Source organism: Chlorocebus sabaeus, chromosome 10 (assembly GCF_047675955.1).
Source record: "Chlorocebus sabaeus isolate Y175 chromosome 10, mChlSab1.0.hap1, whole genome shotgun sequence".
Taxonomy (NCBI): domain Eukaryota; kingdom Metazoa; phylum Chordata; class Mammalia; order Primates; family Cercopithecidae; genus Chlorocebus; species Chlorocebus sabaeus.
In genome coordinates, this window is record NC_132913.1 from 97,850,066 (window position 1) to 97,922,154 (window position 72,089).

The 72,089-nt window shown below is 38.5% G+C and overlaps 1 protein-coding gene across 3 annotated transcripts; it reads right to left on the reverse strand.

The window, feature by feature from the left end:
- Window positions 1-10,252: 10,252 nt before the first annotated feature.
- Window positions 10,253-55,782, reverse strand: LANCL1 (LanC like glutathione S-transferase 1). 3 transcript variants are annotated; one of them, XM_007966136.3, is made up of 10 exons: window positions 55,710-55,782; window positions 55,303-55,399; window positions 50,672-50,789; window positions 34,117-34,324; window positions 20,381-20,516; window positions 19,679-19,825; window positions 16,794-16,976; window positions 15,262-15,438; window positions 14,439-14,511; window positions 10,253-13,627 (listed from the first exon to the last, which is right to left on the reverse strand). In XM_007966136.3, exons 2-10 carry the CDS (start codon window positions 55,381-55,383, stop codon window positions 13,551-13,553), a joined length of 1,200 nt encoding a protein of 399 aa, XP_007964327.1. In that variant the 5' UTR covers window positions 55,384-55,399; window positions 55,710-55,782; the 3' UTR covers window positions 10,253-13,550. The 3 variants fall into 3 exon arrangements, with proteins under 3 accessions (XP_007964327.1, XP_007964326.1, XP_072876149.1); XM_007966135.3 differs by having other exon boundaries at window positions 55,608-55,715; XM_073020048.1 differs by lacking the exon at window positions 55,710-55,782 and having other exon boundaries at window positions 55,303-55,703.
- Between the last annotated feature and the right edge of the window lie 16,307 nt (window positions 55,783-72,089).

Below are 72,089 nucleotides of genomic sequence, written 5' to 3' on the forward strand. Positions count from 1 at the left end.
TTGAAGCCCTTGAGCATTTGATTGTGGTATAAGTTGGACTCAGCTGACTGGCTTCATTTCTGGACAATTTCAGGGGGCCAAGTTTCAGCTCATTACTCCCAGGTTGCATGCTCTAACCCTTGGGGCTTGAACCAGGCCCATGGCTTTGTTCTCTGGCCCCTTGAGAGTAAGTACCTACAGCACTGAAAGGATCAAGGTACTCCCTGTCCATTGGTAACAACACTCTAATGTGGGGTGCTGGCAAAAGTGCTTCACTGGGGCAGTGACAGCAGGATACATGCTTGTGTACATGAACCAGTGGCAACAGACTGGCAGTGCAGTGAGGTTCTTGGGCGCATGTGCCAGCAGCAACAGACAGTGACAAGGTAGCTGGGTTTCCACATGCATGTGCACCAGTAAATCAGTGAGGGAGGCTGCAAGTGAGTGCAAGCCGGCAAAGTGGTGGGGTGAGGCTGTGGGCAGATGCTTGCAGGCGGGGGGGGGACCCTTCTGCAGAGGCTCTCTGGTGGCTAGGTGGAGTCAGCTTGCAAAGGAGCTATGGCAGTGGCTGCTGAGATGCACACAAATTGGACATCTGAGGCTGTGCTGCAAGCTCAAATAGGGGTTGTAGGGTCTTCTGCAGCTAGGATTCTAGAGGCCCAGGTTGAGAGTGGGCCACTCCACACCTATTTAACTAATCTCTTCTCCAGGAGCTACTCAGTGCCCAGAATGAGTCCTGGTGCTTGGTAACCCAGTGTGGGGTTCTTAACTTCCTCTTCCTTCAGCCCAGCGTCTGTATCCTCCCTCTATCTACTCTCAATGGCTTCCTTCTGAAAATCTGCTCAGTGTGTGCCTGTCTTCCTGATGATCTGGTCTGTTAGTAGAAACGGCTCTTCCTGGCTGTGACTAGTTGGCAACTTTGGATCTTCCCACATATTCTTTATTCATTCATCTGTTGATGACCACTTAGGTTGCTTCCATATCCTGTCTATTGTGAATAGTGCTGCAATAAATATTGGAGTGCAGATATTTGATATACTGGTTTCTATTTTTTGGGAATATACACCTAGCAGTGGGATTGCTGGATCATATGAAAATTCTATTTTTAGGTTTTTGAGGAACCCCCAAACTGTTCTCCATAGTGAATGTTCTAATTTACATTGCAACCAACAAGTGTACAAGTGTTGTCTTTTTTCTACATCCCTGCCAGCATTTGTTATTGCCTGTCTTTTGAATAAAAGTTAATTTAACTGGGTTGAGATGATATGTGATTGTATTTGCATTTCCCTAATGATCAGTGATGTTGAGCATCTTTTCATGTATCTTTGCCATGCATATATCTTCTTTTGAGAAATGTCTTTTCAGATGTTTTGACCATTTTTAATCAGATTATTAGATTTTTTTCTTATAAAGTTGTTTAAACTTCTTACAAATTCTGTTTATTAATCCTTTGTCAGATGGATAGTTTGCAAATATTTTTTCCCATTCTGTGAGGTGTCTCTTCACTTTGTGGACTGTTTCCTTTGCTCTGCAGAAGCTTTTAAATAGCTTTCTTTTTTTAAACTTAATTCAGTCAAAGTTTTGCCAATTTTGTTGATCTTTACAAAATCAATTCAATTTTGAGTTTTACTATTGTTTTCTTTCTCTGTTTTATTTCTGCTCTAATCTTTTTTTCTATCAACTTAAGACTTATTCTTAATTTGTGTTTTTTGGAAGTTAGGTTGATATCTTTCTTCTTTTTTAATGTAGATGTTTATCACTATAAAATTTCCTCGGTACTACTTTTGTTGCATTCCATAACTTTTGTTATGTTACATTTTCACTTAATTTATCTCAAGATATTTTCTACTTTTCCTCCTGATTTCTTCAACTCATTAATTTTTCAAGAGTGTGTTGTTTAATTTCCATGTATTTGTGAATTTTTGCTTTTCTTCTACCATTAATTGCCAGTTTCATTCCATTTTGGCTCAAAAATATAGTTGATACAACTTCAAGCTTCTTAAATTTGTTAGGACTTGTTTTGTTACATAATATGTGACCTAGTTTGGAGAATGTTCCACGTGCGCTCAAGAAGAATGTATATTCTGATGATGTTTTGTGAAATGTTTTGTGTATATTTGTTAGGTCAATTTGGTCTATAGTGTCGTTAAGTTCTCTGTTTCATTACTGATGGTAATTGCTGTCTGAATAGTCTATCCACTATTGAAAATGGGGTATTAAAATCTCCTGCTATTATTGTTACTATTTCTCCCTTTAGTTCTGCTGATGTTTGCTTCATATATTTGGGTGCTCTGATGTTTGAGGTATATATATATATTTTTTTCATACACACACAAAATTGTTATATCTTCCTGCTGAATTGACCCTTTTATAATTATATTAGTCTTCTTTTTTTTTTGTCTCTTGTCTCTTTTGACAGCTTTTATGTTAAAGTCTATTTTGTCTAAGTTTGGCCAACCCTGCTCTCTTTTGGTTTTAGCTTTTAGTATCCTTTGCATAAAATATCTTTTCCTATTCTTTCACTTTATGTGTGTCCTTACATGGAAAATGAGTCTCTCATAGACAGCACATAGTTGATTCTTCTTTCTTCTATCGGTTCAGCCACCCTATTTTGATTATGCAGTTAATGTACATATAATTATTGATAGGAAAAGAATTACTATTGCTATTTTGTTGTCTTCTTTGTTGTCCCTCTTTTTCTCCCTCCTTTTGTGTTTCCATGATTTTTTGTGGTGACATACTTTGATTCCTTTCTCTTTTTGGTGTGTATCTTCTAGAATTACTTTCTTTGTGCTTATCATGGGGCTTAAAGTATCTTTAGTTAAAATAATATATTTTAAGCTGATAACAGCTTCATTTCAATCTCTTACCAATACTCAAGACTTTTACTTTTTACCTTGACACAGTTACTGTCACAAATTACATTTTATATTGTGTATCAATTAATGTATTTTAATATTTATTGTATTCTTTCGTCTTTTAACTTCTTGTTTTACTCTGTTTTGGCTGCTATAACAGAATACCTGAAACTGGGTAATTGGGTAATTTAGAATAATTAGAAGTTTTTTTTTTTTTTTTTTTTGACTCACAGTTTTGAAGAATGGGAAGTCCAAGATTGAAAGGTCAGCACTTGGCAAGCGCCTTGTTGTATGGTGGAAGGCAGAAGGGCAAGAGTGAGAAAAAGAGGGTCAAACTTACCATTTTATAATTGCACAAGTCCCACCTATGAGGGGCAACCAACATGGCCTAATCACCTCTTAAGTGTTCTACCTCTTAATGCTGTTAAAATGGCAATGAAATTTTTTTTTTTTTTTGAGACGGAGTCTCGCTCTGTCGCCCAGGCTGGGGTGCAGTGGCCGGATCTCAGCTCACTGCAAGCTCTGCCTCCCAGGTTTACACCATTCTCCTGCCTCAGCCTCCCGAGTAGCTGGGACTACAGGCACCCGCCACCTCGCCTGGCTAGTTTGGTTTTTTTTTTGTATTTTTTAGTAGAGACGGGGTTTCACTGTGTTAGCCAGGATGGTCTCGATCTCCTGACCTCGTGATCCGCCCGTCTTGGCCTCCCAAACTGCTGGGATTATAGGCTTGAGCCACCACGCTTGGCCAACAATGACATTTTAAGCAGTATTGAAGGAGACAAACATTCATGTCAAGTCACTTCTATACCAGAATTAGAAGTGATTTATACATCACTGTTACAGGATTACAGCATTCTGTATTTGTCTATATATTTACCTTTACCAGCAAGCTTTATACTTTTATATGCTTTCATATTGCTGTTTAGTGTCTTTTCCAAATTGAAGCACGTCCTTTAGGCTTTCTTGCAAGACAGGTCTAGTGATGAAATCCCTCAGCTTTTATCTATCTGGGAAAATCTTTATTCCTCTATTTTTAAGGCATAGTTTCATTGGATATAATATTGGTAGTTGGCAGTCTGGTTTTTCTTTCAGCACTTTGGTTATATCATCACTCTCTTCTGGCCTATAAGGTTTCTACTGAGAAATCTGCTGATAGTTTTATGAAGGCTCCCTTGCATATGACAAGCTACTTTTTTTTCCTGGCTATTTGCAAAATTCTTTGACTTTTGAAAATTTGATTATGATGGTCCCTGATTTAAGATGATTCAACTTGATATTTTTGACTTTATGATGGCACAAAAGTAATATACATTCAGCAAAAACTGTACTGAGTATACATAAAACCATTCTCTTTTTCACATTCAGCACAGCATTTAATAAATTACATGAAATATGCAACGATTTATTATAAAAGTCTTTGTTAGATGATTTGGCCAAACTGTAGGCTAACCATATTCTAAGCATGTTTAAGATAGAGTAGCCCAAGCTATAATCTTCCATAGGTTAGGTGTATTAAATGCATTTTTGACTTAAGGTATATTCAACTATGATGGCTTTATTGGGATGTAATCCCATGGTAAGTTGAGGAGCATCTGCATAATGTGTCTCAATGTAGATTTCTTTGGGTTCATCTAAGTTGGAGCTTGTTGGTCTTCTTGAATCTGGATGTCAATTTTCTTCCCCAGATTTGGGAAATTTTCAACCATTATTTCTTTAAATAAGCCTTCTACCCCATTTTCTCTTTTTTCTACTTATTAAACTTCCATAGTTTAATTCACTTGATGATGTCTCATAATTTCCTTAGGCTTTCCTCACTCTTTTTGTTTCCCTGACTGTAATTTTAAGTGGCCTGTGTTTGAGTTCACCAATTCTTTTTCCTTTTTTTTCCTTTTTTTAATATTTTGAGATGGAGTCTTGTTCTGTCACCCAGGCTGGAGTGCAGTGGCACAATCTCAGCTCACTGCAACCTCCGCCTCCTGGGTGCAAGCAATTCTCCTGCCTCAGCCTCCTGAGTAGCTGGGATTACAGGCGCTCGCCACCACGCCTGGGTAATTTTTGTATTTTTAGTAGAGACAGGGTTTCACCATGTTGGTCAGGCTGGTCTCAAACTCCTGACCTCATGATCTTCCTGTCTCAGCCTACCAAAGTGCTGGGATTACAGGCATGAGTCACCACACCTGGCCTATTCTCATTTTCTTCATGCATTGTTTTCTTGATGTTTTATCTCATCTTTACAACAATTATTTTGAATTATTTGCCAGGTAATTTGTATCACTTCATTTTATTAGATTTGTCTGGAGATTTATTTTGTTTCTTAGTTTGGACGGTATATCCCTATTCTTTTTTTTTTTTTTTTTTTTTTTTTTTTAATGTGACTCAACTTTGTGATAGGATCCATGCATTTGAAGAGACAACTACGTCTCCCTGTGTTTACACACTGGCTTCATACAAAGGAAGACCTTCACCAAGCTAGACATTCTGGCAACTTCCAAAACCTTTTTGGGAGAGATGCAACTTCTCTGGGTCTGTGCATATAATTTCTCAATTAGAGAAGCTTGCCCTTTTTTTTTTTTTTTTTTTTTTTTTTGAGCTTGTAATCTTTCTCTCTCTCTCTGGTGTCTATATGTAGGACTACATATTCTTGGTCCTATAATAGCAATCTGCTCCACTCTCACTTGTTCTCAGTGGCCACCAGGAATCCAAAGTATGCTGTCTTCCTGTCAGCACCCTGCATCAGGGGAGGCAGATATCCCTCAGTCCTCTAGAATGTCCGACGCACAGTCCACTTCTTTCTCCCTCTTGAGATAGACACCATAAGTTGTGCAGCTCCTGATTGTGTTGAGTCATGCCAGCTGCAGCAAGCTGATCCATGACTCTCCTTTGTTCTCAGAGACCCCCAGGTATACAAACTATGCTGGTTAAGTCAGTAGTCCGAGGAAAGGGAGAAACCATTCCCTTGGGGCAGCCCTCCAAAGAGTCAGAATATTGGATACATGCTTCACTATTTTCCCTCCCTCGCTAAAGAGAAGCCTCAACTTGCATACCTTCTCTCCATCACACTAAGTCTTTCTGGCTGCAGCAAGCCTCCCTCCACTTGTTTTTGTTCTCAGTGATCCTACTCCTGTCCCACCCCAAGCATCCAAATGATACGTGGGGTAAGACAGAAATCAGTCGCCAGGTTAGTCTTCCAAAAACCCTGAATGCTGAACTCATGCATTCACCACTTTTTTTTTCCCCACCTTAGGGGAAGTCGCAAGCTGGGTTGTTCTCTCCCGGTTGGGCTGTTCTCTCCTGGTGCTGAGCTGTGCTGATGTGGGTAAAATGAAATTGCTTTTCTTACCTATCTCAGTGTGGATATTCTGGTTTTGTTCCTGCCAGGGTACTTCAACTTCTTACCTGGATTCTGGAATTCTCCTAAAGGTATTTCGGTTTGCATATTGTTATATCAGTGTTTCTGTGGAGAAACAAGGGCTGGAACTTCCTATTTTGCCATCTTGCTAATGTTACTTCCTAGCAACTCAATTTTTAACTGGGTAGGTAAGAACTTGTAAGAGATCTAATAAAACATGTTGGACATTCACTATTATAAGTGGTAGCAAATGCATGGATTATGTGAATCATCCAAACTTGGATCAATTCTAAAAATGAAACACCCAGGGAATATGCTTATGTGAACAGGAAGATAGGGTTATTAATAATCACACTCATTGTATCAGGCTTCAATTTAGGAGTTGAGGAATAATGGGTTTTTCCTATTTATAATTAAGTTTCCAAACTTCCTGGGTCAGCTTTTTCCTTAAGCAATGAAGTGTTCCTGGATAAGTGGCCTCTAAGGCACTATAGACTCTCATCATTTTATGAAATTTTTATACATGAATAATGGTGAATGGCAGATGATGGCAAAGAAAAATGACACCTCTAGTATACAACTACTACTCATAATATGCTAAGATTTTTTTGAAAGAATGTGATTGATCTACTTTTGTGTTTAATATCTTTAAAAAGTTGGTTGGCTAATCTTGACTCCTTATAAATTGTAAATGAGAAGCAGAGGGACCTAATTTTTCCCATATGAGCCTTGATGATTCTAGATGACTCAAATGAATTCTTTAGTATAGATATCTTTCCTATCATTCTAATATTACCAGAAGCATGTGACTCTTTGGATTGAAAAATCATCCGAGTCAAATTACAAACACATATTTATTCCAATTAATTTTCTTTTACTTGCTGAAATCACCAGTACAGAATACTGGCCACCTCAAGACCACCCCCTTTGCCTTGACATTACAAGAATTTGTGTCGTATCAGAAATCAGACCCCAATCATTCCAGCTCTTTCATGCTCCTGCTTCTACTGCATAGTCCTCTGATTTCACAAACATCAATTAATTTCTTCCAACTCATAAGCCAACTCCTGAGTTTACTCTTTTCCTATTTAGTTGAAATTTATGATGGATAATTTAATTCCATGGCACTCAAAGTAGGCTCTGGTCAGCATGGGCATTATCTGGTAATTTGTTAGAAATGCAGACTCTCAGGCACTTCCTGACCTGCATTTTAGAAATTACTTAAAAAGATCCCCATGTAATTTGTATGCACATTGATGGTTGAGAAGCCCTGACGTCAAAATTTCTTCAACCAGTTCAATTAACTCACATATACTTTCTGGGTCAGCTTTGTTCTTAAGCACTGAAGTATCCCTGGATAAATGCCCTCTGAGGCACTATAGACTCGTCCATCACTTTATGAAATTCTTCCATATGAATCATGGTGAATGCCAGATGATGGCAAATAAAGAAAAATGACAGGTCTACTATATACATTTGCTACTCATAACACGGTAGTGCTGGTGTAGTTCCACAGCACATTGAAATTACTTGTTTATACTCATCATCACATCTGAACAGTCTTTTATGAGCAGATATCATATTATCTTCTTAATCTTAGCCAGATGCTATTACTAGCACGTTCTAGCAACACAGTGTTGTTGAGTTCAAGTTAACATCTCTCTAGGTCATGAACCAATTAATAAGATGTTATGACATAGCAGGATCAGTAACTATTCTAAAATATTTGCATCTTAATGGAGGATTCCTGAAGAAAAATGAATTTAGCCTAAATTATTAATAGTAATACTGTGAATTTTTGAGAAGTTGGTCAACTGAATGAAAATAATTTTGGGGGCAAAGGACTCTTTGTCTTCAAATTTCCCTCTACCTTGCCCATCATCAAGGTGGTCCAAATGAAAGAACTCTGAGTGCTTCTGGGCTGGCCGATTGGCTTTTAAATTGTCTTCTTCCTATTAGAGTTCTAAACGCCAATATCTCCATAGATAGAAACTGCAGGCCATATGAGAGACCCAATATACATGAAGTTATGGAATAATGGGAAGAGTAGTTGGAGTGGTGATAGGATTATTATAATACATTTCCTTCCAATTGCTTATCCAGTCACCTGTCTTCACCAGACTGAGTTGCCAGAGTAGAGATGTCTACCTTATGCAAACAGATCCCCTAGCCAGTACCTTGTACATAAAGATAGCATGTTTAATGAATTTTGGGGATAAATGATTTTAAGGCATTGGTCATGGTATGATTAATAAAATGGCATATCTGCGTCATAAAAACTGAAAGTGCCAGCAGTTCAGACTGTATTAGCAAGAGGGGGCATGTTCATTTCTGAATGCTGAATCCTGAGAAAACAGTATCATCTTTCACAGTGAGCCACATTAGTATTTTCTGGCTTATAAATGCCTTTCTTAACATCCCAGCTCCATCAAAGAGAAATTAGGCAATTGGGACACTATTTTATAAACTGACTTATAAAGGCTCGTGTTTCCCTACATAATGACTAAGTACTTCAGAAATGCTTTGTCTAACACTTATTTGTTGAGTATTATTAGATCATTAGTTGCAGACTTAATGTTACCATGTTGTAATTTTCATGTGGTTGAAAAGTTAACATAATGTAGAAATGTGAAATTAAACCAGTTGACTATGAGCAGCAGCCCTGCTAAGATCTGTTTCTCAATCCTCATTATTTCATCTCTTGGCTTATCGTCTTTGCTGCCTTCTCCTATTACTCACAAAATTGCCAAACAAGTCCCTGAGGATGCACTAGCACAGGGCTTCTGGAAAATAGTATTTAGACAGTTTACATCATGGGACCAATGAAGCCAATATATTTGCCATTGTTACAAAAAAAGAAAAAAAAAAAGCCTGAGTTCTCTTGTTATGTTAATTGACCCACAGCTTTAGAAGGAAGAGGGCAAATTTGGATGAGAAACAATGAGAAAGCAAATTTTCAGGGGACTAACTTGTAGGTTTCAGTTTAAATGATGCTTAATAGAATAGAGAAGATATGAGAATTTTAATAACTTTGAATCCACAGTGGGACTATCTTGGAAAAAAAGAATGACATAAAAATTATTCTTTTCTATTCAGAGAGCGTGAAGAGGAGGAGAAAAGAGGAGGAGAAAGGCTAAGATCTTTTCCAATGCAAAATTAGGAAAAAATATACTGTAGGTAAGTCACAAAAAACAAATATCTTGAAGTTTTCTTTGTTTATGAGGTTACAACTGTGGTGCAACTTACTGTGCCTGTCATTATTTTCCTCCTAGTAGGAGGAGAAGCCAGGGAGCAGTAAACTAGAGCTGGCCTTGCCAATGGAAACTAACCTCGTAGAGTTAGCAGGACCTTTCAAAGCATCATTTGGGAACCTCTGTGTGGCCTTTGCAAGGTAGTGTCCTCCCCACGCCTCACTGCCTACATCCAGAGTCTAGATATTACCATACATACCTTTACTTCATTCAAATAAGAGAAATAAATGTAACTCTGCATTTATCCTCAGTATTATCATTCAATAAATAGACTTTGGGTATGAAGGACATTTTCATCATATGTACCAGCACACAAATTGTAATTTAGAGATGAAAATGAGTATTCTAAAATTTGTCAAATCTCTGTTGTGCTAAGTCACACTAACTAGCTGTATCATAAAAAGTAGTGGCACAAAGTCATCCCAAGTGACTCAGCAAAATTTTTCTAACCTCGCCTCATTTAATCCCCCCTTTTCTATTCAAAGCAGAATTGGTCAGCAGGAAAATCAACTTCTAGAATTAGGCCTTTAGTTATTAACCCCACAGCAGATTCTTATATTATGAGATGGTTAATACACGGTTGTTCTTGAAGCCTCGTAGATTCCTCCTAATTCTATAATGATCAGATTTAAAAATATTTTCTGCTTATAAATCTCTATTATCAGACAGTAGAGAAAATCTTGTTTTATCCAACAATGAGGAAAAAGGAACAAAGCCTAGGAAATGGGTGTATAGAGAAAAAAAACCTTCAGTTGCCATTGAGGGAAAATATTTCTCAAGTTTAAACCAAACCAAACAAAAAGCACATGATGATATACAGTCCTAATAAAATTTTATTGAGAACCAGTAAGTCAAATCCTTTACAGAACATAAAAATACATATGATCCCAGCCTTTCCCATTAAATGACAATATAACATTTGGGCAGTCTCCCTGAATATCTCAAACAGTTTGCTTTATAATTAGAGAAACAGTTCGTCTACAGCTCAACAGTACAGAAAACACAGGAATGAGGTGCTCTTATTTAGCGGAAGCAGAAATGAAATTGGAATTCAATGTAAATAATAAAGGACTACAGATGAGTTCTAGTAGCCAAAGGAGTATATGCATAAATAGTCACTCTTCACATTTTCTATTTCTAAAGTAGCTAGTAAAAGGCAGGACCATCAAAAGATCAGACAAAAATTAACCTGACGACATAGTAGCAGAGTATGTCTCTCAATTCAGTTATTTAGGAAATGTTAATAAAGAAAGTAACCCTAGATCCACTTTTACCTAAAACTCTACCTACCATGAAGGTTTTTGATGCCAAATAATTGGAACTGACATGAAAGATAAAAAGAGAGCCACGTGACTCAGGATTAAAGACTGACAACTCAGGCCACACTACAGTCCATAGTATCTATGGAAATAGTCAGGATAGTAATAATAATAGTCCATGGTATCTATGGAAATAGCCAGGATAATGTTAACATTCTTTACAAGATGAAAAGTTAACTATTTGCAATTTCTAAATTACTATAGAAACAGAAACATGTGACGGGATAAATGAACACTGCTTGGCAATCTTTGAAGGTTTTATTACCTAGTCCCCGCACAGAGATAAGAGATGGTGTTGAGTTTTCTAGGAAGCAACTTCTGGGAAGGATTTTTACCAAGAAGAAAAATATCCAAGAGAAAAATATAACAACTAGAACTGAAACAATGATGCCACTACCTTTTAAAACTAAGAAGCCTAGTATAAAAGTTTCTTTAGTTACTACCATGTTAGGGGATTGTCTCAGCGTTGTAGGCTTTGCCTGAGTTTAAAATCAAATCAAAACTTTTTTGCTCTTAAGCATAAATACAACAAATAGCATACATATAAAATTGTGCCAGTTTAATAAGTTTTCAAAAGCTTAAAACAAACTTGAATTGTGTTTGTGTGGATGAATTTGCTAGCAGATGACTGCAGCTAACCCATTTATGCTGGGGGTTGCAATTTTTTGTGTGAAAAATCAGACCTTGGCAATGACTTTGAGCAGTAGGATGTAAATGACTCCCACAAGCTTAGCGTTCCAATAATGGAACACTAGGCATAAATGGGTTAACAAGAATCATACTTGAAATGTTCTTCTCCCTGCCTTGAAACCTTCCTGGGGTTAAGTATTGCTATCACGATACTTGGAGAACTGTGATCAAGTCTCCTTTGGCTCAAAGAAAGTGTTCTTTTCCCTTGCTTAGTAACGTAGCTAAAAGCATAGGCACAGTAGAGTAAGACATTTAACTAAACCAAATGAGCTTTATTCTTTCAGGCTGAACACCACAGACAAAGGCAAATTAGCTTTGCTGTGCACTACTTTTACTTCTTACTGTAAGTGCTGATGTTGCTGACTGAAAGCTCGTGTCACAAGAAAGGCAGAGCATGCACACGCTTACCAGTAGCACTTCAGCAATCTGCGAGGCACAAGGTAGTGCCGACTTACACAAATCGAGAAGGAGGAAGCTGATCCTAGAAACCGAGCAGTGGGCTGCTTTTTAAATCCTACTGCCAGTGGCCTTTAAAGGGTCGATTTCCAATAATATTAGCTCTTTTGGTGCTAAACAGGAGATAATAGGAGACTGCTACCTGCAGGAACCAGCACACACTCAGTAGGGATTTGGTTTGAAGTTCCAATAAAAATAGCATGTTTTTGTCACCAAGAGAGCTGTGAAATAGGCACATTTAAAATACTTAGACCCTGTTATTTTAAAGCTACAATTTTTTTTTGCAAAATCAGTTGCAAAATCTCCTTTTGCAAAATCAGTTGCAAAGAGAAAAAACAAGCCAGGCAAAGGCAGTATTGGAAGGAGGAGGAGTAAAAGCTGCTGAGTCAAAACATTTGTACGGGATTTGAAGCACCAGGGAGTCTTTATCTACTACAGAAAACATGATTCTGTGGTCTCAGAAACTGATGAATTGTTAAGCCTAGGATACACAAAGATGCATTTGTTCTAAGCATGAACTCTGGATAATACCTCCTCAACAAAAAGCATTTCTATTAAAAGCTTAGTGTTTTTGTTCAAGTTATTGGTTACATAGTATTCCCTTTCTCATCCCCCCTTTTTAAACCGAAGTAGAATACTGTACTATTTAGTGAAAAGATCAAAGTTCAGATAAATTGATAAGAAGGAAAATATTTTATGGCTTATACCAAAGAGTCAGCACTAATGCATAGTCACTGTAAAAAACTCAAGTTAAAGTTTAGAAAGTCAGTCAGAGTGGACTGAAATCCTAGGTCAAAGCATACTCATACATAGAAAATTAGCTTCCTGATCTTATATGAATACTGAAAAACAAACATATTTAAATAAAGAGTTCCAAAAAACCCAGATTATTTTAGAGAAAACACAAACTGTTATTGTTAGCTTATCTTGAACTAACCTTCAACTCAGAATTTTCACAATGATCATCACGTTTTATACGTTTTTTGATTAAAAAGATTGGCTTCTGAAGCCTGTATGCCTTGCTGACAAAAACAGGCAAATCTGAAAGTATGTTTACCTCTAGTCTAAATAGGCATCAAGAATTTAAAAAATGATATTTAGGTCCCAAGTCCAGATTGCAATTCTTGGAATTTTTCTCCTGGAAGCATTTAGTTATATTTTTGTCCCTTTCAAAATGAAACACCTAGAGAAAAGCAAGTCATAAAATTGTTTGCCCTCCAATTGGAGGAAAAATATTAAAGAAAAGTGAAGTGCAATACCCAATAATAGTCACATATTTATTTTTATCTATATTGAGTTTCTTTTAAACATTTTTAGAACAGTAACAGATGGTTATATTCATAAACTTAAATAAGATTTCCTCCAAGTTCTGGAACATATGTATACAATCTCAAAACACTGTACATATCACTCACTCTCCCTTTAGGAAGAAATGGAAATTAAAGTTAAAAGACTTCCTTGGATACTTTTAAGTAAAAGTAAATGATAATGGAAATGAACTGAATGAAAGACAAATTCTGAAAAAAGCTAACAAAATCAAGTCCACAGTTTGACTCTTTGTTTCCTTGGAAAGCAACGAAAGCACTTAGCTTGGGTTTGAATATACAGAAAGGGTCATGCAGTGAGTTACAGGTGGCATGCTTTCCTTTCAGAGTTCAAATGCAGGGAACCTGGCTTTTGTGGGGACTAGCAGGTCAGCCAGGAAATATATTGTTCCAGCCATTCCTGAAGAAACAGAAAGAGGCAAAAGTTATTATACCAAATGACTCCACTTCATAGGATGGCTTTTTTTTTCCTCCAAATCTTTATAGACAAAGCAAGTCAACAGCATTTCAGTCTATTCAAACACACAAACATCAACAAAGGGTGCCCACCAGTGACGGCCTTGTCCCTAAGGTCTGGATCAAGGCCATACTGGAGGGGAGGGTGGGGATGTCCTCTTGGCCCTCCTCCTTCAGCATCCTATGGCTTTTTCCCCACCTCACTGACACCCCCCGAGAGCATACAACTCTGCAAAAACGAAGGATGGCTCCATTTTTAACATTAACATCACCACAATATTAATGGCAATGATTTAAATGAAGTGTAAATCTATGTTTACAGACATTGTAGTTCAACATTAGAGGAGATCACTAGTGAGGTGCTCAGCCTTATATCCCGGTAGAAGACTGGAGAGAGAATGGAGCCAGGTAAGTTCAAGTCACAGCCCTGCCATTTACCAAATGTAAGCTCCTGAGCCTCAGTCTCCTCGGCTCTGACATGAAGGTAGTAGTGCCTGTATGTTTTTTGCTGAATGATTTATGATGGCATCTGCAAAATGCCCAACATGTGCCTGGCTCCATAAAAGGGAGTCACCCGATGACTACCAGTATTGGGACTGTGGTAGCACACGTGCTAAATGATTTTTAATATCGATTTAGCATATTAGGAAATCAAGTAGTAAAAATAATTTTTTGATAAATTCAAATATATTAATTAGCAAGCAGAGAAGTAGATGCTGATATTATAAGGCAAATAAATAAAGTGTACAAAATACCTTCAAAGAGAGAGAAAGGGGTGTCTGGTGTTCTGCATCCGTGTTCTCCATACTCTAAGCACCATTCAGCAAACTGAAAATGAGACCAAGTTAAATTAGTATAGTGATTTCTTCCAGAGATCTCCCAAAAGTTAAGAGGTTGTCCCTACAAATTACTCTGAAAAGTCAAACACTACCTTCACATCAAAGAAAGGAGATTAATGCAGAGTAAAGGATGGTCTGAGAGAGTACACAGCATGGGAGGAATTTAATGAGCTGTCTGAGTCACGTATCTCCAAGGTTATTTAAGAAGAAAGGCACTAAATCACCCTACGTCTTTATTTTTTCTCCCATAAATGCTGCTGAGTAGAATTATGTCCCTTTAAAGGAATGCTAATTTAATTGAAAGGTTTTTGAAGGTTTTCCTTAAATAACTGTATTTGTTATCCAAGATCTATGATTTTAGGGATAAATGAATTAAATCAGATGAACTAGAACCCTTTCTACAACCTCCTGGGAGACCTGCTTTTTTTTTCTTTTTTTTTCAAGATAGAGTTTCACTCTTGTCACCCAGGCTGGAGTACAATGGCATGATATCAGCTCATTGCAACCTCCGCCTCCCGGGTTCAAGTGATTCTCGTGCCTCAGCCTCCAAAGTAGCTGGGATTATAGACACCTGCCACCACACCTGGCTAAGTTTTTGTATTTTAAGTAGAGACCACGTTGGCCAGGCTGGTCTCGAACTCCTGACCTCAGGTGATCCACCTGCCTCAGCCTCCCAAAGTGCTGAGATCACAGGTATGAGCCACCGAGCTGCTTTCTGTTTGGTGGTTCTGACTCTTACCTTACAGGCCCTATACAGGTACTTCATATCCTGCGTGAGGTTGTAGAGTGTCAGGAAGGCATAGGCATTCCCTGCAGCACCGTGGCACAGCCCATATCCCTTCTTCAGCAACCCGTATTGCCAGATCACATCAGCACACTGATAGGCATCACAGAGATACTTTTCCTCTCTGAATACCTGCAGAGGCAAAGGACATGCATTCTATTATATGGGATATAAAAGAAAGTTCCATTGATACTCCTTCCTGATAGGTAAGAAGGAGAGAGGGAGATGGCTTGGCAAGAAAGGGTAAAGGATTTAGTGACAGAGGGATGTGTTATATTTCTAGTGACAATTACTAAAATCTACTAGTTTGGCTTTTTATTTTTTAAATTGTGCATGATTTTGGTATGTACAGTCTAAGTTTTCTGTGCATGTGTGTGTGTTTATGTGGATGTTACTGAGGAAGCAGCATTATTTAACTTGCAACTTGCTGTTAGCATGAGTGACATTCCAAAGAACACATGCTCTCTTCTTTGGTAACTATGATGTCCTCTTCACTATTAGGAAGTTTCTTTACACACTGGAGAACAACTGTTCTTTAGGAAATATGCAAATTGAGTATAAAACATTAGATTTTGTCAGGAAAATAGAGATAGACCTTTACAATTTTTACGGCCTCCTGTATCTTCACCAAAGACTGAGGAAATATTCTGAGTAGGTATTTTTAATAGCTCATTGCAACTTAAGTGTTCTTAAAAGTAGGATAAGGCAGTTTAAAAAGGTTTTCCAGTATGAATGTGTCTAATTCTCTGAAATGTAGCATTTGATACACTGGCAGCTTATTTATGAGATGCCAGTGCCCAGCAATGATCTGCAGAGTTGTAATTTGTTGATTTGGCACCAATGGTCATAGACATCCTTTTTTTTTTCTCAACTACAAACCTTTGATCGCAGTTCTGTGAGGGCATGCTTTTTATTAGTGTTATTTATGCACTACAATGGAATCGTACAATATTTGTCTTTTTATATCTGTTTATTTCACTTAGCATAATGTTTTCAAGGTTCATCCATGTTGTAATATGTATCAGAAAGTCATTCTTTTAATAGCGGAATAATATTCCATTGCATTGTGATATGTTCCATTGTATATATGATATTTTCTTTATCAATTCATCTCTTGATGAATACTTGGATTATTTTCACCTTGTGGCAATTATAAATAATGCTGCTATGAATGCTGGTGTACAGTATCTGTTTGAATCCTTGGTTTTGGTTCTTTTGGGTACACACCTAGGAGTGGAATTGCTAGATAATATGCTGGATCATAAACAATATCTCATTGCAACCTAAGTATTGTTGAAAGTAGGTTATGAAACCATGCCTGCTATGGTACAGAGAGATGGTGAGAATGAATTATAATTCATTTAGCAAAGTGATCTTAGGTCCCACAAGAGATTTATTTATTGTTCCTTTATGGATGAGGGTAAAACTAATTTTAAATTATAAATTTTTGGTTATTAAAAAAATTTTTTCAAAAATACACACAGTACCTTATAGGCCTGGATGAGCATGTAGATGACCCCAGGGGCGCCATGGCACCAATGGACAAGCAGATCTCGATTATCACCTATACATGGAGGGTAATTGCCAGAAGGGAACTTCAGCTGGCAGACGTAGTCTACACTGGGCTTGACCAAACTATGTAACTTCCCTTGGCTCACTTGAAGGCTGGGCTAAAAATGAGAAGGAAATTATTAGTTCTGCTGAAGCAAACAAACCTTCCTAGGTCTCAGTATATTTAAACCAGAAAAAAAGCATGGCTAAGAGGAAATGGAAGGTCATTAAGAGGTTTTGGATTTCATTCAATTTTTCCACCTATTGGATGCCTTTATTTTAATCTTTTGCGATTTCATTTAAAAACTTTAAACAATGGGACAAAGTAAAATTGGGCTACTAGCTAACTCTTAGGGTCCTTTGTATATATTGTTTTTCTTTTTTATTTGAGATGGAGTTTCACTCGTCACCCAGGCTGGAGTGCAATGGTACGATCTTGGCTCCCTGCAACCTCCATCTCCTGGGTTCAAGTAATTCTCCTGTCTCAGCCTCCCAAGTACTTGGGATTACAGACACCTGTCACCACGCCCGGCTAATTTTTGTATTTTTAGTAGAGACGGGGTTTCACCATGTTGAACAGGCTGGTCTCGAACTCCTGACCTCAGATGATCCGCCCGCCTCAGCCTCCCAAAGTACTGGGATAACAGGCGTGAGCCACTGTGCTCGACATTTTGTATATATTGTTTTTCAATATTGTTATCTACATACATATAAGTAATTTTCCAAAGTCAACGCCTGAGAATGCGAGTGTAAGAGAAGTTTCCCATGGTTTCAATATATAAAGCAAGCTTTAAAAGTCACAAAGGGATGCACTAGACAAACCAAGCATGACTTTCGTTATTAAATTTAGAGAGGAGATAGTATCCTTTTTCTATTGAAAATACCACCTAACAAGTTAAGAGACCTGGAATCTAGATTCCAAACTATAGCATGCCTCTAGATCAGGTCTGTCTTTTTGCAGAGGATTTAGGACTGATCTAAATGCCACATTATTTTGATATAACAACGTACAGATCCAAAGGACATACTGACATAGAGCATATGAGCTACCATTTTTGATACATGTTTTAGTTTCTCCTTTTGGTCCTGTTCTTACTTCAGTGACTGCTAATGTCTTTAACAGAGTCAAAGTGCTGTTACGCTAGGCAAGGTGTGGGGCATGTGGTGGTGAGGGGTGGCAGTGGTGTGAAGCACAGGCAGGAGGTGGTTGTGGTGGGGTCAAAGTAATGTTGACAATACGACTTCCACAAGATTCTGAAAGTGTACTGAGTTATTTAAAAGACAGATTTCATTTTATACAAAGAACAGCATTAAAGTTCAAAGTGTTACAGTAGAATGAGTGGACTCTCTTCAAACTTGCAGGAATTACCCAATATGGCCTAAAAATAATGATGTTTAATTTTACGTTAATGAAGGGGTACCTACTAGAATAGACTTTCAGGATTAAAAATTAAATCATTTCATATAGATGATAACCTGCAAATGAAAAAATCAATACTTGGGTTTTCAGATTTCTTACTACAGCTAACACAAGGAGACAGAGTATGTCTCATGATTATTTGTTTAAATGAACATTTGATGAGGCTGTCTAGTCACTAACTATGTCTCCTGATTATTTGTTTCAATGAAAGTTCAATAAGGCTGTCTAATCCTCTTTGGAGAGGGCCTCTAATATGTTTGATTCTAACTAACCTTGAAACTTCAGAAGACTCTTCCTTCCTGAAAACTTTTAGGAATCTACATTTACTACTGGGAATAGAGAGGAAGACATGCACCAGAAAAATAAAGAAATTTAAGTCTAAATGTCAACATCTAATTATATAACCTCTAATTGAAAAGTGTAGAATAAATACACCAGTTAGTCTCTGATTGCCACTAACACTCAATGTGTGACTCTGCATTCAAAAGTAATAATAACCTTGAGTTTTTCAGTTCTGTTGTCCTTGTTTATTTATAGGTAGAGGGCAGGTCCAACACTGATCTTGTGTTGTAAGAGTCAGCTACTCAAAGAGCTGGTAGTATGTATATCCAAGCACTCCTGCTGAACACGTGAATGAAACACTTTTATATGACAGTGTGTCTTGGGAAGGTGACAGGGGTACCTCTGCTGCCATTAAAAATCAATTGCCATGAATTCTTATTCGTAAGTGCCAATTTCTCCTTAAGGAGTGCTTCAGAAGTCTCCCAAAATGATGCTCTCATGAGAAGTCCTCTTCTGATCTCTCCCAAGTTATGTTTGATGCAGTAAATGCTATTTGTCTTTAGTCTGTTTGACTCTGGTTGATGTGCCCCAATAGTATTAGATCCTAAGAACTGTTGGGCAGAGCATATTCAGCTGTTTTTCAGGTAAGTAAAAGTCTCCTCAGCTTTGCTCTCTAAGTAAGCATTAGGCAACAAGCGCTCATTTGTTTTCTATTGATTTTGTTCCTATTACTGGAATTTGTTGGAATTAGTTGTGCCTTTTAATGTGGAATAATATTTTTAATTCAAAGCACTGGCTGCAAGAGCAGAGCAGAGGCGCTTCATGCAGAATTATAGGTCAAAATACGTTAGTTTGCACAAGTGATGCTAAGTGGGCAAGTAGGGTAACCTGTAAATCAAACTTCATCTCAAAATGCAAGGCCTTTAATGTTTATACATTTTTAAAGGCACCTTCATAAACATTACTTTTGTTTGTCTAGGTCAAGTTAATTACAAGGAGAGTACTGTAATGCAGAGGTTGACAGAATGACAAACTAGAACTAGAACATCTGTCTTCTCACCCATGATAGTACATGGGTCAGGAAGGACATTTTAAAGTTCCACCACAATCACTCCTTACCTGCATCAGGTAGTAATAAATTCCAGCCAGGCCATGAGCAGCCCCTACATAATATTCCTGGTACCATTCATACATGAGTGGAGACTTTGCCGTGAAGTTTCTCTTCCTAGCTAGGTTTTCTCCAGAGGTTAAAATTGTTTCACAAATCTGCAGAGAGAGAACCAGCCAAAATAACAAGTTAACTGAACAAAAACGTTCCTGGAGGAGGTAATGACTTTTTTGCTAAGAAGTACTGAGGAACACGACAAATTAGACACTAGCTTTCAGCCAGGGAAAGGCACGGTTTAATTCTTCATCAGAGAGTGGGACTATATTCAGCCTAGAAGCGGGAGGGCATAGAGGATTGTGAGCTGTTTGCATTACAGTTTACAAGAGTTCACCTGTCAAAGAAAAGCATAAACTCCTCTAGGCACCACCAAAGCAGACCCTCCATCTGGGAGGTGAAATTTGGCTCTAATCTTCTTTGGAGAGGACCTCTAAATTCTGAAATGGAGCAGACTGGCCTTCTGACTGAGTCAGAAATGTTTCCAACAGCACTCCGTAGGAAGCTATTGGTTCTTGGACTGTGCCCAACCTTTAGAGGTCCAGATACACCTTCCTTTATTTGGAATGTGCTAACTGGAGAGACACAAACAATAGTTTGGGCAGACAGTAAGTAAATGGGATCCTAAAGAGACTCCTAAAAACACAAAAACATGGTACCTGCTGAATATGGCTTTGAGGAATCTTTTCCACTCCAAAGTTCTTATTGACAAAAAGAAGAGCATAGATGTAGCCTATTCGCCCATAAAGCATTTCATTTGGAGCATGAGGATCAATCTTATTTAGGTGAATTAGCCTAAAAATAAAAATACATGCCCAAAATAATTTGAAAGGAATCAGGTATTGGTGTATACTTAAAAATGGTACATTGAAAAAATATACATGCACACACAGTATGTGTTTATACATATATAATATCTATCTATAGAACAGTTACGGTTCACAGATTAGCCCTCCATTAAATTTCTTCACTTAACAATGGAACTAGCAAATACATTCATAAAACGAAAGAATACAAACGTATGGCTGAGGTTATCCGAAATCTCCCTAGTTCCTCATGGAGGCAGGCCCTAAGGTGAGTATTTTAGCAGTTGGGGTCAGAGAAGCCAAGAACTGCTGGCTCTGAGGCATTTAGCCCACAGAAGGGACTAGGTTAACAAATGGCCTATCACCTCCTTCCTTGGTTTATTTCTTAATGTGTCACCAGGCCTACCTGAAGTAGGTCTCATCTACCACAGTCAATAATACATGTAATTTTTTTTTTCTTTTGAGACAGTTTCACTCTTGTTGCCCAGGCTGGAGTGCAATGGCATGATCTCGGCTCACTGCAACCTCCACCTCCCAGGTTTAAGCACTTCTCCAGCCTCAGCCGCCTGAGGAGCTGGGATTATAGGTACGCACCACCACACCCGGCTAATTTTGTATTTTTAGTAGAGACGGAGTTTCTCCATGTTGGTCAGGCTGGTCTCCAATTCCCGACCTCAGGTGATCCGCCTGCCTCAGCCTTCCAAAGTGCTGGGATTATAGGCGTGAGCCACTGCAACCGGCCAATACATGCAAATATTAATAGCACAGAGATGTCAGTCAGGTCTCCATCTCCTCAGTCTCCCAGCCTTCTAGTTCTCCTCAGAAATCACCATGGTTACCATTTTTGTGTGTGTATATTCCTAGATTTTATGTACACATAAGCATAGATATACATATTTATAAATATTCTACAGTTTGCTATTTAACGATACATCTTGACAATGATTCCGTAACAGCACACAGAGTAGTCACGTTCTTTGTAATACTTGCATAGAACCCCAATGAAAGAATGTATTATGGTTCATTCAGTCCCTACGGATAGACTCAGTTCAGCTTCTCAGAAAAAGTTACTTTCAGTTCTGGTTTCAGGTAAGATGGAGTAAACATGCTCTGCACCTTGTTTCTCCCCCAAAATGTGGCTCTAAAACCTGGATAGGATAGAGCAGCTATTTGCAGTCTCTGAAAAGCAAATAGTAACACACAAAAAGAGGAAGAGGACAGGAATCTGAAGTACCACCAAACCAGTGGTGAGTTTACTGTTTTTTCTCTCTGGTATTCCCCTGGTCTGAACTCTGTATAGCCCAAAACCCAAAAGTAGGCACAAGTAGGCTGACAGAGACCCAGAGGAAGCCCTCTAGTGCTATCTGAACAAAGAGAACTCCTAATATCAGAGAGAATGGGTTAACCCTTCATTTTTCTTTATTTTCCTTTTCTCAGTTCTCTTGTGCCCCAACCTACAAGCAATCTCATGCTGGGAACAGGTACGAAGGCAAGGGGAGCCCTGGGAGCCTAAACTCTGAGGAAGTGAAACCTCTCCCCAGATTGGAGGACCTGCAGTCTCAAGAGGGGACTGTAAGCCCCCATTGCTTTACTTCTCTGTCCTCCACAACACCTGGCCCCAGATGCATGCAGTCATAGATGTGGCAGAGCAGGGTCATCAAAGCCCCAGCCTTTTCATCAGAGACCAAAAAGGGAAGCCTCAGGAACCAGCAAGTAGGGGAGATCACAGAGGGAAGTCAGTTTAGGAAAGTAACTGTATTTGGTAGTTTGACCTCTGAGAATGAACCTTTTTCCCTTTTTGTGGGGAGGGGAGTGGGCAGCAAATATGATAGGGAAGAAAAATGTCCTTGCTATTTTAGAGTTTTTGTCACATGAAATTTTGAAGTGCATCTCAATCATCCCTAAATTAGCCTATAAATTTGATATGATCCCATTTAAAACATTTTACTTTTTGGTGAAACTTAACAAAATATTGGCATAAAGATCCAATGACACTCTGGAAAACAGTAGTAATGAGACAACATTAGCCCTAACAAATGTTATCAGGTAGCTTAGGACACTAAATCTTTGTTCTTAAAATTTTTTATCTGTGAAATAAATAGTCCCTTCTGGTTTAGAAGTTATCTTGTTTATCTATATGGAAATTTACTTTTAAAGTAGTTAAGTATAAGCAGTGTGCCGTGCCTGTGCATGTCTGTCATCTAACTTCAGTCTATACACTAGGGATGGTTAATTAGCATTTTGAAGTAACAAACATCAGGTCCCTCCAACCCCTGCCCCAAAGTGATGTATTTGAAGCACTCTAAGCAGGAGTCAACATTCAGAGGCACTCAGCACTGAAGTGCCTCTTTTTCATATAGGAACTTTATCAAAATCTACACCAGAGAATTTGTTGTTATTAAGGATTGACAGAAAATGGTTTTTCATTGGTGGAGTGAGTGGTAAAGATGGGCTGGAGGTTTGGGAGATGGCACGGGCTTTCCCACTCTTTCATGAATAAAGTCTAAGAAGGGCTTGAGAGCAATGTGACTTTCTCCAAGCTACAAAAACAGGGTAGGAGACTGTATGTATGTATGTATGTATGTATGTATGTATGTATGTCTAAATAGTATCTTCTTCCTAAAGTGTTTGCACATTTGGCAGAATTGAGCACCCACGTGTGCTTTCATTTGAACATAGTAGGTAGGGGTATAGCTGAGGGGGTCTACAGCCTCTACTGCCAATCTCTGGAGACCACCAATATTTACAACAAAAACAAAGAAAATCAAACAAAATCCCAAGCAAACAGAAACCTAACAATTGTTACCATCAGGCTATAGATACAGTGAAAACATCCTAGCTCAGCAGGGAGGGTAGGTGTGAAAGAGAACAGTCTTCCTTTCCCATCTCCCTCTCCACTACTTCCCCACGCTTGTGGTGAGGGGAGGAGAAAACATTTAAGATGAAGAGGATAGGTTTTACATAAGCAGAATGAGATGATTTTAGTGAGTGAAAGTGGCTGACAGTTATGAAAGAAAGACTGAGAGAAACTAATGTAGGAATCTTTAAGGGAACTTACTCCTCAGCAGAAAGGGGTGAAAAAGCATGGCTAGTTGCAGTTAGTGAAAAGGTTTAAACTTTTTCATATTATACCCTCATCAAACTGAGGCAACTCAAATTAGTTAAATATGCAAATGCTGGCTCATCCATTTTTTCTTCTACAAATATAGCCAATAATTCATAGTGAAACAGTGGTTATCTTAGGAATAGATACACTAAGAAATAGATAACCAAGAAACTTGGTTAGAGGTTTCTTTCCTTTTTCTTCTAATACATTTTCTTGTATACTTTGACCTTTTTAAAATAACAGGACTTATGGATAGAATCAAGGGCCATTTTGTTTTCTACTTCGATACCATATCTATCTACACACACAGACTCCCTTAATTTTTAAAAGAAATTTTTAATTTTTTAATAAAAATTTTAAATGTTTAAAAACATTTATTAAGAATTTTTTTTCTCATACCAGAACTGGGAGCTCAGTAATGTTGGGGCCATAAGAAAACAAAATCTGTTTATTAGATACAAACTCAACTGTTACAGTAAACAATGAATGTCTCAAGTTTTGATATGAACCTATTTTTAATATAAATGTGTCAAAGTGTATAGAATTTCAATATAAAGTAATTTTTATTTACTTTTGCAAAGATTGAAAGAACTATGCAAAACAATTACTGTAATTTTTTTAAACACACGCTGCTCTATGGAAGTATTACACAGAATTACTGCATTGATTCCAATGATATTCCTACTGAAATAAAATATTTGAACCACTGCATTAACTCCATTCCTTTTTTGCCAATGTTATGACATATATTACCACTAGGTGGCAATATATAATTAGCATTCTATTTACTTTGCAGCCAAACACATTTGCATTTGGAACATTCAAAGTAGGTAGCAAATACCTTTCAAATATTTATTTAAAATGAATTACTGCTCAGAGCATCTTATTAAAACAATACAGTTTAGGGTAATAAAGGAAGTATATCCCTTTTTTCTGGATTTGAATTCAAAGCGCTAAAATTCATTAGTTGGGTTCGATGATTAGTAGGACTTAACTGCAAGTTGTGCATGCTACATTCTCAAGATAAAATAAAGAAATGACATCACTGATAAGTCATAATGGTTATTTTATGTGTTTTCAGAAACTCTCAAACTAACAAGCACTTTTTTGCAGCTTCATTTATTTGTTTTGATATGTTGATATTAATGCAACCCAGAAGAGATAAGCAAGTCACTGAAATGTCACTGAAGGAAGAATAAAGACACACAAACAGGATAGTTCTGTTCCACTCCTCACAGTACTTCCTCAGGATGTTACTGGGGAGAGTTTTTGGCCTTGTATTTTCAAAAGGTTTGTAACTTTTAAAAACAGATGTCCAGTCTCTGGGCAGGGCATCTCTGAAAAAAAGGCAGCAGTCCCAGTCAGGGGCTTATAGATAAAACCCCCATCTCCCTGGGACAGAGCACCTGGGGGAAGGTGGCTGTGGGCACAACTTCAGCAGACTTAAACATTCCTGCCTGTTGGCTCTGAAGAGAGCAGTGGATCTCCCAGCACCGTGCTGGAGCTCTGCTAATGGACAGACTGCCTCCTCAAGTGAGTCCCTGCCCTCCTGCTTCCTGACAGGGAGATACCTCCCAGCAGGGGTCGACAGACACCTCAAACAAAAGAGCTCCGGCTGGCATGTGGCGGGTGCCCCTCTGGGACAAAACTTCCAAAGGAAGAAACAGGCAGCAATCTTTGCTGTTCTGGAGTTTCCACTGGTGATACCCTGGCAAACAGGGTCTGGAGTGGACCTCCAGCAAACTCCAGCAGACCTGCAGCAGAGGGGCCTGTTAGAAGGAAAACTAAGGAAAACTAACAAACAGAAAGGAATAACACCAATATCAACAAAAAGACCATCCACTCAGAAACCCCATCCAAAGGTCACCAACGTCAAAGACCAAAGGTAGATAAATCCACGAAGATGGGAGAAACCAGTGCAAAAAGGCTGAAAATTCCAAAAACCAGAATGCTGCTTCTCCTCCAAACGATCACAACTCCTTGCCAGCAAGGGAACAAAACTGGGTGGAGAATGAGTTTGACATATTGACAGAAGTAGGCTTCAGAAGGTGGGTAGTAACAAATTCCTCTGAGCTAAAGGAGCATGTTCTAACCAAATGCACGGAAGAGAAGACCCTTGAAAAAAGGTTAGAGGAATTGCTAACTAGAATAACCAGTTTCGAGAAGAACATAAATGACCTGATGGAGCTGAAAAACACAGGATATCAGAGATTGAAGATCAATTTGATGAAATCAAGCATGAAGACAAGGTTAGAGAAAAAAGAATAAAAAGGAACGAAAGCCTCCAAGAAATAATGGACTATGTGAAAAGACCAAACCTATGTTTGCTGTACCTAGAAGCAACAGGGAGAATGGAACCAAGTCGGAAACATTCCTCAGGATATTATCCAGGAGAACTTCCCCTACATAGCAAGACAGGCCAACATTCACATTCAGGAAAGAAAGACCACCACAAAGATATTCCTTGAGAAGAGCAACCCCAAGACACATCATCGTCAGATTCACCAAGGTTGAAATGAAGGAAAAAGTGTTAAGGGCAGCCAGAGAGAGGCTGGGTTACCCACAAAGGGAAGCCCATCAGCAACAGCGGATCTCTATGTAGAAACCCCACAAGCCAGAAGAGAGTGGGGGCCAATATTCAACATTCTTTCCAGCCAAACTAAGCTTCATAAGCAAAGGAGAAATAAAATCCTTTACAGAGAAGCAAATGCTGAGAGATTTTGTCACCACCAGGCCTGCCTAACAAGAGCTCCTAAAGGAAGCACTAAACATGGAAAGGAACAACCGGTACCAGCTACTGCACAAACATATCAAACTGTAAACTCCGTTGAGACTATGAAGAAACTGCATCAACTAAGGGGCAAAATAACCAGCTAGCATCATAATGACAGGATCAAATTCACACATAATACTAACCTTAAATGTAAATGAGCTAAATGTCCCAATTAAAATACACAGACTGGCAAAATGGATAAAGAGTCAAGACCCATAGGTATGCTGTATTCGGGAGACCCATCTCATGTGCAAAGATACACATAGGCTTAAAATAAAGGGATGGAGGCTAATGGAAAGCAAAAAAAAGTAGGGGTTGCAATCCTAGTCTCTGATAAAAGACTTTAAACCAACAAAGATCAAAAGAGACAAAGAAGGCCATTACATAATGGTAAAGGGATCAATGCAACAAGAAGAGCTGAATATCCAAAATGTATATGCACCCAATACAGGAGCACCCAGATTCATAAAGCAGGTTCTTAGAGACTACAAAGAGACTTAGACTCCCGCACTATAATAACGGGGGACTTTAATACCCCAATGTCAATATTACATCAACGAGCAGAAAACTAACAAGGATATTCAGGACTTAAACTCAGCTCTGGACCAAGCAGACCTAATAGACATCTATAAAACTCTCCACCCCAAGTCAACAGAATGTACATTCTTCTCAGCACCACATCGCACTTATTCTAAACTTGACTACATAATTGGAAGTAAAACACTCCTCAGCGATTGGAAAAGAATGGAAATCATAACAGTCTCTCAGGCCATAGTGCAATCAAATTAGAAATCAGGATCAAGAAACTCACTCAAAACCACACTACACAGAAACTGAACAACCTGCTCCTGAATGACTACTGGGTAAATAATGAAATTAAGGTAGAAATAAGTTCTTTGAAACCAACGAGAACAAAGACACAACGTACCAGAATCTCTGGGATACTGCTAAAGCAGTGTTTAGAGGGAAATTTATAGCACTAAATGCCCACAAGAGAAAGCAGGAAAGATCTAAAATTGACACCCTAACATCACAATAAAACTAGCCGGGCGAGGTGGCGGACGCCTGTAGTCCCAGCTACTCGGGAGGCTAAGGCAGGAGAATGGCGTAAACCCGGGAGGCGGAGCTTGCAGTGAGCTGAGATCCGGCCACTGCACTCCAGCCCGGGCTACAGAGCAAGACTCCGTCTCAAAAAAAAAAAAAAAAGAACTAGAGAACCAAGAGCAAACAAATTCAAAAGCTAGCAGAAGACAAGAAAAAAGTAAGATGAGGGCAGAACTGAAGGAGATAAAGACATGAAACACCCTTCAAAAAAATCAATGAACCCCGGAGCTGGTTTTTTGAAAAGATCAATAAAATAGACCACTAGTTAGACTAATAAAGAAGAAAAGAGAGAATAATCAAAGAGACACAACAAAAAATGATAAAAGGGGATATCATCAGTGATCCCACGGGAATACAAACTACCATCAGAGAATACTATAAACACCTCTACGCAAATAAACTAGAAAATCTAGACGAAATGGATAAATTCCTGAACACATACACCCTCCCAAGACTAAATCAGGAAGAAGTTGAATCCCTGAATAGACTAATAACAAGTTCTGAAATTGAGGCAGGAATTAATAGCCTACCAACCAAAAAAATTCCAGGACCAGACAGATTTGCAGTCGAATTCTACCAGAGGTACAAAGAGGAGCTGGTACCATTCCTTCCAAAACTATTCCAAACAATAGAAAAAGAGGGACTCCTTCCCAACTCATTTTGAGGCCAGCATCATCCTGATACCAAAACCTGGCAGAGATACAACAACAACAAAAAATTTCAGGCCAATATCCCTGAAGAATATCAATGTGAAAATCCTCAGTAAAATACTGGCAAACCAAATCCAGCATCACATCAAAAAGTTTATCCACCACGATCAAGTCAGCTTCATCTCATCCCTGGGATGCAAGGCTGGTTCAACATATGCAAATCAATAAATATAATCCATCACATAAGCAGAACCAATGACAAAAAAATATGATTATCTCAATAGATGCAGAAAAGGCCTTCAATAAAATTAAACATCCCTTCATGCTAAAAACTCTCAATGAACTAGGTATTGATGGAACATACCTCTAAATAATAAGAGCTATTTATGACAAGCCCACAGCCAATATCATACTGAATGGGAAAAACTGGAAGCATTCCCTTTGAAAACCAGCACACGACAAGGATGCCCTCTCTCTCCACTCCTATTCAACACAGTATTGGTATTTCTGGCCAGGGCAATCAGGCAAGAGAAAGAAATAAAGGGTATTCAAATAGGAAGAGAGGAAGTCAAATTGTCTCTGTTTGCAGATGACATGATTATATATTTAGAAAACCCCACCATCTCAGCCCAAGATCTCCTTAAGCTGATAAGCAACTTCAGCAAAGTCTCAGGATACAAAATCCATGTGCAAAAATCACAAGCACCCCTCTACACCAATAACCCAGTAACAGACAAACAGAGACCCAAATCATGAGTGAACTCCCATTCACAACTGCTACAAAGAGAATAAAATACCTAGGAATCCAGCTTACAAGGGATGTGAAGGACCTCTTCAAGGAGGACTACGAACCACTGCTCAAGGAAATAAGAGAGGACACAAACAAATGGAATAACATTACATGCTCATGGATAGGAAGAATCAATATTGTGAAAATGACCATACTGCCCAAAGTAACTCATAGATTAAATGCTATTCCCATTAAGCTACCACTGAATTTCTTCACAGAATTAGAAAAAAATACTTTAAATTTCATATGTAACCAAAATAGAGCCCGCATAGCCAGGACAATCCTAAGCCAAAAGAACAAAGCTGGAGGCATCACACTACCTGACTTCAAACTATATTACAAGGCTACAGTAACCAAAACAGCATGATACTGGTACCAAAACAGATATATAGACCAATGGAACAGAACAGAGGCCTCAGAAATACCACCACACATGTACAGCCTTCTGATCTTTGACAAACCTGACAAAAATAAGCAATGGGGAAAGGATTCCCTACTTAATAAATGGTGCTGGGATATCTGGCCAGCCATATACAGAAAACTGAAACTGGACCTCTTATACCTTATACAAAAATTAACTCAAGTTGGATTAAAGACTTAAATGTAAGGCCTAAAACCATAAAAACACTAGAAGAAAACCTAGGCAATACCATTCAGGACATAGCCATGTGCAAAGACTTCATGACTAAAACACCAAAAGCAATGGCAACAAAAGCCAAAATTGACAAATGGGATCTAATTAAACTAAAGAGCTTCTGCACAGCAGAAGAAACTATCATCAGAGTGAACACACAACCTACAGAATGGGAGAAAATTTTTGCAATCTATCCATCTGACAAAGGGCTAATATCCAGAATCTACAAATTTACAAGAAAAAAAAAACATAACTCCATCAAAAAGTGGGCAAAGGATATGAACAGACACTTTTCAAAGGAAGACATTTATGTGGCCAACAAACATATGAAAAAAAGCTCATCACTGGTCATTAGAGAAAGGCAAATCAAAACCACAATGCGATACCATCTCATGCCAATTAGAATGGCGATCATTAAAAAGTCAGGAAACAACAGATGCTGGACAGGATATGGAGAAATAGTCATGCTTTTACACTGTTGGTGGGAGTGTAAATTAGTTCAACCATTGTGGAAGACAGTGTGGCGATTCCTCAAAGAACCAGAAATACCATTTGACCAGCAATTCTATTACTGGGTATATACCCAAAGGATTATAACTTATTCTACTATAAAGACAAATGCACACATATGTTTATGGCAACACTGTTCACAATAGCAAAGATGTGGAACCAGCCCAAATGTCCATCAAAGATAGATTGGATAAAGAAAATGTGGCACACATACACCATGGAATACTATGCAGCCATAAAAAAGATGAGTCCATGTCCTTTGCAGGGACATGGATGAAGCTAAAAACCATCATTCTCAGCAAACTACACAAGAACTGAAAACCGAACACCGTGTCTTCTCACTCATAAGTGGGAGCTGAACAATGAGAACCCATGGACAAAGGGAGAAGAACATCATAAACCGGGGCCTATCGGAGTGGGGGACTAGGGGAGGGATAGCATTAGGATAAATACCTAATGTAGACGACAGGTTGACTGGTGCAGCAAACCAGCATGGCGCATGGATACCTGTGAAACAAACCTGCACGTTCTACACATGTACCCCAGAACTTAAAGTATAATAACAAAAAAAGAAAGTAGAAGCATAAGCAATGATTTTTATAAGCCAAATAGGTAACATTTATAAGCACGTTTTTAGTTTAGGTGCTATAATTTATGCTAAGTGATTTCCACAAATTATTTCCTATTTTACAGATGAGAGACTGAGGTTTAGAGTAATTTACCCAAGATCATATAGCAGGGAGTGCAGCTGGAATTCCAAAGCCCCCACGGCACTCACAGCTCTACACTCGCTATATAGGCTCCAGGCTTCCTTCTCCAGAACCTACTAAATAGCCTTTTAAAAAAATAGAAATGTGGTATATACATACAGTGGAGTATTAGTCACTGAAAGGAACTAATTTTTGATACATTCTATAACATAGATAAATCTTGAAGACATTATGCTAAGTGGAGTAAGCCAGATACAAAAGAACAAATGTATAATTCCACTTACATAAAATATCTAAAATAAGTAAATTCATAGAAAAAGTAGAATATAGGTTACCAGGGGATGAGGGTATGGGGGCATGGAGAATTGCTTTTTAATGGATACAGAGTTTCTGTTGGAGTAATAAAACAGTTTTTGAAAATAAATAGTGCTGATGGTTGCACAACATTGTGAATATAATTAATGCCAATGAATTGTACATTTAAAAATAGTTAAACTGTAAATTTTATATTATGTATATTTTACCACAATAAATATTTTTAAATCCCTTTTCTGCTTATTAAAAAAAAAAAAAAAAGATGTCCATTACTGACTTGTGACACTACAAGAAGGGAGGTTATACATTTCTGGACCAGGAAAGCCACAGTGCTTCATCATTCTAAGTGCTGGCCCCAAAGCACTATGTCAGGTTAGCCATCTAATTGGGAACAGGCCACACACTCTATTCATGTCGTGGCACCGATATGTAGAAGTGGGTGGGATGAAAACAGACACACACCCTCCTTTTGGGGAGTTATAGATCCCTTTAAGAAAAGCACAAATGCTCTCTCCTTGCTGAATACAATTTGGAGGTTTTATACACTTGCAGAAACCCTAAGATTCTCAGAGGCCCAAGGTTAAGAATATGTACTACAGGGAAATACTGATTTCCTTGGATTTCAGTTTCTTTAAGGATTAGACTTTTGATGATCTCAAAGGACCGTTTGGTCTCTAAAACTTAAAAATTATGATTTTGAAAGCACATTAAGAAAATGTAGAAAAAGCAAGCTAGCTAGAACATGATGTTGGCAATGAAGCACAACAAAGGCAGTGCACAGACAATGTGAGTGTGGGATCTCAAAAGATCTGTAAAATGAGAAAAGTTTAGTAAAAAGTTAAAGGAGGTTTACTAAACTGATATGAAATAATTTTGGATTTCTTGAAATTAAGTCAAATTTCTAGATTTTTCCTTTGAAAAGATAAAGCAAAGTCCGTAACTTACAAATCATTCCAAGTCATTCTTTTTCTGTTTTGTATAAAATAAAAAATCTGAAAAAATCAAAGCTATAGCCACAAATAGTATATTTTCCTATTATATTCACACACTATATTTTTAACCTTAACAAGCCTACTGGCTATAAATACTGTTGAAATGTCAAAATTTAAAAAGGTAAATGACAAAAACACCTTTAGTACCAATATACCAAAACCAAAAATCTCAGCATACTCTTACGAGCATTTTAATTTTAATACACTAATACTGATATTGTGCCATTTCCCAAAGAGTGTGTTAGAAATAGGCCCTCAAGATTTCATGAAGAAGAGGGTTGTATAGGTGAGTTAAGATTAGCAAGTGCTGCTCCCTAGAGTTGCTGTGTTGTCCTCAGGTATATAAGCTGCAGAAGACTCTAAGCAGCCGGTAAAGACACATATTTAATTTTGTTTAATTAGTGCTTTGATACAAATTCCCATCTGTTTGAATCTATGAATCCTGGTCTCATTGAACACATTAACATTTCTCACACAGCAAACTATTAAAATTTGGCTGCACGTATTTTGGAAAGGCTGGCATTATATATAGAATATTGGGAGCACTACAATTTGATTTGATGGTACTTAACAGTGATTCACTGAATGAGAATATCTTGTGGACCTCTAAAGCAGTTGTTGGCTGATGGCTTTAAACATCAGTTACATAAAAAAAATTAAAAGGTAGTCTCTGTGTTTCAAATTTAGGTGAGTATGGAACAGTTTTTGTATTGGCAAGTCTTATGCAAGTCAGCTACTATGGAAGGAACACACTTTAATTAAACTTTGGGGGAAATCACTGTTTTGTTTCATCTTTCATTTTGGTCAAGCTTGGTGACAGGTTTTATATTAAAAGCTTCTCAGCTCTGGAGTAATGGAATGTTCAGTTTTTTTCCTCTAGACGCACTAAGTAATGTGTTTTAAAGTTATACTATGTAATGTCTAGCCCCTAAGAAATGTAGCATAGGCATGTATTTAAAAAAAGGTGTTTTGAAGTATATGTCAATTCAGATAATGATCCAATATAATGATTCCCAAATCATTATGGGTGGAGCAAAAGACTCCCACCCCCTCTTTTTGTTACAATTTCCAGTGGAAAAAGTTAGTTACAATAAGAAAACATCACTGTATAGGCAAAGATTGGGAGAGAAGGGATATATGCGTATACACACACACGCCTAAACAATAGCGGTATAAATCATTTCTTTTTTGAATATAGCACTATCACATCTTGAAAAGTCCAAAAAGCCTGTTGTTGAAATATACACCAGCAAACAGGGTAAAGATTAGCCAAGGGATCCTAGACAAACTAAATCGGTGATGGTAATGCCATCCTAATAGTAATCTATAAGAAAGAATAGTGGGAGTCAAACACCATGGTCAACTCGGGGACGGTCAGTGGTTAAAACGTTGCTGGAGTGTTAGCACGCGCAGTGGGAGCCTAAGAGCAATGCATGCAGAGTCGCATGGCAGCCAGGGTTCTTAGAACTCTGAAAGAGTGCTTAATAAACTCTGGTAAGGCAACAATTATAGCCTATTAGTAAAAACATTTAATAATTCTTCATAATTCACCAGCTTCTAGTGGACCACCATAATTTATACCAAAATGAAAATCAGGATGTGCATGTCACTGCCTCTAAGAAAGGCCGTTTTGAATCAGTTTGTGGTCCCTTAGAAGGATTCTCTCAGTCCACCTGTAGGAATTGAACTGCATTTCCTTGAATTACAGATCTTGGATAGCACTTTGGATTAGTAATCATATGTTCAGGCTTTGACCTCATTTACATTACTGAACTGATGTTTAATCTGGAACATGACAGTGTCTTATATCTTGCAATAAAATAGGGATTATATTTGTTTTTCCTTAACTACAACACAGGAATAATATGAGAATTGATTAAATGACAGCAGTGAGATTTATCTGCTAAGAGAAAAGTAAACTCACTAGAATGTTCTTTTGTTAACATATGCAGAATTAATGCATAATGATGTCTAGAAAATAACCCTCATGTAGAAACACGATTACCGTGTGATGCAATCTTCTGCCTGCTTCTCATTGTTCATCTTGTGATACAGCACAGCAGCCACTGCCAGGGGGCCTGCATCCCCGCAGAGGAAGGTGATGGAACGCTTGGTTAAGCAGTTCAGACTTTGCTTGACATAGCCATGTGCTAACTGTAGGTAGGCAGGGTCCCCAAATACATCATAAAGATGTAAGTAAAGCACAGCAATACCTGAAAAACAAAAAGAAAGCAATGTAAAAATGAGGAAAGGCAGTTATTTTATTATTTTGGCATGGTGTCTACTCAGCAGTGATTCTTGATAACCTGTAGCAAATATATTAATGATCTGGAAGTTTGGGTGACTTTAATTCTAGGCTCAGCTCTATTAGTAAGCAACTCTACGAACCAGCATAAGCCAACTACTTGTCCTCAGTTTCCTCATTATGACAACTCTATTAAATAATAAGGTCTCTAAGGCTTTGGCCAATAAAGAGACACACAGCCTATTATTAATCTTTGTTGTACTCTGGTTATTGTGTTAATGTATTCTTCTTGATGGTGAAATGATGTGTCATTAAACTAGGGTTCCAAATAAATGTAATCAATTCACTAATAATTAATAAGAAATGGTTTGTCATGAACTAAAGAAATTCAAAGACTAGTGAATGAAAACTTCAATTTCTCTTTACGTAAAAGTTTGGTTTGTGAGTGTGTGTTTTTTTTTTTTTTTTTTTTGTTTTTTTTTTTAGTGAAAAGGTAGTAAATGTAACCAAATCCCCTGCCCCAGTATCCTTCCAGGCAGGGATTATAAGAAAGTTATTTGATAGCTGAGAAAAAATATTCAACCCCTTGATTTTTTTCTCTGTCAAGGACCCACCTACTTTGGTAACTGTAATGTAAAAGCCACCAATGACTTTTGCCTCGGGCTTTACTCGATCAGTTTCTTACCCTCTTCTTGAAGCCTGAAATATGTAATAGAGGCACTGTCTGCATGTCCTGATTTCAAATGCCTGTCACAGTGGAAAGAGCCTTCCCTCTGAAGCCAACTGGTCTCAGGGCAGACTCAAAGATGTGGAGTAGGAAGGCTGCCTGCCTGCAGCATTTCCAGAAACCCATTTTTTCCCTTAAAGTACATTTTCCATCTCATTTGCCATTTTTAGAAGACACAGAACCTCTGTTTAAATTTAAATTAATAGAGCCAATCTCTTCACAGATTTCAATGCAGTAAAAATGCTGTCTGCAAAATTACTTTCCACTGTACTGAGGACAATTTTAAATTTAGATAGTTTTCTCATTTTGCATGGGTAATCTCCAAAGCTTTGTGCTACAGACAATTCAATTTCACATGTATATTAAGGCCAAATTTTCATTTCCTGCCAAAGTTAATAACCTTGACTGCTCTTTCAAAGTGGCTTGGTGTTAGTAATCCCAGAAGCTGATGATCAGATGCACTAATGCTTAAGGTTTGTAGACAAGTGTACAGAACCTTGTGTGTAGGTAATAAAAAAAAATCCCCTTTTCACAAATGACTGATGTCAAGAGCTTCTTCTAAAATTAGGTCCTTAATAGGCTTCATCTCCATCCATATCATGCATCTGCAGGTGATCCATTTAAACTGTTACCCTTTCATTTTGCCCTACTATTCCCATTGCTGCCTGAACTCTCCTAATTAAGTTATGTAAGCACCAAAGCCAGATAATGACATGATGGAGATCTGAGAAAATAAAAAGTGATTAAATACAAGCCCAATGATTGTTTTCCTTTCAGACCTTTGTCTCTCATTAGCAACAATTCCTCTTGGCTTAACTATTCAACAAACAAAACCTATTAAGGCTTGCAATTGTAAGATTTAGTGTATTTCTCATGAAAAACAGGTAATCATTTCTCAAGTCTCACAAGAATACATTTGGATTAAAACTTTCTTTTTGATCGGCAAAGAATTATCTTTCTAGTTTCTGGGATTCCACAACCTCATGTTCCAGTTCTCCCCTACCTCTCGTGGGCCTCTGGCTCTGTGAATTTTGATAAGCAATCTTCTGCAGATGATAGTTTACTGTGTCTACATTCCCTGTCACAGAACATCCATAGAGGAAAAGGACTTTAAGTGGTGAGTGCTGCTGCCAATTAGAAAAAGTTTCCTGCACATGCTTATTATAAATCAACCCAGGTCAGGAAAATAAGACAAAATGCATTAAGTCACAGACATTTAATGCCTCATCAGTATTTTATGTAATAGAAAACAACAGAATGTGTCCTAATAACAGAAAAAAGGGGGGACTGCTTGTGGCCAAATGTCTTAAACCTGATCTTTATGATCCTCAACCCTTGACAATAACCATGCATATACCACCACCTTTGAATAAATACCAAAGACTCGGGGATGGTTGGCAAGGTGGGAAATAAAAACACAACTTCAGGGGCTTTGCAGGGAAAAATCACCCAGTCCTAATACATACTCGTGGGCCTGGCTTCAGTCAATGCCTTAAGAAATGCCTTCAAATGCAATGTTTATCAAAATATATATGTTCTTCATGGAAAAAATTATACAGCATTGAAAGACTTAATATGCAAAACACCAGTCCTCTGGTTCACTGTGTTCCTGCCTTCCAGAGGCAACCATTTTCAACAGTTTCAGCCATTTTCTCTAGTATGTCTATTTCTAACAATATGCTTATGTGCTATCTATTAATTTTTCTATGTCAGACATTTCTGACTCATATTCTATTCTAGAAAATGAGGTGTTACCTCTTGTGATGGAGACTGTTAAGTGGTTTCCCAAATGTATCTCACCTTTCTCTCAACAATAATGCCCTGGATTTTAGCTGGGTATGTTCTTCTGGCTGCTAAGAACAATCTTCTTCATAGCTGGGTATGGCTATGTGGCGAAGTTCTGAACAACAGGATGCAGTGGGAGTAGTGGAGGCAACTTGGGAAAATGTTCTTAAAGGGAAGGCACTGGCCATTTATTTCCTTTTCTACTTTCTTCCTGGCTGGAATGCAGATGTGATGGGGCAGCTAGAGCAGCCATGGTCTAAGGACCGTGAGTTGGAAGCTCTGTGCTGAGGGTGGTAAAGTTTCAAAGATCAAAGCCACCTAGATCCTGGCAGACTGTGAAGCTGCCACACCAGTCCGTGGATTGCCTACTTACACAAGAGAAAAATAAACTTCAGTTTTGTTAAAGCCACTGTTATTTTAGATGTATTGTATTGCCATGTCCTGGTAACCCTAATTCTAAAAAAGACAGCTCTTCTCAAAGCTAGAGAGGTAGGCAGAAGCTAGATTACACAGGGTCTAGCAGGCCAGTTAGGATTTGGAGTTTCATTTGAAATGCACCCATTTTAAGCATGGGAAGAATATACTTAGATTTGTTAAAAGTTCACCATAACTGCACTGTGAGGTTTGCAAGGGAGTGTATGGAACAGTGGATGCAGGAGGAGCAGTTAGGAGGATGCTTCAGGAGTAGGAGCGAGACACAGGGTGGGTGGTGTTAACACGGATGTTGTCAGAATGAACTGGAAAGATACCTGTCTAGAAAGTAAAATCAGCAGAACCTGGTGGGAGATGCGCAGAGGAGGAGACGTCAAAATGCCTCCTGATGAGTAACTTCAACAGCTAGATGGGCAATGGTGCCATCCACTGAGGTGGCAAACCCCTCTGTTGGAGAATCAGGTTTGGGAGGAAAGAGTACAGCTGTATCCATTAATAAATTCATCCCCAAATGATTCTATTCTCTGAAGGACACTTAATATAATGAGAAAAAACACTTCTACTGACTTCTAACATAACAGCCAAGATTGTTTGAGTTTTGACAAAGAATGAGGTAGGGAGTTTCATCTTTCTAGCATTTTCTTTCATCTTTTTATCGCAGAATATGCATCTACTTTAAAATGTGACAAAAGCCAATTTTAGCCAAGTGTATTCTTAGGCTTAAATTTGAATATCACATTACATTTCCTTTTGTGCTGTCTGCTAAGCAAAAAGTAGAATGGCGACATGCTTCCTTCCCTTCATCTTCTCTTCTAGACCAGAAAAAACTGAATGAGATTTAAATTTTGATTGAATTTAATTGTAAAAATCTGCTCTAAACTGACTTTAGAATTATTTTATATTTAATAAATGGTGTTACTGAATGTCGTAAGTATGAATATTCTGTATATCCACATGCAGAAGAAATTTGAACCTCATTTCACACTATGTAAAAAAGTCAACTTAAAATGGACTAAAGACTTAGACTTAAGACCAGAAATTGTAAAACAACTAGAAAAAAACATAGAAGAAAATCTACACATCCAGATGTGTAGTACTTTGAATTACTACTCCTGCAACCTGTCTGGTTTCTCTAGAAGTGCAGTGTCCAGTATGATACCCTCTAACCATAAATGTCTATAGAAATGTAAGTTAATTAAAAGTACAATTTAAAGTTCAATCTTAGTCACGCTAGCCACATTTTGAATGTTCAATAGCCACATGTGGCTAGTGGCTGTTGTGATGGAAATAACATTTCCATTACTGCAGAACATTCCAATGATAGTACTGCTCTGAAGACCAGGAATAGATGTCATTCTGTACAAGAAGTTCGGGAAGTCTGGCACTGTCTCTCAGTTTACCCTAAGAATTTCTTGGTCTTGAAATGTTGATAACTATTTAAAACAAAACAATAACAAAAACAAACAAACAAAAAAAACACGCTGTGAGGACCAAATAAAATTCTGTTGTAATAGGAATCAGTCCTGGCTTCAGTATGAAAGCTGTGAACTAGATTTTTCTTTTCTTTCTTTTTTTTTTTTTCCTGTAGCTACTACCCTGGGATGGGAGGGTACATTATTTAGGGATACTTCTAAATCTGCAATTTCCTTACTCAGCAACTTATGCCAAGTAGTACTATAAATACAGCCAGCTGTTGAGAAGTAATTAATAGTAAGCCTTTGAATTTCTGAGGGATCATTAGTCCTATTCATTTTGACCAATCAAGACCCTGCTATGTCTCAAATGCATATGGACATAAAAATCTCCACAGATATATCTCTCAAAATACTTTTCTGCGATTTTGCATTCTACAGATTATTCCTCAACATTTTTCATTTGTTTTATGGCCAGCTTACAGTGATGTAAAAAGCTTTGTGCCATGGTACTTTAGCCCTGCAACGCATTTTCGTGCAGTTGAAGGGCATTTAGAGACTCCTTTCATGTACTCTGGTAGGGAAAATCATGTTCAGATTTTGGATCTACAAGGCTCATCAGAGGTGCTTAACTAACACACATTAGTTTAGAATGATAGGGAGACAGGAACTTCCTAAAGGAGGGGCACTTGGGTGTTCCAATCTAAGATCAAATACATTTTTCCCTACTTGAAACTTTAACAGCTCATCAATTATTATGTTTTCTTCTCTTCAGATTTATGAAAAAATAAGAAGTGAAAGTATTCTCTGCAAGTATGACCACCTGTCTTTCTATATCAGGTTGATAATTTCTAATATGTTCTTTTGTAATTGTTTCTCAATTTTGTGCTGAATGTTGACCATGCGCATTTCCATTCCTTAACAAAATCACATTTGTCTTTAGAGCATTGTTGTTACTGTGCACAGCACTCTCCCCATGCCTGAACCGTAAACAATCCAGAGTAGGACATCTGCCCAGCTGTCCGACTAAAGCGGAGCATCGTGGGCTGTGGCTTTCAAACACTCCAGTGCTTTAACAGGTCATCCGGGGAGGAAACGAGTCATGACTCCACACCTTTAATTTAATAATATTGCCCCAAACAAATGAGTAAAAAAGAGAGTAAGGAGGGCAAGTAAGTACTCTGAAAATGTGTTTCTTTTCTTATTTCAGAGCTGACTGTCCAATAGAAAAAGAGATGAAAAAACAAAACAAAAAAAAACAGGGAAACGTTGTTCGCTTTTCCTCCCCGCAGTGCCCTGCAGCCCACCAACTATGAATTGGGCACTGTGCTAAGTGCTGCTGTTATTGGAATGAAAATGACAAACACAGCCTTCTTGGTGTTGGCTGTAAAAGTCAGATTGTTAGATAGGTCTTCTTTCCTTCCTACCTTCTTTTTTTTTTTTTTTTCTGATCTGTGTCACACTCTCATCCCACTCAAGCCCACTCAAGCCCACTGGTGGTGTCTAAACTCTACAACTGCATTCATTTATCTAGTGGCCATTGTGAAGTGCTCTAACCAGCGTAAATCCACGCCCGTGGCTCTTTCTACTTGTCCTAACAGCGCTGGCTGGGTGGGACAGGTGCATCTAATGAAGGTGAAGGATACTTGGTCAGGGCTCAAATTAAACACTGAAATGCTGGCTCTGATGAAGAGCTACTTACAAAGAGATCAAACTGCAAAGAGAAGACACCTGGCCAGGGTGACGCCTTTCAAGTAAGTCTGGTGTCAGCAGTAACTAACACTCACATGCTAAATCTGCAGCTCAAAGGCCATACATTTGGTAGATCAGAGGAACAGCATCTTGAAACACTATAATGACTTGCATTTAGAGTGCAAGTTAATATTACTCTAGGGATTATGCTACATATCCTCTTGTTTAAAAGGTTATTTAATATTTGAAAAGAGGAAATACATGCCAATTTTAGCCTCATTAACTTTGTGAGTCGGTTACAGAAGACTGGGTCATGTCTTTCAGAACTAAAGTCCCTAGAGTCCTGTATGAATTTTTTTTTTTAAGTGTGAGCTGATCATCCTTTCCCCTAAGAATCATCATAGTTAAGAGTGGGAAAACAATGCAGTCAGGGCTAGCATTTTCCCTCAGTGTCTCTCAAAGACAGCAGTGATATCAGCCATCCCTTGGGTTTACTTAACTTTTCTACTATTTTATCTGCAAGGGAAGCAATACTTTTGATCAAATGTTTATTTGTAACACAAGAACACTTTATCTGCTCATTTAATCCTTTATAATAACAATTCCTTACCAGTGTTTTGTGGTTTCCATTTTATAAAGCACTTTAGAATGTTCTCCCCCCTAGCACCTACAGTCTACCTGGATCAAAACTCAGGCCAGCTCCATGGCAGGTAGCATTATGTTCTCTGGTGAGTCCCCAGCGATCTCTGGACACCACTGGGAACCACTCAGTAGCTGACCAGTGGATTTGATCTTAAGGGGCCTCCAGTCATGCTATTTTTCTGTACTGTCTGCTGCTATGTGTAGAGTCATATATAACAACTCTTAATGGGGTTCCTAAATAACTAAAATGTGTCCCCTGCTACACAAGCCGTGAATACATAGTTCCTGTAAGTCTACTGGGAAAAGATTAAGGCTAAAAATGAACAACTCAATGCTTATTGCAGACATATGTCATACATCAGTATCACGATGCATTACACTCCCATGTACTAAATTTTACAAAAGAGAATTTTGGTGAAAAGAACTGAGGCTGTTCGTTCAAAATATCACTTATTAACAGCTGCAAGAGCTACCAATTGATTTCAGACTATGGATGATAATTCACTTGAGAAGATCTTTAAGCCTTTTCAAAAACAAGCAATTATGAGGAAAAGCTTCTGTCTTGGCCCAATTAATTTTCTATCCTGAAACCATGCTGAATATATTAATACAAGATTAGGAAGGGAAAAAACACCTTCTACAGAAAAACACTGGAGAGTTTTTCATTTTTCTAGCTGCAAATGCCCATAAGTCTTCTCAGGGTTTATTTTATGTTCAATTCTAAATAACTTTTTAAATAGTAATTACTCTTGCCTAATAAGCCTTGTTTCCTTCTTACTTACCAAATTTCCTTCATGCTTTATCAGGGCTTACTCTGACTCTCCTTTTACTAAAACACTTAAATCTGACTAGTCATTAGCCATTTCTATGAAGTTTGTATGGCATGAGTATCATGTTGTCATTGTTCAAACTACTCCATCTTATAGTTTGTGAGTAAACCTTCTTCACTTATGAAGTGTACAGAATAAACTCATATGTAGAGGCTGAGAGTAAACACACACATGCACACATGCTCATAGGGTAAAGAGCAGGACTCAAGAGCCAGGCTTGTTTGGGTTGAACCCTAGCATTGTCACTAGCTGTATAACCTTGAATGAAGTACTCAGCCTTGCTTTGCTTCATTCTTCTCATCTGTGAAATGAGGATATGAATGGTATTCTGGCCATAAAGGTTTTTTTTTTTTTTTTTTTTTTTTTTTTGAGACAGTCTCCCTTTGTTGCTCAGGCTGGAGTGCAGTGGCACCATCTCGGCTCACTGCAACCTCCGCCTCCCAGATTCCAGCGATTCTCCCGCCTCAGCCTCCCGAGTAGCTGGGATTACAAGTGCCCACCACCACGCCTGGCTATATAAAGTTTTTTTGAGGTTTGGATTAGTGAATTAATGCAACACACTTAAAATGGTGCCTGGCATACAACAGTAGTTATTGGTGTATGTGCCAGCACTGTCTTGTCATTCAAATGTTAACTGCAGTAACATTTTATCAACAGGAAGAGTGTTTTAATCTTACTCCTGTCCTCCAACAGTCAAATGATCATAAAACTGCAAACTGATGATCTTTATTCCCTTGGGAACCAACATTCAGTCAATCTATTTTATTATTCTTTTTCTGAACATTATAGAAGTAATTTAAGTCTAAATTACTGTCTGAAAAATTGATTAATCATAACATCTCATTCCTGAAGGAGCATAAGAGAGACCAGAGGGATTTATGGTAATAACTGCCTCTTCTGACAATATGAGACAGCTACAGGGTTTTAAAAATTCTTCTCTCCTTTCTTTCCCAGGGTCAGGGCACTTTTACCTCTGCTGTGAATAAAAAAGGTAAAAGTCAGGGATACAGCTTGTAAAACTGCACTATGACAACTCATGGGTGTAAATACATAGGTTTCAGTGGAAATGATGTTTGAGTTCTATTAAAAGTTCATGTTTACCAATCTCTTTACTATATCATACCATCTGCTTCAATTTTAAAATAAAAGCCAAGATAATTTCAGTTGTAAAACAGTTTGTAAAGTAAGGGTAAAGTACTTTCTTAAGCAATTACTTACTTCTTTTACATTTCTATTTAAACCTGTACAGATCACCCTTATCAACAAAGCATTTTGTATATACGAATTATTTGGAATAATCGTATCCTAAATCCTAATCTTATCTGAACCAGCGTTAATTATCAGACCATCTACATGCTACTGGGGAATGAAACAACAAAATAAAATTGTAAAGTCCTAACTAATTATAATAATCATTTTACTAAGCATGTTTAACACTCAGAAGTACTTTAGCAGAATTCTAGTAAGTACCTTCAATTAGTTTTAATTTTTGTTGAAAAGATAGATGGGAAAAAAAGGAGTCAGTTTTTCAGTTCCAAGTGCAGTGGGCTCTTAAACAACATGGGTTTAAACTGCATGGGTCTACTTGTACACAGATTTAAAACATATATATAGTGGAAACTTTTTTGGGCATTTGTTGACAATTTGGAAAAACTTGCAGATGAACCGTGTAGACCACAAATATTGAAAAAATTAAGAAAAAGGCATGTCATGAATACAAAAAATATATGTAGTTACTAGTCTATCACTAGGATAAAATATACACAAATCTATTATAGAAAGTTAAAATTTATCAAAACTTATGCATACAGACTGTACATGGCGCCACCTGCAGTCAAGAGAAATGTAAACAAATGTAAAGATGAAATATTAAAAAACTTCATAAATTAACTCTAGTGCACACTGTATTACAGCAATAACTTCTTAGCCACCTCCTGTTGCTACTTATGTGAAATCAAGTGTTGCTCCACTTAAAATAACATGTGATGTGAATTATCTCTGCTTGAGATCATTATCTCTGTCTCTCCAGTAAATTACATATCACAGTAAGGAATAATCTCTTGTGATTCTTGCATATTTTTAATTGTGTTTAGTGCAACATTGTAAACCTTGAATAACACCATGCGACACACACAAAGTGCCACTAGTGATGCTGAAAGTGCTTCCAGGAAACAGAGAAAAGTCATGACATTACATGAAATACCTGAACGGCTTGATATAATGTAACCATAGACTGAGGTCTGCAGCTGCAGTTGCCTACCATTTTAAGATAAATGAATCCAGCATAAGGACCATGGTAAAGAATGAAAAGGAAATTCATGAAGCCATCACTGCAGTTACAGCAGCAGGCACAAAAACCTTGCATTTTTAGTAAAACTGCAGTACATATTGAAAATGTAGCCTTTATGTTGGTGCAGGACTCTAAAATGATTCATGAAAATGTGAAGTCAATATATGGCAACTAAAAGCAAAACGAATCTAAAGCTGGATAATTTAATGCCAGCAAGGGTTGGTTTGATAATTATAGAAAGAGATTTGGCTTTTAAAAAAGTCAAGATAACAGCAGCAGCAGCTTCTGCCAACCAAGAGGTGGCAGGTGCAATGAAGAACAATTGAGGGTAAAGGACATCTGCCTGAAAAGTTTTTGAACCCTATTCTGGGGGGAAAAATCCACAAAGGACATGCATTAGTAAGGAAAAGAAATGAGCACCAGGATTTAAGGCAGGAAGGGATAGGCTAACTCTACTGTTTTATGCAAATGCAGTAGGGTTTATGATCAGGACTACCCTTATTTATAAAGCTGCCAACCCCTGGGTCTTGAAGAGAAAAGATGAGCACCAGCTGCCAATCTTTTGGTTGTATAGGAAAGCTTGGACAACATGAACCTTTTTTAACGGTTTTGTTCCACCAATGCTTTCTCTTTGATGTAGGGAAATTATCTTGCCAGTAGGGACTGCCTTTTAAAGTTTTTTCAATAGTGCACAATGCCCCTAGCTACCCAGAACCCAAGAGTTCAACACTGAAGGCATCAAAGTGGTCTACTTGCCCCAAACAGGTCTCTAATTCAGGCTCTGTATTAGGGGCTCATAAGGAACTCTCAGGCTCATTACAAACAGTACTTTATGAAATGGATTGTCAATGCTATGGAGTACCCTGTGGAGACAAAAGTGACTCTATCTTGTAGGCTAATTCTCTATGCTAACTTCTGATTAGCCCCGGCCCCGTGAATGCCTCCTGATTTTTACGTTACTGTCCGTAGTGTAAGAACAAAGGAAACTTGGTGCTATTGCACAAATTATAGGCTGCGATACACATAGTAGTCTTGCCTGTTTTGGAGGGTTGCCTTTCCCTGTGGTATGTAAGCCCTGGGTCTCTGGAGTAACAGTGTTGAGATCTTCCTGCCTTGTGGCTAACCAAGACCAGGCTGGTGTCTTTACTGACAAACTGGATTTTCTGCCTCCTTTGGTTTTTCAGCTCCTTCAGCATTTGGGGGCCACTTTGCATATGTGACCCATTTACGGAACAACCCAGATAGAACATCGTGACAGTCTAGAAGAATTACACCATTGAGACACCATTGTTGATACAGTAAAGCCACAAAAACCATCAAGGCTGAAACAATAAATTCTTGCTTGAGAAAACTGGGTCCAGATAGTGTGCACGACTTCACAGGCACCAATCAAGGAGATCATGAAAGAGATGTGGATACGGGGGGGGGGAAAAAAAAAAAAAAAAAAAAGGTGCGGGATGGGGATGAAGGACTTCAAGACATGAATCTTGGAGAAATTCGAGAGCTAATAGATGCCACACCACAGGAATTAATAGAAAGCGACTTGATGAAGATGAGTTCTTATGAACCAGTGCTAGAGGATGAGGAAGATACGGAAGAAGCAGTGCCAGAAAACAAATTGACGTTAGACAGTCTGGCAAAAGGGTTTTGATTATTCAATGCTGCTTTTGACTTCTTTTCTGACACGGATTCATACATGGTATGGGCACTGACACTAAAGCAAATGGTGGAAGAACTGGCAATGTACAGAGATATTTTTAGAGAAATGAAAAAGCAAAAATGTCAGACAGAAATTACGACATATCTGTAAAGTTACACCGAGTGTTCCTGCCTCTTTGTACTTCCCTTCCACCTCCCTTCACTTCTTCTGCCACCCCTGAGAGCAGGACCAACCCTTTCTTTTCCTCCTCTTCCTCAGCCTACTCAATGTGAAGAAAACAATGAAGACCTTTATAATGATCCACTTCCACTCAATGAATAGTAAATATATTTTCCCTTCCTTATGATTCTCTTAGTAACATTTTTTCTACCTAACTTTATTGTAAAAATATAGTACATATTAAACGTAACACACAAAATATAAATATAAAAGATACTATAAAAATGTAATATAAAAGATAAATAGTTAATCAACTATTTATCAGTAAGGCTTCCTCAACAGCAAGCTATTAGTTAAGTTTTGGGGGAGACAAAAGTTATACATAAATTTTTGACTGTATCAGGGGCCTGTGCCCTTAAACTGCACATTGTTCAAGGGTCAACTTTACACATCTAACACTAAACACACGAATGTGTCATCTCTTCACTAGAACCCTTTCATTTTCAAGATCAACTGAGCAACTGCAACTGAGACAAATCTAGACGCACCATGAATGAGGTATTAAGAAGTTGGGCGGCCCAGTTTTGTAGCTTTCTTTAGATTCATGAAGTAGAAACAAAGACATACAATTATGGGGTTTAGTATGAATTGATGCATGTTACAAATTAGGAACTTTATAATTCTGTAACAGAAAATAAGAGTTTAGGAGAAAGCAGAAAAGAATGGCAAATAACTGTTTAATAAAGCTATAAAAATAGTAATGTTTTACAGTATTAAGTTTAGAATCAATTGTAGTCCTGTCTAGATTTAAGTTACACTTAGCTCTAGGAAAATTATTTATGATTTGGCATTCCTGTAATACTTCCTTTCTGTGGCAGGCTTTAAGCAAAGACTATTACTTATTGAATGGGAAAAAAAAAAAAAAAAAAGCTTAAAAGAGTAAAGGTGTTGTGAATCAAAACCCAAATCAATCTCCTTGGAAACAAAGAAGAGATAAAATATTGCCTGGAAAATTTCAAAATCTTTTATAGACACTGGTAAATTTATTCCCCCCAAAAATCCCCCCAAAAGTGAACAGAACAGATCCTTTAACAGACATAAAAATTGAGGCTCACTGTCCAAAAGCCTTGTGCAAAATATAGGAGTCAAGAAAAAAATCATTTTTCTTGTTATATAGAAGTTATAGCCGAGATTACTAGGTCTTATCCTAAAGTTGACTCTCCTCTTCCTCTATTAACAGAACCCAAGAAAAAAGACTGCATTTCCCACCCTTCCTTCCTAACAAGAGTGACTACGTAGGTCCCAGCCCATGCAAAGTAAGCACAACTGAAATGATGAGTGGGACTTCCAGGAAGGCTTTTTAAAGGCAGAGCATGCATTAATGCATTCTTCTTTGCCTCTTCTTCCTTCCAGCAGCCTGAAAAGCTGATGTAATGACTGGATCTTCAGCAGCCATTTTGAACAAGAGGTAAAAGCTAGAGGCTGAGGAATGATGGAGCAGAAAGAAAGGAACTGGGGTTCCTATTAACATCCTGAAGCTAACTATCAGGCCTGGACTGACCAACGCTTTCTGGCCTTCTTTTATGAGAGAAAAATGCACTGTTATTTAAACCACTATACTTTTGTTTTCTTTTTTGGGGTACAGACAGCTGAACCTAATCCTGTCCCAAATCCTAATCCTATCTAACTAGTATTAGCTATCAGCCCATGCTTATACTGGAGAATGACATTTAACAAAATAAGATGTTAAAGTTCTAACTAATTGTAATAACCATGCAGTTTTCTCATGCTGAACAAAGTTAAAGAAATATAATGCGTGTTTCCTAAAGAGTGTCATTTTTTTGAAAGATAACATGGGACACAAAGTAACATAAAAATCTACACATAATTATATAAACATTGCTTTGACATACAACACCAAATATTTTTATTGTGTCTGTGAATGCATTTCTTGGCAATAAAATTGCAGTTATGAATAAATGATACTTGGTAAACTATAACATAATAGGAGGAGAAGGTATTAACACTGTGATTTTATGGGGTTGAATCAGTTTTAGTTTCTTATACAACTCAGAGCTTTATGTTATTTAAACTGTCTCAACACTGGCACAAGGTAGCATTTTACTTATCAAAACACTGGAGGAGGCAGTCTATTTTATGTGGGAATAATGGTTTTTTAACAGTGTTTGATTAGGAGACATTAAGAACCTTGCCTTGAAAACCATTAGCAAATTTATCTAGAAGATTTTACGTTACATCCTAAAACAACCAGCCACTAAAGACATCCTAAACTGCTAACTATGCCAATTTGCCTCAGATGCTTGCCATATAAGCTGCTTTCAGGAACCAGCAATGAATATCATAGATACTTGAGGATTAAAGGTTGAAGAATATTGACATTCAAAGGAGATGAAGCCAGAAACCCAGCACAGCCCCCCCACAAAAAAAAAAAAAAAAGTTAAACAAACTTGCATTTTACTTTGGAGTGAAATTTCTTTGCTATCTCCAGAGATTTTAACTTTTGGTTTCTCAACTAGCCCTAGCAATATAAGGTTCTGACTAATGACTCTTCCCAACATTGTCAAACTTAATTCAAACTTGAAATCAATCCTCTTATTTTCCCCCTAAAACAAAGCACCTCACAATAATAATATGAGTACATCTGAGTGGCCAATTTAAAAGTTTAAGTCATTCTTTTGTAATCAGTGCTAGAATTAACTAGTGATCTGTTTCAGTCTTTTTTTTTTGTCCAGGAATAACAAAATAATAGAAACTCCATATATATTAGAAACAGATCTGTAAGTTTGAGCCTTATATATTATTACAACATGGCCATCAAGAGGAAAACTCAAGACAACTGTGTATTGTGCTTGCCCTGTTTTGTTCAAAGCCCGATAATTTTAAATAAATAGTAATGTTCAACTATTTATCTATCAACCACATCACACCTGGAACACAGTAGATAATAAATGACAGCTGTTATACCTTCCTTCTTGAAACAAAATCCTTTCATTTCATTCTCATTTTGTGTTAAGCTTCTACAATTCATAAAAATCATAAAATAAAAAAAGGAATGGTCCAACATTATCTAGTCCAGTCTTATTTTTACAAAACATTGACTTTAAAAGTCCCTGAGATTGTAATTTTACTGGTTCAATCTGTCTTCCCTACCCTTGTTAAAAAAATAGGATCATTTGTCATTATTGGCTGAGTATCCCTTATCTGAAATCCTTGGGACAAGTGTTTTAGATTTCAATTTTTGAAATATTTGCCTTATATTTACCAGCTGAGTATCCCAAATCAGAGTATTGGTAATCCTAAATGCTCAACGAACATTTCCTTTGAGTGTCACATCACAGCTCAGAAAGCTTCAAATTTTGGAGCATTTTGGATTTCAGATTTTCTGATTTGGGATCCTCAACCTGTACTAAAGAGGAAGACTAAGAGATTGCTATTATAAATAAATTTCTCTCAGGAAGCTTTCAAACTGCAGTCCATAGATCACCATCTGCATCAGGACCACTGATGGTTATAAAAGGTAAACTCCTGGGTTCTGCTCAAGATCTACTGAATCAGAATCTCTGCTGTGAGGCCATTTTTATGACAAATTCCACTCCCTTAAAATCAAATTCAAATTCTTTGGATTGCAAGCTTATTCCTCCTTGCCCACTCTTTAAAGGCAATGGGAAACACTGAGTCTCTAGACTATGCTTTCTTCCAGATTACACAGCTGTCTTTTTGTTTCTCTACATTTGGTAAATTAATTGCAGTTCTTTAACTTTTCTCCTTTTTTTTTTTTTTTTTTTTTTTGCGATGGAGTCTTGCTCCATTACCAGGCTGGAGTGCAGTGGCATAATCTCAGCTCACTGCAATCTCCACCTCCCGGATTCAAGCGATTCTCCTGCCTCAGCCTCCTGCGTAGCTGGGACTACAGGCACGAGCCACCATGCCCAGCTAATTTTGTATTTTTAGTAGAGATGGCGTTGCACAGTGTTGGCCAGGATGGTCTTGATCTCTTGACCTCATGATCCACCCACCTTGGCCTCCCAAAGTGCTGGGATTACAGGTGTGAGCCACCACGCCCGGTCTCTTCTTTGCTTTTTCTCTTTCTCACCTTTTTTGACATCAATGTACTGTTTCTTCCTAAACCTCCTCCAACCTCTCAATGATTGAGATTGGCAATGCAGCAATTGCAAACCAACCAGCAATGACCGCATAGGAGGATTAGTCCATGGAAGTAATACTTTACCCTGTGTTTCTGTATGGGTTGATGGGTTAACTTTTTAAAATGCTTCTGGACATGTTTTACTCCTGAGACCAATCCTCATTACCTCTGCTTCAGGCAATGTATTTTGGAACTCTTCCCAATTCTTGCCACTGAAATTACATCTCCAAATTAACTATGTAATATTGAAAATCAATTTTTCTCCTCATAAGTATAGCAGCCATCCAAATGTCAGGCATGAATTACATGAATATGCTTACCATGTCCTAAATTCAGGGCACTATTAAAAACCCAGAAGATACTGTGGTTGGGTTGAGGGCACAGCACTCTCCCAGAAGCAATTACTCATATGCAGATGCAGGAAGCATTTAAGGGTGTACCATTCAGAGAGACAGCTCTTGGAAAAATGCTCTGGCTCTTAAGCACAATGCGTATGCCAGCTCACAGTCAGCACTTCATACCTGCCCAGCCAGTGTAACCAGTGCCATCCCGAGGGTCTGCTGATTTCACGCCTCTCTCCATTTGCTGAAGAAGCTCCCGAATCTTATTGGTCAAGCGTTGTGAGAACTCAGGAGTCAGCTAGATATTAAAGGAAAACAAGTATCAAAATAATGTGGGTCACCCAGCTTGCTGGATTATAAGCTATCAAAGACAGAGAGGTATTTCTTTTCCACTTACGACATATTTTTCTACTTGGGAGACTGAACAATTTATTACCTATTCTTAACAACAACATCACATTAACAAAATTTATAAAATACTGTTGTAACTTATAAATGTTTTACATAAAATTTTTAGTTACATACTAAAACAGACTGCCAATGATAAACTGGCTCACAGTAATTTTCCACTTAATAGTAATCACCTATTATTTAAAGCAATATTTATTATAATAATAGTCATTTTATTAAATTAAGCACAAATCATATGTCTGCTGCTTTCAAACTACTGGATTTTTAGTATTCAAGTTGCAGCAAGGTAGATTCCCTAAAGAAACATCTAATTGCTCTTACTTTTAAAAAATGATGAAAAAAAAAAATAAAGTAGCAAAAGAAAAGCAAAACAAATTCATGTGTATCAAGAGCCTCAAGCAGAAGAGAACAAATATCAAACTCACCATCATAAACCCAGTGTCTGGCAGAGAATGGGGCTTCACAAATGTTTCCCAATGAACGAGCCTGTCTGCATCCTTACCCGCTATTAGCTGAGTGATCTTGCTCAACTCAGAACTTATGTTTCAATTACCTCCATAAAGTCAGGATAATAATACCTGCCCCACCAATTTCAAAATGTACTTTGAGGATTAAATGAAATACTGTATTATAAGTCTTTCTCATTCAGGGATGTAAATACTGATTTTTTAGCAGATCAAGGGTCTAAGGCAAGTAATAGCTTAGATATGGATTGAAAAATCCACTAAGGCTGGGGCTCTGGGGTCAGTACCACCCATATGAAGGTCCACAGATGCTGTGCAAATAGTAAGGCTCACACAATCATTACGTTATTCTTCTTAAAGGCGAATGAAAAATAATTTTAAACTTCTGCATACGCTGAATCAGTTTCTTAAAAAGTCACTTTAGGCCGGGTGCAGTGGCTCATTCCTGTAATCCTAGCACTTTGGGAAGCTGAGGCATGTGCATAACCTGAGGTTGGGAGTTTGAGACCAGCCTGACCAACATGGAGAAACACTATGTCTACTAAAAATACAAAATTAGTCAGGCATGGTGGCACATGCCTGTAATTCCAGCTACTAGGGAGGCTGAGGCGGAAGAATCCCTTGAACCCAGGAGGCGGAGGTTGCAGTGAGCCGAAATCGTGCCATTGCATTCCAGCCTGGGCAACAAGAGCAAAACTCCATCTCAAAAAAAAAAAAAAAATTAACTTTATTGTATCCCTCAATAATTTTAAGAACTTGCTGTGATTCTACGACTTGAATTTCACAAAGCAATTAAAATTTCAGAACAATGTGGATGTTACAAGGGTATAAACACTTTATTTTACCATGTAAGGACTGCAGAAATAAACCTAACCACTCACATCAGAATCTCATTTTTAAAAATGGGATAAGATCTTAACACTGACAACAGCAAGAAGGCAGTATCAGAATTAACAACAATAGTTTAAAAATACATTAAGATTCACTTTGGGGGAGCATCCTTGATAAAGCAAACCAGACTTTCAACCACATCTGGATTATTTAAGCTAGAGCACCACTATGATCCCTTATTTCACACTCTTTAGAAGAAACTGCATTGTTTGACAGATACACTCCCATTATTTAACAATTTCTGCAAAGATTTCAACCAGACTTGAAAATACATTTAGTAGGATAAAATATACTTCAGGGTTAATATAAAAGGCCTATAAATCTCAGCTAGATAGAAGAGTGCATCTACATTGAGAACACACCATCTACTGTATATAGATCATATATAATTTATCATCTTGCCTGGCCTTCAAGAGATCAAGAATGATGAGAATGTCTCAGCCTCATGAAGGGAAGTTACTTTCTGTTTGGCACATTCTGCATTTAATAAAGGTGACCTCTGTGAGAATATTGATTGCTTGTGGTAGACCACCAAATTATTCAAACTCTAGCAATAATCTGAAGTCTTTAAAAGTCCTTTTTTTTTTTTTTCCTGACCGATGCCAGAAAACAGACCAGTTCCTTATTGAAATCTTGTGCCAAGAAATTAAGGAGGACAGATCTCCAGGGTTTGATACCCTGTGTTCAACATCACACAGTTTTAGAACTGGTATGCTACTTTCTTTCTAGGATCTGTCCAAAAACTACATTAGGAAATAAATTACATTCTTACTCTTGGGTCAGGGTTTAAATTTGTGCATTTTTCCCATTAAAATAAAGGGTTAAATTCGGCCAGGCACAGTGGCTCATGCCTGTAATCCCAGCACTTTGGGAGGCTGAGAGGGGTGGATCACTCGAGGACAGGAGTTCGAGACCAGCCTGGCCAACATGGTGAAACCCTACCTCTACTAAAAATTAGCCAGGCGTGGTGTTGTGCACCTGTAATCCCAGCTACTCAGGAGGCTGGGGCACGAGAATCACGGGCCTGGGAGGCAGAGGTTGCAGTGAGCCAAGATGGTGCCTCTGCACTCCAGCTTGGGCTCAGGATGAGACTCCATCTCAGAAAAAAAAAAAAAAAAAAGAGAAAAAAGAACGAAAGAAAGGGTTAAATTCATAAAAAGCATTTACTTTACAGGCAGCCTAAACAGCTACATTTTATTGAAGGTTTCTGTCACTATGACAATCCTCAAGTGTTCTCTTTGCCAAGTCAGCATGAAGCAGCAAGTCCTCCTCCAGCAAGACAAGACATATACTTCACCTTGAGAATCTGCACACTTAGGAAGAATGCAGGCCCAAATGGCCAAAGGGAATCCATCTGACCTGAAGATAATTATAAAAAGCTTTGTTTGGGCAGCTTAATACTAGTCTTAAAATAATCAGATTGACTCCAATTCCATATACATTTTGGTAGCCTTCTACCCTACACCTCTTCTTCATCTCTTTGATTCCTCCTACCTGCATTACTGACCCAAGTTAATCTGTAAAGTGACAAGTGCTTTAAGGAAAAAAACACAGAACCATCAAACCCACAGATTAATTTGACAGGGATGAAATCTGTAAGGCCATTATATCATATAAAATGCCTTTTGCATGGCTGACAAGTTTCAAAGAAATAAACTAGTAAAATTTTGAAAGTGTGTGCCCTGTTTCCAACTTAACTCATTTTCAAAACTTTTATTTTTCTATTTTTTAGAGACAGGGTCTCTCTCTGTCACCCAGGCTGGAGTGCAGTGGTGCAATCATAGCTCACTACAGCCTCCAATCTCCTGGGCTCCAGCAATTCTCCCGCCTCAGCCTCCCAAGTAGCTGAGACTACAAGTTTTCCACCACACCTGGCTAATTTTCAAAAAAGTTTTAGTAGAGATAAGGTCCTGTTAGGTTGCACAGGCTGGTCTCAAACTCGTGGCCTCAAGCAATCCTCCTGCCTTGATTTCCCAAAGTGTCGGGATTAATGGCGTGAGCCACTGCACCCAGCCAAAACTAGGTATTCTTAAAAATATCTGTATTCCCTCTTAATCATTATGTTCACTCAAAAAGACATGAGAAAACACAGGCCCCTAGTATTTTACATCCAGGTTCTCTTTCGCACAGTGATTTGTGACATGCTAACCAGTTTAATTTACAAGTGTTTTTTTTTTTCCCCCTAGCTGTGGGTATGTCCTGTGGAGTGACACTGGTACAAACAACTTCAAGTTTCCTATGTCCCCAAATTCTCTTAGCAGTAAGAGTTTAAAGATGTCCTTACCACACACCACCGTCTGCTCTCATCATTACCCTGACCACACTTGTGTGTAATCACAAAGGAATAACATGGCACATGTGAATACTGTTAGGATTCTTCACCTCTTTAAGCAGCAAACCAAAATACATAAAAAATGCCAATCACATAGTAAACTACGTATTTGCCAATTTTTTAAATTTATACTATCAATAATTGAGCTTATTTCAATAATGTTAACAATGACGTATTCAACATTATGTTGGAGCTCCAATTGTATATATTAACATGTATTTTTATTTTTATTTTTTATTTATTTTTTTTTTTTTTTGAGACGGAGTCTTGCTCTGTCGCCCGGGCTGGAGTGCAGTGGCCGGATCTCAGCTCACTGCAAGCTCCGCCTCCCGGGTTTACGCCATTCTCCTGCCTCAGCCTCCCGAGTAGCGGGGACTACAGGCGCCCGCCACCTCGCCCGGCTAGTTTTTTGTGTTTTTTTTTTTTTAGTAGAGGCGGGGTTTCACCGTGTTAGCCAGGATGGTCTCGATCTCCTGACCTCGTGATCCGCCCGTCTCGGCCTCCCAAAGTGCTGGGATTACAGGCTTGAGCCACCGCGCCCGGCCCATGTATTTTTAAATAATTTACATATTTTTAAATAATTTACATATTTATCGTCGAATCATGTTTTTTTTAAAGGGGGATGCTCAACTCTTTCTTTCAGGCAAAAATGAGCTCCTTTCCGAACATCGTGGGGAGAGGCAGGGATGCAGGCAGCCATATCCCAAACTCACCCTCCCGGCAGCATCAAAGTAGCCCTCGGCCAGGGATTTGTTATAATCAGCATAAGGATTCGGGAAGGCCCTTTGAGCCATGACGCCGGAAGCGAGCCTGCAGAACAGGGGAAAAAGAGAAACTAGGTTGAGACAGGGGCCTCGGCCGAGTTGCGAGGGCGGCGGCCGGCGCCCAGGTATCCCCTTTCCTCCAGCTCCGCGGCCAACGAGCGGTCTCGGCGGTCCGAGTGGACCTCGGGCCCACTGCGGCCCAACTGCTAGGGCGTGGCGCCTTCGCAAAAAGGCTGCCAGGGCCCTTAACCCACCCGGATGAAGGGGACCCGTTTTGCAACCCCGTTCCCACGCCCGCGACTTGAAGCAAGGGCACTTCCCGCGTCCTGAAGCCCCCCTCGGCCCTGGCCTCTCACCCAGCAGCCCCGGTCAATAACAGAGGAGGCTCTTTTACCGCCCAGTTTCTGCCAGGAAGACCAATCAGAGCCTTCGCCGCTCCCGAGGCCCTCCCCCGTCTCGCTTACAGTTTGTTAAAGAGACAGGAGTGTAATTTCTAAAGGATAACACAGGGTATTTTAATTACGGGGTAGCAGAAGTGAGGACCTAGAATCACGCGGAGATGTGACCAATATTTCCTACCCTTCTTTAATTTTTCTTATTTTTAAGAAGTCAAATTTAAGTCCAGAGTCATAAGAAGTAGATTTTTTTTTTTAAATCTGGAGAAGAAAAGACTGCTTTTAGATCTGAACACTGGTATTTCTGCTGTTCGCAATAGATAACATTGGCGGGGGGGTCGGGGGTAATGTCTCTCCAGGGACGTGCCAAACTTTTTCTTTCATTTCTTAAAAAAAAAAAACAAAAACAAAACACCACCATTATTATCAACAACAAAAATATGTCCAAAGGACAGGATATCAAATAGCGATTGATAATACTTCGGGGACAGCACATGAAAACACAAATTACAGCTCTCAGGAAATTTATTCTGCTCCTTAGCCTCAACTAGACGATAATACTGTGTAACAAAGCTCTTTAAAAAATATTGAAGACCAACAAAGCAGGAGCTACACAACATTCAATTTCAATGTTTAACAGTCCCTGCTATCTGAAACATTTTTCTTTCATTTAAAATTAAATCCTACCTGGTACATATTAGGCCCATTCTATTGCTGAGAATTTTGGAGTTCAGTTAAAAAGTCAGCCTCACTCTCTCCTTTTCCTTCTCACCAATTTCAGCGAAGGGTCCTAGCTCCACACCTCCAACTGGAGAAGCTTGATTTCCACCCCAACTCCCTCCCACCTTGGCCTAAGTTTGTCCTTCTGAGGCTGCCATCCCAAATTCTACTCCTAATCCCTTCCCACACGCAGGTTTGCTGTTTTAAAATAGTTACCCTCTTAGGAAACTTAGTTCCTTTCTTTCCCTCATCAAATTCGCGAAGATTTAGCTGAGGCCCATAGTGAATCATAAACTGGATATCCCTCATGTTGTAAAAGATGGGTGTTTGAAGGAGCAACTCACAAGACAGAAAAGGAAAAGGAGAGACATTTTATCAATTTTTTTTTCTTTAATGATTAAAGGCTTACTATCCATTTATCCCACTCACAGTCTTTAAGCAATTAAATATTACTGTTGTTAAGCAAGGCAGGATGGTAATTGTATATTTTCATAGTATGCCTCTATCTTGTTTTACTAATCCTTTCCCCTAATGATGGACATTGTTTCTAACTTCCATATACAATATTCTTGGAACATGTGCTTTTATGAATCTGTGTGAGTATCCCTGAGACATACACCCAGCAGTCAATTGCTGGATCATATGAGATTCTGTACTTAATTTCCCCAGTGTTGTTAGATTGCTTTCCAAAACCGCTGGGCTAGTTTATATTCCCTCCAACGGTATCTATTGTTTACTCCAAGAGTATTCACTCCAGCATATCAATTGTTTATATCATTTCCATCTCCTCTCCAACACTTGGTATTATCTAGTGTTCTAATGTTTGCCATTCTAATGAATAATGTAGAATCTCAGTCATATTTAATCTTTCATTTTTCTGTGGCTAATGGTGTTGAACTTTCCTTCACATATGTGTTAGAAAATTGGGCTTTACCTGTTCATATCCTTCATTTATTTTTCCATTAGTTATTGCATTGTTTTACTGTTGATTTGAAAGAGTTTTGTTTCTTTTTTTGTTTTTTGTTTTTGCATGTGTGTGAGGTATATTCTATATATTAATCTTTCACTTTAGTTATTGTAGATACTTTCTTTAGTCTGTTCACATTTTCTAGGATATCCTTTATTGAATCACAATCTTTCATTTTGATGAAGTTAAACCCATGCAATTGTGACACTGTGATTTGAGGATTTAGCTTCATATTCAAATGTCTTTGTCTACTCATAGACTGCAAAGATGATTTCCCACATTTTATTTTATTCGCTTTTTATCTCTTATATTTAAGCTTTTATCTGTAGTTTACTTTTGAAGATGATGTGAGGCATGGGTCCAAACGTATTTTGGGAAGGGAAGTGGAATTATTTAGAATTTAAATATAGTCAAAGCATGTGACTTGTAAACACCCAAAGATTTTAATTGCTGGAAATAATATCTTCCTTCCTTCCTCCCTCCCCCACTCCCCACCTTTCCTTCTCTTTCTTCCTTCCTTTTTGTCAGAGAACCAACCCAGAGAATCCCTCCTTGGTTCTGATACAAAAGAAAAGTGCTTAACGTTTATTATTTGTATTTGTCTACTCAGGCTGCCATACAAAGATCCATAGAAAGTGGCCTGAAACAACAGAAATGTATTTTCTTACAGTTCTGAAGGATAGAAGTCTGGGATTAAGATGTTGGCAGGACTGATTCCATCTGAGGCCTGTCTCCTTGGCTTGTAGATGCCGTCTTCTCCTATCTTCACATGGTTGTCCCTCAGTCTGTGTTGTCTGTGTCCTAATTTCCTCTTCTTATGACACCATCATAGTGGATTATGACTTCGTTGAACCTTATAATTTTTTTTTTCTTTTTGAGACAGAGTCTCGCTCTGTTGCCAGGCTGGACTGCAGTGGTACGATCTTGGCTCACTGCAACCTCTGACACCCTGGTTCAAGCGATTCTCCTGCCTCAGCCTCCAGAGTAGCTGGGATTACAGGCACGCACCACCACGCCCAGGTTATTTTTATATTTTTAGTAGAGACGGGGTTTCATCATGTTGGCCAGACTGGTCGCGAACTCCTGACCTCAAATGATCAGCCCACCTCGGCTAACCTTACTGTTCTTTAAAGACCCATCTCCAACTGCCACATGCTGAGATACTGAGAGTTAGGGCTTCAACGTATGAATTTGGAGGGCAACAATTTAGCCCTAAACAGTACCTATGCTTTCTCCTGTGGCTGGCTATGGTGGCTGAACACATTTGTGGCTAACACAAATTTGACAGTTATAATTTTTTAAGGATCATTCTACTTTTGATAATTTTAGGATGATTGTTTTAAAAATGTAGTGTTCCTTCTTTTAATCAATGTAGCTGTCTTGTGTGAACTTTCAGGAAATAATCATTGTATTATTGCCTTTAAAACTGAATACTTCTGAAAATCTGGGACGATCGATAACAGAGAAAAACAACTATAATCTGAGGGGATTTTAGTTCCATTATCAGACTTTAATTTCAAAATGTTATAATGTGTATTAGGGTGAAAACTATGTTAGTTACAAAGAGGCTTCAAAACATAATCTCCAAAATACGTAGAGATGTATTTTTCTTCGTTCAGATTAGCTTTGCTCCATGTGGCCATTCAGAATCACAGATTCCTTCCATCTCTGTTCCTGCCTCCCTCAGTGTGTGATGCGCTCTGCAAGTCCATGCTGGTCTTAGGTGTGTCGGGATTGCAGCTTGTGAGAACGTCAGGCACGCCCAGAAGAGTGCACAGACCAGGAAGTGGAATTTGTCATTTCTCTCATATTCCGCTGGTGAGGATTTAGTCACTTGTTCACCCCTAGCTGCCCAGGAAGCTGTGAAATGAAGTTCTCTGCTGAACAGCTGTGTGTTCAGCTACAATGAAAGAAGGGGAGGACTGACTTTGGTGGACAGTTAATGTCCTCCAATACATAATGGCAGTTTTAGTAAATGATAGCGCCTGTCTGCCAGCAAAGGTGCAGCATGCTTAAGTGTCTGTGGTGTTCCCTTTGCCTCTAACCTTCTAGCAACCATGCCTGCTCTGTTTCTTACCTATTCCCTTGATCCTTGTTAGCTGGTGGGTCTTTGGGGTAAAAGATAGATCTTGAGACTCCATATCCTGTATTTTTTCTAGAAATTTGCCACCTGCTTTCAAACACACATATACGCACTCAGACACACACACACACACACACAAAATCAGGCAAATGGTTTTTACTTTTTTCACTTTTCTCCTAAGTACCACTTGTCTCTTTTTTTGTTGTTGAGATTACCTTATTTTCTTTTCAGCTCAAAGAAGTGTAAAGCAAGAGTATCTAGGCTCGAGTCTAATATCACGACACTGCTGGTTTAACACCCAGCTGGGACTGTGTACTACTGAAGCAATTTTCTGTTTCGTTCATAGTACAGAATTCAGGGATTGACAGGAGCAATTGCCAGTGGAGGAAACAAGAACATAAACAGATGTACACCAAGCACGCTACGGAACACTTCTAATTTCCTGGAGACAGTATTTCTTACGGCGCTGGCAGCCTTTCCTCCCTGCCTTGTCAGGATGTTATTAGTGTGCTGACAGATTCCTTTCTCCCAATGTACCTGCTGGGTGAGAGCGGCTATTATGTGGAACACAGGTGTGCTGGGGTTTCCTTGGGAGGTTAAAAAATATTGTGAGTACAGAAAGTTGGTAAAAGATGTACAAACATTTAAGCTTTTTCCTTTCTCCACCTAACACTTGTGATGGGCTCTTTATCAAGCAGTGTTAGTATGCGTCTTTAACGAGCAAAAAGAAAAGGAGAGTTGCCCCTTCGTTGTTGAAACTATGTCTATATTGCATTGTTAAATGTATGCAGGTCCCCAGTTCCCTATATGATTGAATTTCGTAATGATGGGAAGGATAGAAAGTATCCCCTACTGGAGGGGTCTTCTCAGGACAATGAATTGTTAATCAAGTGGATTATTTTTGCTTCCATCCCATCCAACCACACAAAACTCAGTCATGGAAAGAGATGATATATTACCAAAGCCCTGCATTGTCCCATTCTGATGTGTTCTTTTGGCATATCTGATAGTTGTACACCCTGGCAGGGGAGAGTAGCCAACGGAGAGATACTCAGGCCTTTGCAGTCCTTCTTTTAAGATTTGGAATTGCCACACAGCAGGTGCTTTTCAATCATTTGAAAGAGAAACCTTAATGTTTTCCAACTTGCCTAGTAGCCACGTTATTTGTGCTTCATTTTTCCTTTCTATTTGCCTTGAGTTCAGGTGTATAGGTGAGTAACTGTAAGTAGAATGTAATTCATAAGAAGGGGGAGAAGCTGCTACTTCAGGGCAATAGGAATTTAGCAGTGGAATTTACAGACCTACAAGGACACTTCAAGAATCCAGCTGGTTCATCCTGTGATTGCCTTGTGGGATCATCTTGAACTGCCCATGCTGCTGGTCAGCCAGTGGCTATGGCAACAGATAGGGCTGCAGCTGCAGAGAGGAGCTGGCTTCTTTAACTGGCTTCTTATACATCGTCATAACGCCTGGGCTGAGCCTCAAAGCCTGGGCCCAGGACTGTTCTTGGAGCTGGCTGAGAAAGGGAGGATGAAATTCTCAGGACTAATTTCCTTCCTCCTGAGGGACAGGACTTGGCATTCTAGGAGTTATATAAAACCTTTTTCCCTGGGTAATTTCAAGATCGGAAGCAGTAATTCTCATACATTGTATCAGGCTCTTGTTTGAAACACAGATTCCTAGACCTCAGGAGGTTTGGGTTGAATTTGCATTTTTAAAACCTTCATATGAAACTCTTGGAGACTACGTTGAATCCTTTTTTTTTTTCTTTTGAGATGGAGTCTCGCTCTGTCTCCCAGGCTGGAGTGCAGTGGTGCGATCTCGGCTCACTTGGCTCATTCTCAGGTTCCAGCAATTCTCCCACCTCAGCCCCCTGAGTAGCTGGGATTACAGATGCGCACCACCACGCCTGGCTAATTTTTTGTGTTTTTAGTAGAGACAGGGTTTCACCATGTTCCCCAGGCTGATCCGCCTGGCCAAGTGATTCTCCCGCCTCAGCTCCCCAAAGTACTGAAATTACAGATGTGAGCCACTGCTCCCAGCCTGAATCTTAATCTTAATGTGATTGTTTTGCAGACTATAGACTAGAGTTTGACATATGCTGGTGAAAGAGAGAGAGAGAGAGAGAGCACAATTCTGAATATAAAAGCCATGGTTCTAAAGGTTAACAGACTGAAATTCTGTGAGTTATCATGCCCATCAATTTATATTTGTTACATCATAGCCCCTAAAGTATTTCCTAGACTAATGTTTAAAAAGAAAAAAAGAAATGTCTTTTCACTACAGCCTAACCCAATGTGTACTTACAGGTGGTTATTTCACCTAGATGCTTTCAGAGAAAGAGCTTTCATAACTTCTTTTGACAGTAAATTAGGTTTTTTAATACCCTCATGTTTCCAGGAGTTTTTTTTCTTAGATCTAGACTAAATATTGATCAACCAGAAGCTTAAATATACTTTGGGCAGAATAAAGAGCAACTAGTTAAGATAAGTCTTTTAAGTTATAAAAGTTTAATTTGATCTTCTTCAGGTGGAATAATTCAATTTTATACCCTTTCATCTGGGGCCTAAGCTCTTTAATAAACATCTGTACCTTTAAGCCAGGGGTAGGCAAAGTAATGCTGAGGGTACCAGGAGGCATGCCGTCACTCTGTGTGTGAAGACTCATAAACCTTCCAGAGCAGTTGGTGGTGGTGGTGGGAACACATAAAGGCCAAGAAGGGGAGATTAATCCACATCCCCTTCCTAATAACAGCATCTACTGTTTACAAGCCTTTACTGTAGGCTAGGTACTTTACTCGAACTATTTCCTTTCATCTTTGGAAAGTAGTCTCCTGAGTAATACTACTACTCATCCCTCTTTTACAAGTGAGAAAACAGAGACTTGCATAGTTATCTCACTGTTCCAAGGTCACTATCATGTGAGTGGTGACCCCAGACCTTCTGACTTGAGAGCCAATATGCTTAACCATCTACTGTCCTCCTCCTTCTGCCCAGGTAGCTCCAGCCACCAGCATTTTCTCCTCCTTTTCTCCCTGCTGGACATCAGAGCTCTTATATGCTGCCTCGACTATATGGGTCCTCTCGTAACTCCCACTCTCCATTATAAATTCCTAATTTACTCTCTCTGCTCCAAGTCTGTATTTCCCCCACTCTGAATATTTAAGAATACAGTACAAATAAACTGGTATAGTTATATATGTTGCCAGACAAACCTTTTACATCTGTCTGCAAAAATCACATTATACGTTTCTGTGTATCTTGTTTATTCACAAGTTTGGCCTTACCTGGGTGTGTCAGGATTGGGCCTCTAAAATGTCTCTGAATTATATTTTCTGATTTATTTGTTGGTTCTTTTGCTCATTCATTGATTCATTTACTTATTCTTCAGATAGGTGTTGCAAAGTGTCTATGGAGTGCATATTGTGTTCTAGGTTTGGGGAGTGGCTTCTGAACCAAAGTATCTCACAAATAAGAAACTGAATAAGCAAACAAATGACTACAATGTGCATAAGTGTTATGCTTTAAGATACTGAGGATACCATGAGAACTCATGGTGGGAGAGTCACCTTACCTGACCTGAGGCAGTCAGGGAGGTTTCATGGAAGGTGACATCTGAGTTGAGTTTGGAAGGAAGCATAGCAATAGGCCAAGTGAAGGTGATCCAGGGGAACATCTCAGATGGAAGGGTCAACCTGTGCAAAGATGAGTCAGGCAAAGTCATCGCACTTTCACATAAATGCCAGTAGCCTAGCTGGAGCACAGAGAGGGGTCAAGGCCCAGAAAGAAAATAAGTTGCAGAGAGACAGTGGTCTTGGAATTTCTTTTAAGACATAACAAGGAGCTTACACTTTATCCTAAAGACAATAGAGAACCATGGAATGATTTTGAAACTGGCCAATTGTCCCATAGAACTGATGTTTATGATTTCTTTTGAATAAACATAGAAATTGACCCTCCTGGTCTTAAAACTTGAGAAATTTACATTTGTCTTATCTGAGTTCCTTTCTCAGGAACCCAACCATCAGGCCTCTCAGATAGTATCAAGCAACTGTAGCTTACCAGATCACCACATCTGGATGATGAGATGCCAGAACGCTCACCTATCATGACTACCTAACTGATACCTGCTTTCTGTTGACAAACTGCTCTTCCTTACCCCTCCCTAAATTCTGTATTCCCACATATGAGTACATTTCTTTCCTGCTATAAGTCCCCCTGATTTTAGTAGGTGTAGGAGATAGACTTCAGACTGATTTTCCATCTGCTTGGCACCTGATTAAAACATTTTTCCAGGCAATACTCATTGTCTCAGTGATTGGTTTTCTGTGTGGCATGCAGCAGGATCTAGGCTGAACCCCTAGTGTTTCAGTAACAGTTTGTAAAAATAGATCTTGGCCGGGCACAGTGGCTCACACCTGTAATCCCAGCACTTTGGGAGGCCGAGGTGGGTGGATCATGAGGTCAGGAGATTGAGACCATCCTGGCTAAAATGGTGAAACCCCATCTCTACTAAAATTACAAAAAGAAAAATTAGCCTGGCATGGTGGTGGGTGCCTGTAGTCCCAACTTCTTGGGAGGCTGAGGCAGGAGAATGGCGTGAACCCAGGAGGTGGAGCTTGCAGTGAGCCAAGATCATGCCACAGAACTCCAGCCTGGGTGACAGAGTGAGACTGCATCGCAAAAAAAAAAAAAAAAAAAAAAAACAACGAAAAACAAAATAAAAATAGATCTTATGGCACATAATGGACATAAGTAAACAGTATCTAAAGTATACCATTTGATAAGTTTTTACTTAGGTATATACCCACAAAATCATCATCAAAATTGAGATAATGATCATTATTTATCACCCCCAAATTCCCTCATACCATTTGTAATCCCTTCTTCCTGTCTTTCACTAACAATCTCTGCTTCCTAGCTATGGACAATGACTGATGTGCTGTCTGTCTATATAGAATTTCTGCATTTTCTAGAATTTTGAGTAAATAGAATTTTATAGTGTGTAATTCTTTTTTCACTTAGTGTAATTATTTTTAGATTTATCTATATTGCAGGTATTAATAGTCAATTTATTTCTATTTGTCAGTTTTATTCCATTGTATGAATTTGTTTATCAAGATGTATTTGTATCCAGTCATTGGCTATTACAAATAAAGCTACAAGTAACATGTTCATACTTTGTATGGATACAGTCTTTCATTTTTCTTGTGTAGACATCTAGGAGTGTAATGGCTGGATAATATGTTAAGTGTACTTTAAGAAACTAATAAACTGTTTCCGAAAATGATCTTACCATTTCACATTCCCACCAGCAGTTTATGAAATTTCTAGTTCCTCCATGTGCTTACTTGTCAATACTTGGTATATTCTGTCCTTTTAATTTTAGCATTCTGGTGGATTTGTAGTAGTGTTGCATTGTCATTTTAGCTTTCATGTCCCTAATTACTAATGCTGTTACATTTTTTAATGCTTATTTGCCAACGAAATGTGTATGTATGTATGTGTATACACACACACACACACACACACACACACCCTGTATATATATATGGTAATGTGTTTGTTCAAATCCTTAGTCCCTCCCCCCATTCCCAACTTTTAAATTGGGATGTTTGTTTACTTAATATTATTCATAATAGGTTTGAGAGTTCTTTATATATAAGTCACTTATGAGATACATGTAAAAACATTTGTCAATGTTTTCTCCTTGGCTTTAGCTTGTCTTTTCATTCTCTTAAGTGTCTTTGAAGAGCATCTAATGACTGGTCACTCACAGGAGTACACGTGCCCAACACCCTTGCTTCAATATAGGACCATCTTATGTCCTTATATCATCTTATCATCTTATATTTTATATCCAGAGTGCCCATAGGATGGGCTGAAGCCTCTTTTCTTTTTCTGAGATGGAGTTTCACTCCTGTTGCCCAGGCTGGAGTGCAATGGCGTGATCTCGGATCACCACAACCTCCACCTCCTGGGTTTAAGCAATTCGGCCTTAGCTTCCTGAGTAGCGTGTGCCACCACTCCCAGCTAATTTTGTATTTCCAGTAGAGATGGGGTTTCTCCATGTTGGTCAGGCTGGTCTCGAACTCCTGACCTCAGGTGATCTGCCTGCCTCAGCCTCCCAAAGTTCTGGGATTACAGGCGTGAGCCACTGCGCCCAGCTAGCTCTTTTCAAATTCATTGTAGGTCAGCTTCTCCTTTGCTCAATCTGCCTTCTTCACACTCTGGCTTTCCACAGCTCTTATTCCAAAGGGCACTCTACCATAACCTCTTACATGCCCGTATCTACCTTAAGTTTGTTTCCAGGACCCAAGTCTGAAAACAAGACCATGGCCTTTTTTTTTTTTTTTTTTTTTTTGCTTGCTTTGAATTCTTACTCTGTCAATGAATTGTGCTGTCTACACACATAAAAATATACACTGAAACATGTCTTTGTTTATTCCTAGTTACATTTTTTGGAAATGAAGTATAACTCAAGAATATTCTTAACCTACATTCTCATTTCCTTAAAAAAGCTATTCTTAACTTTCTCAGAAGGATCTACTGAACGACATGTCACTCTTTTGTCCTTTCATGTGGCATCAACTGGAGTGCTCACCCCACCCCGCTTCTTCCTTGCTGGCTTACTGTCACTTCTGTCTGCCCTCTGACCTCAGCCATTTAGATATTCAGTCGGAGGACTTGCTCTCTGTTGTCTTACATCTAGCTAGTACAAATGATAGATGGACTTTGATATACAACAGATTCAGAGGTTTGTAGCAGCTCTATCATTTGTAAAAGAAGTGGCTTAGGCGACTGTCTTGTGGGTTGGAACACACAGTGGGCTTGTCTAAGCCTGCATTTGCAAAACACTTTACGTAAGATAGAAAAGCATCAGTTATGCATATTAAGGAATGAGGGGTGAGGACATTGGTGGAAATTACACAGATCTTCCTCCAAGCCACGACTTGACCTTGGTATTCTTCCAATGACTTGATGTCCTTATGTTTAAGATTATTTTAGGAGTTGTTTAGTACATTGTGATGCTTTTTGTTTTTTTAAAGCTAAATCTGAATTTCTTATTTTTTAGAATTCTTTTCCCCACAGTTTGGCTTTTCTCATTCAAGTGTTAGGATAGTAAATTTACCTTTGCACATGTTTGTGCTCCCAGCCGTACATATCAATTTGTAAAAAGCCAAATGGAGAACAGTTTAGCATCCGTGAAATGTCAGGAAAATGCCCAGAAGGCACCAACACAATACTAGAGTTTCAAATTTTGAGAATGGAATTAGGCCACTAAATCAGTTTTCTTGCCTGTGTCATGGACCATGGGGATGTGTCCTGGTTCTTTTTAAAAAAGGGCATCTAAACCTCTCTCAGTACAACTTACAGGTCTGTGCTGGGGACCTGTGGGAAACCTCTGGATCTGAGACTAATTGAACTTGCATTGAAATGGCCTTTTCCTTTCTTTATTAAAAATCTGATTTGCTCTACCACCTTATTCTTTGGCTTGCTTGCATTATCCTTTTTTTCTTTTTTTTAAATTGCAGAAATCATATGTTCTTCAAGGTTAGAAGAAAAAAAGAAGAGAAAAAATCAGAACTGAGTCATACTTTTTGTTAGATCATGGGTATAATATTCCCTTTTGTGGTGGTGGAAAGAACTCACCTCCTCTGGCTTAGAGGGAGAAGAGTCAGTTGTCAATGCAAAGTACTATTACAACATCTCCAAAGCCATAGTTTCTATTTGAAAAGTGAGGAAGTATGATAACATATGACTGGGCCATTGATTATCATTCAGACCCATACAGTGAAAACTCTGCCTGAACCTGCTCATGACCACATTGCTTTTCCAGGTTTGACAGATTGTAGTTTTCCAACTGTCGCCTTATTAACATGCTGCCTGTTCCCTCTATCTACTTTTGCTGCACCTGCTGTGATAGTGATTGTTTTGTGTATATAGTTACCATTGCCTTCAGAGATTAAGGGCGCACATTGTGAGCAGAAATAAACCAATGGATTTATCAGTGACTGTACAAATTCCACCTATCTTTTGGACAATAACTGAAAGATCTCTCTTGGGAAAGTAATGTTTTTCTTTGGGAATTGTGGGTTAAAAAGCTATGTTTATAAATATGCCTATCTCCCCTTCCCCATTCCTTCATTCCTTCTACTTTTTGATTTATAATTGTATTTCATAGCCAGAAAAATGCTAAAGAAGTTAATTATTTGTATTATACAGTAAAAAGGTTTACTGAGATTTTTCTAGCAAAACTAGAAGTCTTGCTGGGCTTCAGATTCATACTCATGAATATTCTTTTAATTCTTACTTTTATACAAACCTTGGAAATTAGAGGTACAATAGATTATTAAGAATTATGAAAATTTATTCATTGGAGAGCTTAGCAAGAAAATTGCTTATTTTAACATTTGAAAAATTATTTGGTCTACCTGCACTGCAAATTTCTAGATGATAGGAAAGCTTATCTTTAAGGCCCGGATCAGTTCAAACAGCCATGAAAAAGGAAATCTCAAGTTTAATTTACCTTTCAGTACTGAAGAATATATATTGCAGAATTTAAAGAGAAAAGGATCTTCTCTCCTATCTCCCAATGGATACTCTTTGCATCTAGGGTCAGTCTGACTTGGGGGGTGAGGTATTTAACTGCTGCTGACCTTGCTTGGAATTTCTGGCTACAGAGTATTTCAGAGGACAGAGCAAATCTTCTGTTGGGTGTCATATAGGTGGATGCATGCTGGTGCTGGTTCATTCACTGGCACATCCCAGGAATGAATGTTTTCCTCCTTGCACATTGACTTTACACTAATAGAGTGACCCAGAAACAGAGCTGCTCTAGTTTTATGTGTGAATAGGAAGGAAACTTTTCTTCCCTGGCACACACACCTGCTAGCACTCGGACACTTCTAATTTGGAGGTCACAGGAGTAAGTAAATAAATACTATTTAAGGAGCAGTCAAAGAAGAAAATTTGGTTTAAACCAAATAAAAAATCATAAAATGGGGAGACAGAGCTACAAACTAGCTGTGGGACTTCAATCATACTTGCTTTCTTCCACACTATTGTAAGAATAAAATAAAAAAGGAAGGAAGGGGGAGGCCAAGGTGGGTGGATCACAAGGTCAGGAGATTGAGACCATCCTTAACACGGTGAAACCCCGTCTCTACTAAAAATACAAAAAATTAGCCGGGCGTGGTGGCGGGCGCCTGTAGTCCCAGCTACTCGGGAGGCTGAGGCAGGAGAATGTTGTGAACCTGGGAGGCGGAGCTTGCAGTGAGCCGAGATGGCACCACTGCACTAGGCAGGCAAGGCAGGCAGGAAGGAAGAAAGGAAGAAAGGATGGAAGGAAGAAGGAAGGAAGGATGAAGAAAAAACTAAATATATTTCACTTTATACATAGCCTTGCTCCAGTTGGAGAGTGATTCAACTACTCTCAGCTTTCTCTGTGACCACTCAGGAATATCATTTAGAAAATTGTTCTTGTAGAGCTAGAGCCTATTGCTAGTAGTAATATTCTGGAAAATTATGGGGAGATATATATGCTTATAGACTTACCTCTGACCTACAAATTGTCTCTAATAGAGACTATAATTGTGCACAATCCCTTTTTTCCTCTTCTGCATAGCCACGGGAGGTTTCTCTATGTAGGCTTATGTGACCTTCCTAGATTGTCTGAAATAATTTTGCATCTAGTACATGAATATTACTGAATAAATCCATAAGTATGTACCAGGTGATTTGGCTGCAGAATCAAAATTTTTAAAATGATCCATATTAACAACATCTGAGTTTACCCTTGAGCTCCTCTTCTCGTAAAGAGAGAGGTCCAGAATACTTGTGGAAGTTTGTGGGGGGATAGTGAAGGACATTTTTTGGTCTAGTTAATGGTAATAGGATATATCCAAAGTGGAAATAAAAGAGAGGCTGTCTTAATTCAATGGTGAACCATGGCTATGAGTAACAAAAGGTGGATTTCTTGGGAAATGAAAAATGAGACTGTTCAATTTTTGCACCATCGAACTGGGATCTAAAATATGAGCCCCATGATACACATGTACACAATGAAACTGTTGGTCTGTTAATGTAATTCATGAAAATCTCAGTTTATACTTTTTGTGGTAAGATAATATCATCCACAGAATCCTAGGTTGGGAGTCTAGTTCTGCTTCTGCTTCAGAAGCCTCTTATCTCAGAGAAGTCCCTTAAAACCCTGTGGTCCCTAGGGTCCCTCATCTATAGGATATAAAATGTTCTAGGGGCAAAGTTGGAAAATCCCCTTGAGGACTATGATGTTCCAGACTAGGACACTTTATAATGCTTCCAGGATGCTAATTTCTGGAGGCAATTAGTAGGTTTGTAAACAAATCCTTTTGAAGTGAATGTTTGAATTGTGTATTGGCAGGAATTATTTGAATAATTGACTTGAATGAGTTTAATTGGTTATAAGAGTTTTGTTTTTGTTTTGTTTCTTAGGATGGTGAAATTACTGCCTGTGTTGAGTTCCTGCAGGAAAGATTTAACTGTTGGATATTTTGAAATGTTCTGGTTGTAAAGCATGTATTTGCTGTCTGTGTGTGTGTGTGTGTGTGTGTGTGTGTGTGTTTTGGCAGAGTCTCGCTCTGTTGCCAGGCTGGAGTGCAGTGTTGCAATCTTGGCTCACTGCAACCTCCACCTCCCAGTTCAAGCAATTCTCCTGTCTCAGCCTCCCAAGTAGCTGAGACGACAGGTGCGTGCCACCACGCCAGCTAATTTTTTGTATTTTTAGTAGAGATGGGGTTTCACCATGTTAGCCAGGATGGTCTCTATCTCCTGACCTCACGATCCGCCCTCCTCAGACTCCCAATGTGCTGGGATTACAGGTGTGAGCCACCACACCTGGACATGATTGGTTTATCCTGGTGTTCTGGTGTCCTGTGGCAATGGGAAGTTACCATCTCACCTCCAATATTAAGGCACCAAGTTTCTACCTCTTGCCCCCTAAGAAAGGTGGGACCACCTTGAGCAGATCTGTCAGCCCTAGTGAGTTTCAGATACATGTCTCCTAAGAGGAACCTTCTGCTAGGTTAGGGGAGGGGGTCCTATAACAGCTACAACACAGGCCTTCCCTTCCTTCTGTTAACCTGAGGAATAGTCATATCATTCTACTCTCTCAGTTCTTGTTTCTTACCTTAGCAGAGAATTCAGTGGAGATTTAAGGGGGGTAGCAATAAAGCTTGTGAGAGTGCCTATGATCCACTTACAGCGATCAACACTATTGTAAGGGAGTTGCTAGATAACCAGGAACCTGGTGGCTGGGCAGAAGGCAACAAAGTTGACTGCTATGAATTTAGATTGAGGCCTACCAAAATACAAGTAGACAAGAGTTAGATTTCACTATCCCTTCAGAATTCTTTTTCTGTGCAATACCATTTTATGATTATATAACATTTATCATTTGGAAATCTCAAGATAAGTTATAAGATATAGGAGCACTTGATGGCTGGAAAACCTTTAGACATAGTTACATAGTTTAACGACCCAAAACTTTCTGCTTTATGTACATATGAAAGTAGAGGTTCCAAAAGGTTAAGTTAATTGCTGTAGTCCTCTAGCAAGTCTCTATAGAAGTCAGAAATAGGACCGCTACTGCGAATAGATACTGGCTAATTTTTCTTTTTTAAGAAATGCAAGTAAAAGCATTTACTCTCATTGAAGTTTGATCATCTACAGAAAATAACTTTTAATGTGTTCTTTAGAATGAAGCATACATAGATAGTATCTGCCTTCTTTATTTCACCATGAAGCCTAGAGGGCGACCAGTAGCACAGAATTTAGTAGAAGATATTTTGGGTTTTGCCTGTCTTGCTTGTATGAATTTTAGAATCTGTAAGTTCTTTGAGAAAGGTTATATACTCAGGATAGGTAGTAAGAGTGCACAAAAATTGAATTATTAATAACTAAAATAAGAAAGTTTATATTGCAGGGGTTTTTAAAACTTTTTTTGTGTCTTGACTGCTTTGGCTGTCTAGCGAAGCCTATCAGCCCCTCTCGGAGTACTGTTTGAACGAACAATATAAAATACAAAGGATTCAAAGAAAACATATCACATCAAAATACAGTTATACAAATAATTTAAAACATTGTGATAAACATAATGTGTATGCTTCTTATTTACACATTATAAACAGAATCTAGTAGCTGGGCTAATAAAAATAATAAATTTAAAGTACTGACACATACAGATTTTCAAGACGTCTGCAACAACTGTAATAAAAAATAAAAATATCTGTAAGACCTGTCTGTGATAAAGTCACAGGTTCTGCTAATAATACTGTGTTTTGGTGCCTGCATTTATATTTGAACAGAAAACCAAATTTCAGTTATATGTTAGTGAAAATAAATGATGGAATTTTTCTTTTCAGTTCAAGTTTATGGATCCTTTGAATTCTCTCCCTGGACTCCTCTCTGTGGGTTCAAGGTTAAGAAGTCTTCTCTTGGGTTTTCAGCTTATCTTTCATCACTCGCTTCTCTGAGATGATGTTCAAATACTGGTTACAAATAGGAGACTAAATGATGAATTCATTGGACGG

Excerpts from the sequence above, each read along its gene's own strand:
- LANCL1 (XM_007966136.3), bottom strand. The coding sequence starts at position 55,383 with ATGGCTCAAAGGGCCTTCCCGAATCCTTATGCTGATTATAACAAATCC. Across the intron at positions 14,512-15,261 it reads ACCTGTATAGGGCCTGTAAG|TTTGCTGAATGGTGCTTAGA; the intron begins GTAAGAGTCAGA and ends TCTCATTTTCAG. Across the intron at positions 13,628-14,438 it reads CCCTTTCTCTCTCTTTGAAG|GAATGGCTGGAACAATATAT; the intron begins GTATTTTGTACA and ends CTGTTTCTTCAG.